At 42.0% G+C, this 72089-nt stretch overlaps 1 protein-coding gene across 1 annotated transcript; it reads left to right on the top strand.

The window, feature by feature from the left end:
- The first annotated feature begins 50505 nt into the window (after positions 1-50505).
- LOC132381751 (G-protein coupled receptor 15-like) lies at positions 50506-51435 on the top strand. Its single transcript, XM_059951323.1, has one exon. The coding sequence runs from the start codon at positions 50506-50508 to the stop codon at positions 51433-51435; it is 930 nt and encodes a 309-aa protein (XP_059807306.1).
- The last annotated feature ends 20654 nt before the right edge of the window (positions 51436-72089 follow it).

Below are 72089 nucleotides of genomic sequence, written 5' to 3'. Positions count from 1 at the left end.
CAAAATACGAAGCATCTACAAACACACTTTGCCTTCTGTGGGCAAGCCAATTTTTGATTCACACAGCAATGTTTTCTTGGATCCCATGCCTGCCTACTTTCTGAAGCTGCCTTGAAGGGGGAGCTTATCAAAGGCCTTACTGAAAGCATATACTCTACACCCACTTCTCTAGCTTTACCAATGTATTTTGCATTTTGTTACCTCCTCAAAAAATTCAGTCAGGCTCGTAAGGCACGAGCAGCCCTTGATAAAGCCACGCTTAATGACCCTAATCAGATTTTGTCTCTGGAAATGCGCATAAATCCTTCCTCTCCGGATCTTCTCCAGCAACATCTTCCCAGCACTGACGTCAGACTGAATGGTTTAAAATTTCCTGGGTTATCTCTACTAATTTTCTAGAAAAATGTAACAGCATTTACAACCCTTCAATCCTCCCTGTACTTCTCCTATCCCTATTGAAGACGCAAAGAACATCACAAAAGTCACAGCGCCTTCCTCTCTCGCTTCACACAGTAGCCTGGGATATCGTGGGTTGGAGAATACTTACAAGTAAGATCCACCGAATTAGCTTTACATAACCAGCTTCCTACAGTCCTGAAGGAACTCGAAATGAATGTTTCCGTGCAAGCTCTCCCCTCTAAATAAAGTGTGCTGAATTTGTAGTTCTTCCTTATGTAGTTATAAGTAATCCGAAGTTCCATCGTCAATACTAGTGGACATCTGCAATCATGCTAGTGTCCAGAACCGGTGTTGCAGAAAATCCATCGTCCGTAACGCTCTTGGATGGCCGAAGAGGAATGGGGAATGAGACCATTTGAATGCCTCAAAATAGCATGGCGGTCGGCACGGAAATGCAGTTGTCAGGTGTGTCGGGTGGAGCAGGCTCTAGGTGTGGGGGTTAGCGCAAATGGTTCTCAAGATCACAGATGTCGGGTCTAGGATCTGTCTAGCCAAAATGATGAGCTGTGGATCAAACTCCGTTTCAGCTGAGTCGAACTGTGGAGACAGGGTGTCTAATTTGAGTACTTGGGTAATTTGCTTGGAGATAGTGATGATGATTTCTTCTAAGAAGTGGGCCCAGCGAGATTGACATACTGAGCGGTTTATTGTATGGATTTTGATTGTCAGCCTGAATCAGGAAATATTCAATGTCTTTAGTCAGCCGAACTTTCCATTTCTACAGTAGCAGGTTCCCTATGATCCCTGTCTTTCACTCATCCCTCCTGGCAGATGCAGCTTGAACATCTACTCCGTAGAATCTGTCTGATGAAGATCTGGGCCCCACTTTGTGATTCGAATGTTCTGTCCACAAAAGAGAGAAGGTAGCATTTCTTAATTGTGATTTCGTTGACTCAACCTTCGCCAGTTTAAGGATGAAGAACCCCGGAGATCCTATGGAAAAATAAGAGTCTTACTCTGACTGATGATACAAATGGTCAAACTGGACACATTGCAATACTATCTTCGTGCATAATATACTGTTTGTATTATTAATTCAGCACTTGTAAATGTGCCTTTAAATGTTGCTTCTTATCGAAAGAATTTTCCGGTCGGAATCATGTTTATCATTATTATTGTTTTGATTAAAAATCCTGCTACTATGTTTATCATTAAAACACGACGATGTCTTCTCAATTTCCGCTCCGTGATGGATGCAAGTTATGAAGATAACAGTCAGTGAGACTGGGGTATTCCATCGTTAATATTTTGACAAGCAATACATGAGACTGTAAAAATCCCTGAGATGATCGATCATTGCACTTATCAGTAATGTAGTATTGATACAGTATTAGTGATGTCTATCAATATGCAGAATGCTGCGAAATGCTGCATCACTGCTTTGTATTCTATCCTCATTGCTTAATCCAAATGACGGTTTTTACCCCTTTGCATTTTTCCAGCATTGATAATGCCTTTTAATTGTGTTCTTCCACTATTTGTGCCAGCTTCATGAAATATTATATTCTTTTGTATGTCCTTTCTTTACCGTAGATATTATCAGTAATTAATGCATAGCTTGCTGTTTATATCTTCCAATCTTTATTGGTTGTATGGCTATTATATTTTCACTTCTCTAGTGCCAATCATAAGACCATAAGAAATAGGAACAACATTTGGTCATTTGGCCCAGCGAGTTTCCTCCTCAATTTTCTTATGGCAATCTAATTTCCATCGCAGCGCCAAACTCCCACCTTTTTCCATTACCCCTTCATGACCTGATCCGTCAAGAACCTATTCACCTCCCCCTTAATTGTCTATAAATGCATGTTCTCTCCAGCTGCCTTTGCAAAGAGTGCCACAGATTCACCTGTTCGGGATCTAGAGCAGCAACTGAATGACCTTCGGCCCATGACATTCTTCCTCCTTTCTGTTCTACAAGGATGTTCCTCTACACTGAGCATGTTTCCTCTAGTCGTCGACTCTTCTTCTATCGGAAACATCCTCTCCACATCGACTCTGCCAAGGTCTTTCGCAGTTAGAAAGGTTTCAAAGAGTCGACCCCTCAATCACCTTATCAAACGTATTTCATATGAGAAGCCATTCACTCCTTTTCGTAAGCCTTCTTTGCACCCTCTCAGCGTTCAGCACATTTCTTGTCAGATGGTGGGATAAAACTACTCACAATACTCCAAATGCGCCCTTTTCAATACTTTATAATGTTTCAACATTGCATCCTTGCTTTTATATTTTAATTGCCCTGAAATGAATGGAAACATTGCATTTGCCGTCCTCACCAAAGACTCAAATTGCAAAAGAAACTTAAGAGTATATTGCACAAGGACTTTCATGTCCCTTTGCGCCTTAGTTTTATGCATTTTATTTCCAGTTAGAAAATATTCAGCCCTTTCTTTTCCTCTAGTAAAGTGCCTGACCATACCCGTCCGGACACTGTACTATATCTGCTATCTTTCTGCACATTTTCCAAGTCAGCCTAATTCATCCTGTAGCCTCATTATTTCCCCAAAAATACCTGCCTCTCTACCTATCTTTATATCGCCTGTAAACTTTAAAAACGCCATTGTACGGGACCAATCAGCGGCGTCAAAGGAGCTCCACGAACTAAAGAATACAGAAGGGACAGGCGGAGCAGCTATTGTCGGGACTAGGATGGTGACGAAAGTAGAAGCGACAGGCTTTGGCTTAAAAGAGGCTTCGCCTCGTAAGAGGCGTCGGCACTGTGTAAAATGTCCGATATGGTTTCCATTTTATTATTTCCCCTTTGTTACCCTTCAATTTAAATGGCTGTGTTGTGGTCTTCCTGCCGGTTGTTGGAGAACTGGGAGACCCAGTGTTTCCCGGGGAACTACACCTGCGTGAAATGTATCCCGTTGCAGCTACTTGAAGACCCTGTTAGGGATCGAGAGCAGCAACTGGATGATCTTCGGTGTGTTGCAGGTAGTGAAGAGATAATTGATCAAAGTTACAAGAAAGTAGTCAACCAGAAGTTGCAGGAGGAGTGTGGCTATGTGACTGTCAGGAGAAATGGACATAGGCAGCTGGAGTAGAGCGCACCAGTGGCTAATCCACTTAAAATCAAGTATACTGATTTGGATAATTTTTGGGGGATGACCTCCCTGGACAACGCCACGGTGACCGCTTTGCAGGGACTGGGCGTGACACAGGAGAAAATAATGTTAGTAATGGGAGATTTTAACATGGAGGGGGATTGAAAAAATCGGGTTGATAATGGAGTCTCAATGGAGTGAGTCTGTTATTGTACTGTCCTGCACCTTTTTGTGCACGTTATGTAGTCCTGTGCAGGTCTGTAGTCTAGTGCAGTTTTTATGTTGATTTACGTAGTCTGGTGTAGCCGTCTGCTGTCTCACATGGTCTATTGTACTTTTGTGCTGTTTCATGTGGCATCAGCGTCCTGGAGGAAAGTCTTCACGTTTTTACTGTTTACTGTACTAGCAGTTTATGGTCGAAATAACAATAAACTTGAACTTGACTCGATTTGACTTAAATGGCTAAGAGATTGCTTTTTTAGAGCAATTTGTCGGTGAGCCTACAAGGGAATTAGCTATACTGGATTGAGTGTTATATGATGAATCGCAGGCGATTGGGAGGGTTATAGTGAAAGAACCCTTAGGAAACAGTGATCACAATATGACTGAGTTCAACTGGAATTATGACAGGGAGAACGCAAAGTCTGACCTGCCAGTATTTCAGTGGAGTAACGGAAATTACGGTGGTATGAGAGAGCAGTTGGCCCAAGTATTGAGGAAGGTGCAGGACATATATATTTGAAAAATGAAGAAAAACTCAAATCGTAAAATAGTACTACCATGGCTGACAAAGAAAGTCAAAGCTATTGTAAAAGCAAAAGAAAGGGTATTCAACAAGGCCAAAATTAGTTGAAAGATAGAAGATTGGGAAGTTTTTATAAAACTGCTGAAAACAACTGAAAAAATGATTGAAAGGGAAACATGAAAAATTAAAACATGCTGGGAAATAATATCAAAGTGGATAGTAAAAGCTTTTTTCAAGAATTGTAAAAATATAACATTCTTGAGTACACAAAGGACGGCTAAAATGAGACAGGAAAAATACTAACGGGTATATCTAAGGGACGGTGATGAACGAAATGGGTATTTTGCATCAGTCTTCAATGTGAAAGATACAAGCATTACGTCTGAGGTTGCAGTGTCCGAAGGAAGAGAAGTGGGTGCAGTTACTATTACAAGTGAAAAGGTGCTCAAAATGCTAAAAGACCTAAAGTCACCCGGGCTAGATGAACTGCACCATTGGGCTCTGAAAGATGTAACGTTAGAGATTAATGTGGCATTAGAAATAATCTTGCAAAAATCGTTGGACACTGGCATGTTGCCAAAGGAGTGGAGAATTTAAAACATCACTCCAGCATTTAAGAAAGTAGGAGAAACAATGATAGGATATTATAGGTCGGTTGGTCTGGCGTCAGTGGTTGGGAAGACGTTAGAGTCAATTGCTAAGGATAAGGTGATGGGGTGCTTCATGGTGTTCATGGTGTTCATGAAGCATGGTGTTCTTCAGGGAAATTCCTGACTGACGAACCTGTTGGAATTCTTTGAAGAACTTACAGTTCGGATAGGTAAAGTGTTCCAGCTGATGTTGTATATTTGGTCTTTGACAAGGTGCCACAAATGATCTGCTTACCAAGTTAAGAGCCGATTTTATTGCAGAAAAGCTACTTACATGGATAGACTTTCATGAAGTCCAGAACACAAGAGCAATGATGTGATGCTAAGGCTTTATCAGGCGTTGGTAATGTCTCATCTTGAGTGATGAGAATAGGTTTGGGCTCCTCATCTTCGAAAATATGTATTGGCATTAAGCTGTTCCAGAAGAGGTTCATAAGGATTCCAGCAATGAAAGGGTTATCATACAATGACAGTTTGATGGCTGTGAATCGGTACTGGCTGAAATTCAGAACGATGAAGGGAGATCTCATTGAAACCTTTGGAATATTGAAAAGCCTAGACAGAGTACATGTGGAAAGGATGTTTACCATGATGGTAGGGTCTAGGACAGGAGTGCGCTACATCAGGATAGAGAAGCACCCTTTCAAAATAGAGATGTGGAGAAATTTCTTTGGAGAAAGGGTAATGGATTTTTGGATTTTTCTTACCACAGGAAGCTGCAGACGCCAGGTCGTTGGTTATATTTAAGGCAAGCATTGCTGGCTTCTTGACTGTACATGACATTAAATGTTACGGAAAGAAGGCCGAAAAATGGCGTTGAGGAGGAGACAAAAAAAAAACGAATCAACCATGATGAATGCTGGAGCAGACTCGATGGGCCTTATGGTCTTATAGAAATATTGGGTTGGCGTCAGGCACCTGCCATTAGTGTTTCTCTCTACTTTTCGTTCACTGCTGCCCTCTGATGTTCACTTGGTTCTGCCCTCCAGTGTTTGCTTCGTGGAAGAACAAGCATGAACAAAACAACGTCCTCTGCACAATCAACTACAGGTCATGCCTTACAAGAACTTGCGATGTATTACCATTTTCTGTGACAGTATGTTTTTTTCTATTATCATAAAGATATCTGTTGTATGTGCATTGTTCTTTCTGCTGTATGCAGTTTGTAATGTGTTTTGCACGTTGGCTCCAGAGGAATGCTGTTTCGTTCGGCTATATTCATGTATGGTTGAATGATAATTAATTTTGAACTTGAACTTGTATCTGGAATTTTACTTCTTCTGTTCCTCAGGGCCAGACAGACTGTCTAATAGGAAACCAACATAGGACTGTTACAACATGACAGCACAATTATTTATATACAATTCTTAAATGGGATAACTTTTTGTCATCTCATTTTAATTTCAAAGCGATAAATGTAGCACTCAACGCCATCCCGGTAAATTTATCAAAGTTCCACCATCTGCCTTAACCGCAAACACATATTCAAAAATGAAAACGGCTACCAGACACATCACACGCAGGGAGCATTTTAACAAATTTCAGCGCGCACACACGTGTATACACACACACACACACACACACACACACACACACACACACACACACACCACGTTTGCGCACTGCATTTCCACTCTTTCTTCCATTGCATAAAATACCACAAAGTCACAACACAAATAAACTTAAAAGCACAGAACCCCACCCTTAGAAAATACAAAGTCTTACCATTCTTATATCTGACACATACATAGCAGAAAACATACGTATGCCATTATCATATAACGCCTTTACGTCGTGGCGGTAGGTTTTAATTATTCAAGCATGAAATCTTTTCCTAACTAGCAACTAATACCTGTTTCTGCTTCTTCTCTGTTCGTTCATGAAGGAATTGAAGAGCAGTAAAAGAGAACAGAAAGAACTTGGTGGGAGAAACGAAGAAAATGTAGAGCATTACGTTGGACTGGAGCACGTTCAAGATTCTGCAGTGGACCTACATACAACATGTCACTGAATTTATAAGAATGCTTGTGGTTGCCTATACATCCAGAAAATCAATTCGTCCTATTCGTTCACGAATAATTAACAGTTAGGAGCATGTGATCGATAACCTGCTGATGGCTAGATTAAAGTTATATTTAGGATACTTCTTTCAGAGTCAGATGAGTCCAACGCGAATGCTGGAAGCTATGATGAGAACAAAGATACAATTTCGGACAAAACTAAGGCACAGCCGGAGTCAACGAATGCACCAACTTTTGCACATATTACCTATTACACAAACAGGTCGTATAACGTAAGTGGCGAAGACCACTCCTGGATCAGCTTGGTGCATTTTACTCACGCCTTGATAAAATGAGCTTTGATACAGCAACTATACCCTAGAATTCTTATTATCATGTTATCCCAGTCTCTGATGCTGAATTCAAATCATCTTGCAAAAAATGAGAATTCAGAAAAAAACAGAAGATTTACCAGTCCAACGGTGAGAGATCTATAGAGACGATATAGCTGGACTACTTAAGGACGCATTTCACCGCACTTCATCCTCTTTTGAACCATCTGAAATACAGGCACTCTTCGGCCAGTCTGCTGTTCATCGACGTTAACTCAACACAATCGTACTGTCCAATCTCAACTTCAATCTTGAAGACTTGGGCCTGTGTGCCACCTTGTGCACATGGATATGTGAATGGTTTGCACGACAGCATGAGAATGTTAATACAGATCTCACTTAGTAAAGTTTGAAAAATAATACCTACCCACCGAATCTAATTCGGTGCACTACAAGACGACATGCTCCGGCTCCAGTGTTACACTCTATGTGTACATGACTGTGGCAAAACAAAACTCCATAGACAAATTATTGATGATATCAATGAGCTGCTGAGTTCCTTCAAAATTTTGGTGTGTGCTGCTTTCGATTTCCAATATCTGAGCATCAGAGTTAGTCACCTGGGCGTGAATATAGATGATCATTATCTCATTATGCGTGCACTCATATGAGAAGCGAACCCGCGTCCCTGCTTTCTTAAGCGGTTCAGGCCGTTTTGATGATTGTATCAGCACTCTAACAAACTTTCACAGAGGTACCTTCGAAAGTATCCGGACTTGCTGCAGTAGGGGCATAATGACAGTTCGATTGCACAGGGACATGAGAAGCTGCAGAAAGTCGTAAGCCATTACATAAGATCAATTCATCATCAAGAATAATTCCGCCATTCAAATTATCTACGGGATCCGCTGCCTCAAAAAATGATCATCAAAGATTCTTATTGTACAGGCCACGACGTATTCTTGGAGGCATAGAGCATGAAGTCCCAAACGATTCAAGAACAGAACTTTCGCTTCAAGAATGCAGATATTGAACCGACTGCCACAATTAACTTACTAGAATTTAACAACAATGTGGACACTTTTATCGCTTTGCGCTGAAATGGAATGTGTTCTTTATCTTTAAATGAAGTTTTTTTTGGGGAAAAGATGCGTTTTCAATGAGAATATTTCATTTATGGTGCTATGAGCCTTTGATTATGCTGCAAGTGAGTTTTACATTCCACCTGTGCAGATATGTATTCATGCATGTGAAAATAAATTGAACTTTGGCTTTAACAGTGATTATTCCACCTAATTAATGTAATGATTACATTGATTTTTCAAAGCCAAAGACATCTTGTTCTAGTTTGCGGTTTTCATGGTCTGAGAAGAGATTTCACCTATTATATCTGAACTGGAGTCTGCTTTGCTTTCCCTAGTTGACTGAGAAGCAGGAGTACACAGGTTACATAATTATTGATGATAATAATATACTCACATCAGCAGTTTTAAATTGCTTGTTTCAATTAAAACATGAAGCATAGTAAACAACGATCTCTTTCTAATATGCTCCCTGTGAACAATATTCAGGATAAATATAACAATTTCTGAATGCGGTAGATAGTATGCTGAAAATTTTCAATAGCGATGCACGGAGTTCCGCGAATCCTGGGTTTGGCCGTTTGCTATTGCATTATTGCATTTATCGGCATTCCTGGTAAAGTACTGGTTTTGAGTTTGAAGCTTCAAAATGTGTGTGAATCGGATCACGGCTGTGCTGAGTGTCAATTATGTTCTCAGTTAATTATAGATTTTATTTTTACCTCTTAGGTACTCCTCCAGGAGCTTAAATAGATTACTCCCATTTTTATTTTCTGGAGTACTATTCCTTTTCAGCTTGATTTATTATTAATGCAATTTATTGAAATTAGTGATAAAGGGAATTATTGCATAAACCTCCATAAGATCAAACTTCATAGCGCAGTAAATTACTTGATAGTGTTCTTGTTGGCGAAGATTTTGTCAACTCATATCAAATGTCAAAGCAATAAAAATTGCACGGTACATCGTCAAGAAGAATTTAAGTTGTCAATTCCAGTTTTAAATTTTGATAAAACATATAAGTTCAAGTATAAATTTACACGATAGTCGACATACGTCTAATTGAAATATATAAATAACGCACAGAAAACAAACACACAGTATGTAAAATGTGTAGTCTGCAAAACACACAGGTACAGAAACATAAATGCACAAAGCATTCTCACGCAGAAACATACACAACTTATTTTCACATGCGTACAGTACAATCTCACTGTCGATAGACACACACACACAGAATTAGTGATATGGGCGCACTCCTGCTGTCTTGTTCTGTTTCAGCTAACTTCGTCGTGATTGGGGTGATGCTACGCAGACGATGCGGTCTCTCCAGGTGTTTCACTGTCTACCTGTTGTCGATGGTGGTGACAGATCTCCTGGTCATTATCACGGGCGTGGAATTAATCCGGATTGTTCCCATGACCTATCCGTCCAACTTCCTGAACTTCTCGCCTGGTTGCAATGTGAATGTCGCAGTAGCTAATGGCGTAAGAGACTGCTCCGTCTGGGTGACGGTGATGTTCACCTTTGATAGCTTTGTGGCTATCTGCTGCCAACAAATGAAAACGAAATATTGTACAGAACGAACGGCGGCAGTGGTGATCGGAACGGTTGTTGCCATGAGCTGTTTCAAAAACATATTTCTGTTTTTTGAATATGAACCTGCATATAAAACTGAGCAAAAACTATGCATTGTTAAAGCTTCATATTACACCTCGCCTTTCTGGATAGCATATGACTGGATCGACAGCATTTTAGTCCCTTGTCTTCCACTGGTTCTAATATTGCTTTTCAACTTCATAACCATCAACTATATTGTTAGGGATATTAGAATCCGCAGGAGACTCCAGAGCGTCGGGAACAGTGAGAGAGAGAATGATCCGGAGATGGAGAGCCGTAGGAAGTCCATCGTCCTGCTCCTTAGTATCTCTGGTATCTTCGTGCTCTTCTGGATAATGGTTCTCGTAACTTTTTTTCTACGTTCGCATTGCCGACGTTTCTTATTTTTCGGGCTCTAATTTCAGTGACTCAGTTTTTCCTCTGGAAGAAAGTAGTTACATGCTTCAGTTCCTCTGTTCCGGCGTGAACCCATTCATTTGTGCTGGGACACAGAGTAAGATCAGAGACGAGATCAAACTGGCGCTGAAATATCCACTGAATCTGTTTAGAAAAATTGCCAAATAAAAAAAATGTAATTCTTATCGTTGGTGAGCAGTTTATCTTGCGAACCATCTTCATCTAATTTCCATCATCTCGATTACTTACTCATGAAGTCAACAACGTATGTACAATCATATATTGTTGCAGCTGAAATGGACATCTGACTTTCAGAAACATTGCATGAACGTAGTATGAGATATGTAGCGTTCACATGGAAAATAAATTAAACACATATTTTTACAAAAAGAGTGCATCAGAACGTTTTAGTTCAAAGTGATCAAAGTGGTGATATTGTTGCCAAGCTACGGGGATTAAGGTTGCGATGGTTGGTGCAAGAACAAAATTGTTGAAGGGAAGTAGCTATTCTGGAACATGTGGCCGTGCATATTTACTCATCTGTATGAACATCCTGCCGATGACAACAACGAGGAGCTGGCATGGCCTGTAAGGTGCTGATGTTTGATTATGGATATTGCCGTCGACAGCATCCATCGGTCAGACCTGAATATGGATTTACTGTCCTAGTAGCCTAAACACAAAAGTCTGGGCAGCAGATATGGAGAACAAACTGTAAGCTCCCCCTCTCAGCGCATCGATGAACCCGAAGGAAAGTTAGAGACCAATACACTTTGATACCAGCAGCATCACAGGAGTTGCGAGTTTGCATTGAACTTAATGCAGAACTGCTTTAGTATTCCATCTTCGGACGTTTCATTGGGGATTTTCCTCCGAAGCTTTCTGCATGAGCTGGTATAGCCACAAGGCAACGAGGTTTAAGAACATAGTTTTCCTTCTCATATGCGAACTTCCAATCACAGCTGACGAGCCCCAAGCCGACTGGTTTCATGCCGTCAGTAACCAGCTTTTGCTCCTTCTTCTGTCAGTAGAAAAGTTTCCGCTGAGGTTAGTAGCTGAGTTACATGTGAAGGCCAGGAGCTGGACTTTATTTTCAGAGGCGATATTAGACGCACCAAATTGGTACCATTTAAAAGGTAGTGGAAGCTTGTCCACCCCGGCCACAACATCTTTAAGGAAGAAGGAAGTTATTAGAGATATGTGCCAGTAGTGTATTGGATGTAATCCACTACACTCTGCAGATTAAGTTATTCATGTATATTTGAATTGGCGGAGCAGGTCATGATATAACGGCACTGAAAATATAACCAAATACTGGCACTGAAAATATTCCTGTTTGCAGAATATCCTCGGACAGTGTCGCTGGTTGACGCAAAAGACTATTCCAATGTATCTGGATGTTTCTATGTGCCTATGTCAAATACAGCTCATCTTAATTTTTCGTTCATAAAGTACTCAACTTCTGTCCACCAAGAAACTATTTCCACTAATCCCTGTTTTAATCTCCCTAAATTTCCATCCTCTCCCACAAGGTTAAACCACTCTTCTCAAGGCCAATTTAGTGGCATATTATCGTACCAACTTGCACATCTTGTAGTTTGGGATGAAATCCACGCGATGATCGGGACAATGAGAAACTTCCACACAGAGAGCATCTGACATCCGTAACAAATTTCGTCATTTGAATCTGCTGTCCCAATGGTCAGTCCACTTACAACAATACAGATGAATCTGGCACATTTTGGAAATGCGGGATGTGTTTTTTTTTCAATTTTTCACTACGCACAGAATTAACTTTATAATTTTCTGTCCCTTAAATACTGAATGAAAGTCAATGGACGCAGTTCTTCCCTCACAGAATCAGAATATGTAGACCTTCAACAGTCGCCATCTTCTGAGTCGCGACAGTCCCAGTCAATTTATTTATCCTTCTTCTGTTTTACGCCTGATCCCTTTGTCTTCGGAAGCAACACTCCCTCAAGCTCAAGCCTCGATTCTTTTAGTTATTCGGCACACAAATATTCCACTAAATAATTATTTGAAACCTTGAACTGCGTGGAAGGCTGCCTCAAGTTCTGTTGAAGGTTAGTTCTTGATCATCTGATGCAATGGCTCGAACCCTCTAATGTACAATTATTCTTTATTTAAAGATTGAAAGATAATTCATTTTTACATTCATCTTTTTAAAATCCCATCTGTTAATACTGGTAAGAGTGCTAAATTCATACATGACTGGGTGAATTTCACACGAGACTAAACTCCTTCAAGACTCCTCTGCACAGACAAGGTGAGGAACATGAGTGCAGATGTCGGCAGTTCCCCATGGAAATCACCGCAACATCTTTCGCCCAAAGTACTTTGGTCATTGACCCTCAAGATAGGATATTATCTGATTGGTAGACGGCAGCGTGTGGGAATAAAAAGTTCCTCGTGTGATTGGCTGTTAGTCACTAGTGCTGGTTCGCAGGGGTCAATGTTGGGACCACTTCTTTTTATGCTGCATAAATCTGATTTATATGATGTAATAGATGGTTTGTTGCCAAATTTGCAGATGCTAGGAGGATTGCTGGAGGGGCAGATGGTGTTGAGAAAATTTGTAGGACGCAGAAGGTCTTAGAGAGATTAGGAAATTGGGCAAGACAGTTGCAGATGGAATGAAATGTTGGAAAATGCATGATCATGCACTATGGTAGTAGAAATAAATGAGCGGACTATTTTCTAAACGGGGAGAAAAGTGAGATCTGAGATGTAGCTGGTGCAGGGAATGATTGTGCAGAATACACTGAAGTATTAACTAGTTTATTGAGTCGGTGGCGAGGAAGAGCAATGCCATGTTAGTATTCATTTCAAGAGGCCCAGAACACAAGAGCAAGGATCTGATGTTGAGGCTTTATCAGGCACTGATAAGGCCTCACCCTGAGTATTGTGAACACATTTGGGCTTCTCATCTTCTGAAGTATGTATTGGCATTGGAGAAGGTCCAGAGGAGATTCACAAGGATGATTTCAAGAATGAAAGGGTTATCCGATAGGTGCGTTTGATGGCTGTGTGTACGTACTCGCTGGGATTCAGAAGAATGACGAGAGATCTCATTGAAACATTTGGAATGCTTCAATGCCTAGACAGAGTCGATGGAGAAAGGATGTTTCTGATGGTGGGAAAGTCTAGGAAGCGCTGCTTCAGGATAGAGGGACGCCCGTTCAAAACAGGGATGCGGAGAAATTTCTTCAGTAAAACGGTGATGAATTTGTGGATATTTTTTCCCACAAGAGGATGAGGAGGCCAGGTTGTTGAGTAAAGTTTTATTGCTTTTTGATTGTACATGGAAACAAATGATACGGGCAGAAGCCCGGGAAATGGGGTTGAGAAGGAGAAAAAAAGAAGGATCGGCCATGATTAAATGGTGGTGAAGACCCGATGGGCCATATGGTCTTATAGAATTATTAGGTTGATGTCTGGCAACTGCAATCAGTGTTGCTCTCTACTGTCCGCTCAGTGCTGCCCTCTGCTCTTCTCTTGGTTTTTTCCTTCAGTGTTCGCGTGGTGGAAGAACAAGCTGGACCGGAACAACATCCTATGCACAATCAGCCTTCAGATCATGCCTCGCAAGAACATGCGCACTATTACCATTTTCTGTGACAGGATGTTTTCGTATTATCATAACCATATGTGTTTTATTTGCTCTGTGCTTCGTGCTGTATGCTGTTGGTAATGTATTGTGCGCCTTGGCCAAAGAGGAATTCTCTTTCGTTCCGCTATTTTCATGAATGGTTGAATGATGATAATAATTTGAACTTGAAAAAGTATTTCGTCTGTTCCTCTGGGCCAGGCAAACTCTCTTGTACGATACTAGCATAGGGCTGTTCCAATATCACAGCACAGTTATTTACATGAAATTCTTAAATAGGCTAACAGTTTATCATCTCAGTTTAATTTCACAGCAATAGATATCACACTGAACACGATCAACTGTAAATTTCTCGTAGTTCCACCACTTGCCATAGCCACAAACAAATTTTCAGAAATGAAAATGTCTACCAGACACATCACACGCAGATATGCAAACCAGTCTCACCGCACACACACAGCACACACAACGTCAGCGCAATGCATTTCCTCTTTTTCTTGCATTGCATAAAACACCACTTACGCACAGGACGAATGAACGTAACAAGCACACCACCCTCACAAAATCCAAATGCTCACCATTCTTACATCTCACACACAAATACCAGAAAACATACGTATACCAGAATCACAGAACGTCTTTACGTCGTGCCGGTAGACTTTAATCAAACTCGCTTGAAATGTCTCCCTAACTACCAACTAGTGCCTACAATATTGGAGAACTCAACACAATCCCACTCCACCAGCAAAAATACAAAGCTAGCCCACACTTTGGTATTTCTTACCACCTGTTTCTGTTTCGTCTCTGCTCGTACATGCGGGAATTGAACAGCGGTAAGAGAAAAAAAAAACGAAAAGCGCTTGGTGGTAGATAGGATGAAAATATTGGGAACTGGTTTCCGGTGGATCACGCTCAAGGATTCGACAGTGGACGTAAATACCAACATCATCACTGCCTTCATAAAAATGTGTGTGGTTGTCTGTAAACCCACAAAATCAATTCGTCTAATTCGCTCTCGAACAACAACCCTGCATGAGCGGGAGATGGTTAACCTGATGTTGGCTAGATTAAAGTGACATTTAGGATACTTCATTCAGAGTCAAATAAGTAATCCAATACGAACGCTAGAAGGTATGACCAGAATAAAATTGCAATTTCGGTCAAATTTAAGACACAGATGGACAGTCAACGGATGTACCGATACTTGCACATATCAGCTACTACACGACGAGATCGTATTACATAAAATGTGTAGACTGATCACTCTCGGATCAGATAGGTGCATTTAACTCACGCTTTGATAGGAAGAACTTTGACACAGCCACTAGACCCAACAAGTCTGATAACTCTGTTATCCCAGTCTCTGTGGCTGACGTACAGGCTTCCTACAAAAATGAGAATTCAGAATAGCAGACGGTTTACCAGTCCGACTGTGAGAGATCTATAGCAACTAACTAGCTGCACTACTTAAGGACGCATTTCACTATTCATTTCCGTAGATGTAATTTAACTGGCACTTCATCCTACTTTGAACCATCTGAAATACTGGCAGTCTTCAGCCAGTCTGCTGTTCATCTTGTTTATCTCAACAGAATCTTACCGTCTAATCTGAACTCCGCTCTTCAAGACTTGGACCTGTGTGCCACCTTGTTCACATGGATATATAAATAGCTTACACGAAAGCATGAGAATAATAATACAGACCTCACTCAGTGAAGCTTGGAAAAGAATATCTACTCACCGAATCTAACTTCTGTGCACTAGAAGATTACACGCTCAGGTCCCATGCTTTTCACTCTGTGCATAAATGACTGTGGCAAAACAAAGCCTCATAGACAAATTCCTCATGACATCTGTTATTGGCTGTGTCACAGCTGACCACATGTAAAACACACAAAATGCTTGAGCGTATGAGCAAGTCAGGCAGGATCCATGGAAATGAGTAAACAATGGAGGTTTCCAGCCGAGACACCTTATCGGATGCTGGACGACCTTCTGAGTTATTCCAGCATTTTGGTGGGTGCTGTTTTCGATTTCCAGTATCTAAGCAGCAGTGTTAGAATCCTGGGCGTTAATATACCTGATTATTATATCAGAGTATTCTGACTTCCCTGCGTTTTTACTTTCTTATGAGATTAAGGCCGTTTTGATGATTGTATCAGCATTCCACCAAACCTCCACATAAGTACTGTAGAAAGTATCCTGACTTGTTTCTTTATAGGCTGAATGACAGCTCCATTGCACAGGGACAGGAGAAGCTGGAGAGTGTCGTAAAGCATTACACAAGCTAAATTCATCAACAAGAACGATTCCACGATTGATATTATTTACAGGATGTGCTGCATAAAAAAGATCATCAATGTTACCTACCGTACAAGCCGCGCCACATTCTTGCAGGCACAGAAGCCTGAAGTCAAACCAATTCAAGAACAGAACTTTCCCCACAAGCATTCAGGTCTTGAAGCAACTGGCACAACCTAAATGTCTAGAAATTAGCGATAATGTGGGCACTTTTATCGCTTTGTGCTGAACTGGAATTTGTCTTTATCTTTAAATGAAGTTTGTTTTTGGAAACAATATTTTCCTTGACAATATTACATTTATGGTGCTATGAGCCTATGACGCTGCTGCAAGTGAGTTTTTTCATTGCACATGCGCAGACACGTAGCTATGCATTTCAAATTAAATTTGACTTTGGGTTTGACAGTGATTATTCCATGAAATTAATGTGATGATTCAATTGATTTTTCAAAGCCAAACACATCTTGATCCTGTTTGTGGTTTTCAATGGTCTAAGGATAGCTTTCACCAACTATTTCCGACACTAGACTGCACTTGTTTTCCCCGGACGACTGAGAAGTAGAAGTGCACAAGATACATAATTATTGATGAAAATAATATATTTACATTTGCAGTTCAAAATTGTTATTTTCAATAAAAATATGCAGCATAGTAAACAACGATGCCTTTCTAATATTCTCCCTGGTGAGTAATATTACGGATAAATATAAGAATCTCTGAATGCAGTGTATTGTATGCAGAAAATTTTCAATAGCAATGCATGGAGTTCCACGAATCTTGGGTTTGGCCGTTTGCTATTGCATTATTGCAGTTATCGGCATTCCTGGTAAAGTACTGCTTTTGAGTTTGATGTTTGAAAATGCTGTGTGTATCGTATCACGGCTGTGCTGAGTGTCATTTCTATTCTCTGTTTATTATAGATTTTCTATTTACCCCTCCTAGGACCTGAGGTAGTTATCTCCCATATCTTTTCTTTTGAACACTGTTCCTTTTAAATTTAATTCATTTTAATACAATTGATTGCATTAGTGATCAATTTTATTATTGCACAGATGGACGTTCCAGTAAGATCCAACATCATAGCGCAGTTAATCACATGAGAGAATTCTTGCTGGGGAAGATTTTATCAACTCATATCAAATGTTAAAGTAATAAATGTCGCACGGTGCATCGTCAAGAACAATTTCAATTGTGAATTCTAGTTTTAACTTTTGATAGAACACACATTTTCAAGTAAAAAGTTAACACTACAAACAACATACCGTACGTTGAAATATAAAATAAATAACACACAGTAAACACACAGTATATAGAATATAGACTCTGCAAACACACAGATGCAGGAACACTCAGCATACACAAATGTACAAAGCAATCTCACACAGAAACATACACATAGGTATTTTCAAATGCTTACACTCATAATCACACTCATGATACAAACAGAAACACACAAAAACAGAAGTAGTAACATGGACAAACTCCTACTGTCTTGCTCTGTTTCAGCTAACTTCGTCGTGTTTGGGGTGATGCTACGCAGACGATGCGGTCTTTCCAGGTGTTTCACTGTCTACCTACTGTCGATGGCTGTGACAGATCTCTTGGTCATTATCACAGGCGTGGTATTAATCCGGATTGTTCCCATGACTTACCCGTCCAATTTCCTGATCTTTTCGCCCGGTTGCAATGTGAATCTCGCGGTAGCTAACGGCGTGAGAGATTGTTTCCGTGTGGGTGACGGTGATGCTCACCTTTGATCGCTTTGTGGCTATCTGCTGCCAAAAATTGAAAACGAAATATTGCACGGAACGAACGGCGAAGGTGATGATCGGAACGGTTGTTGCCCTCAGCTGCCTCAAAAACATATTTGTGTATTTAGAATATGAACCTGCACACTAAACGGAGCCAAAACCGTGCATAATTAAAGCATCATATTACACCTCGCTTTTCTGGATAGCATATGACTGGATCGTCAGCATTTTAGTCCCTTGTCTTCCACTGGTTCTAATACTGCTTTTCAACTGCATAACCATCAGCTACATTGTTAGGGCCATTAGAATCCGCAGGAGACTCCAGAGCGGCGGGAACAGCGACAGAAAGAATGACCCGGAGATGGAGAGCCATCGTCCCGCTCCTTAGTATCTCTGGTATCTTTGTTCTCTTCTGGATAATGGTACTGGTATCGTTCCTCTATGTTCGCATTGCCAACGTTTCGTACTGTTCGGGCTCCAATTTCAGTAAATCAGTTTTTCCACTGGAAGGAAGCAGTTACATGCTTCAGTTCCTCTGTTCCTGCGTGAACCCATTCATTTATGCTGGGACACAGAGTAAGATCAGAGACGAAATCAAACTGGCGGTGAAGTATCCACTGACTCTGTTTAGAAAAATTGCTAAATCAACATAAACAGATTTTATTCTTGGTGAGCTGTTTCCGTTACAAATCCATCTTCAGCTAATGTCCAACCTCTCGATTACTCACTCATTAATTCAACAACGTATGTTCAAGCACATATATGTGTAGGTGATTATGGGCATCTTACTTGCAGCAACCTTGCATGTACGTAATGTCAGATGTCTTGCGTTCACACGGCAAATAATTTAAACACAGGTTTGTACAATAAAGAGTGTATTAGAGCATATTATTTCAAAGTGATCAAAGTGGCCATTTTGTTGCCAAGCTATGGGGATCAAAAGCAATATTGCTGAAGGGAAGTAGTTATTCTGTAACATGTGGCCGTCGACGTTTTGTTATCTATATGCAAATCCTGCCGATGACAGCAACGAGGGGATGGCATGGACTGGACGGTGGTGATGCTTGATGATGGATATTGCCATAATGAGGCAGCCGTCGAGTCGAGAACATCCATCGGTGACATATAAATAGGGATAATGCGTCGTAGCTGCCTAGACACAAAAATCTGGGCAATACTTATGGAGAGTAAGCTGTTGCCCATGTAGCAAGCTCCCCATCTCCGCACATCCACGAACCCAAAGGAACCACAGACACTGATTATCATTGATTCTAGCCGCGTCACAGGAGTTGCTCGTCTGCATTGAACTCAATGAAGGACTGCCTTCGGGACTCTAACTCCGGGTATTACGCTCGGGGTTTATTGCCGAAGCTTTCCTCATGGGTTGGCATAGCAGCAAGGCAGCGGAGATATGAGATAATAGTTTAGCTACTCCTAAATGAGCTTCCGATCACAGCCAACAAGCCCCGAGCAGACTGGTTTTATGCGGCCAGTAATCTGCCTTTAGTCCTTCTCCTGTCAGTAGAAAAGCTTCCGCTGAGGTTAGCAGCTAAGTTACATGCGAAAGCCACCAGCTGGCCTTGTTTTCAGAGGCTATTTAAGGTGCACCCTGTTGGTTTCAGTTAACAGATCGTGGTAGCTTGTCCCCCGCCGGCCACAGCAAGGAAGCACCAGTGGAGGGGAGGGATTTGCCTATGTTGTATTGGACGCAGTCCACTGCACTCCGCAGATGAAATTATTGCTGTGCGTTTGAATTGGCGGAGCGGGTCATTACACACCAAGTCAGATACTGGCACTGAAAGTATTCCTGTCCCAGAATCTACTTCTAGAGTTTTGCCGCTTGAGGCAAAAAACGCATTTCACTGTATCGGGATGTTTCTATGTATCTGTCTCAAGCAGAGATGATCTCAATTGTTAGTTTATAAAATACTCGATGTTTGTCCACCAGCAACTCATTTCCACTAATCCGTGTTTTATCTCCCCAAATTTCCATAATCTCCCCCCATATTAAACCACACTCTTCAAGGCCAATATAGCGGCATCTTATCGCACTGATTTGTAGTTTAGGAGGAAATCCATGCGATGTTCGGGAGAATTAGAAATTTCCACACAGACACCATCTGAAATCCAGAACAAACTTGGCCATTTGAATCTGCTTCCCCAATGGTCCGTCCACTTACAGCAAAATAGATCAACCTGGTGACAGCTGTAAAGGCTACCAACTGGCACGTTTTGAGAATCTGGGATGATTGTTCCATATAGCAATTCACACATAATTAACTTTATAATTTTCTGTCCCATTCATACTGAATGAAAGTCATCGGAAACTGTTCTGCTGTCACAGAATCAGAATACATAAACCTGCAACCGTCGCCATCTTCTGAGTGGCTACAATCCCAGACAGCTAATTTATCCTTCTTTTGTTTTATGCCTGATTCGATTTGTCTTCGAAATCAACACTCCCTTCTGCTAAAACCGAGATTCTTTTAGTTATACGGCACACAAGTATTCCAAAAAGTAATTATTTGAAACTTTGAACTGCCTCCAAGGTTTTCTCAAATTCTGTTGAAGGATAGTTCTGATCATCTTCGCAATGCTTTGAACGCTCTAATGTACAGTTGTCCAGAAATTAAAGATTGAAGGATAATTCATTTTTACATTCATCCTTCTAAAATTCCATTTATTAAGGTTGGTAAGCGTGCTAAATGCACCCACTCAAGAACTCCTTCAAGACTCCTCTCCACAGTCAAGGAGAGGAACATGAGTGCAGATGTCAGCAGTTCCCCATGGAAATCACTGCAATATCTTTCCGCCCAAAGTACTTTGGTCATTGGCACCCAAAGACAGTCCTCCTCATTGAGGTAACCATCCCATGGAAGGAAGGAGAGGAAGCTGCTCACAAGCGGAAGAGGCTGAAGGGCTGAGACCTGGCACATGAGTGTAGGTAAGCTGGCAGAGGATTATCATCTAGATTGTGGAGGTAGGAAGCCAGGACTTCGTCGACACATTGACGGTTAGTTTTATTCCGGGCAATGGCAGGGACTGATGCGAGGCTAATAGGATTCACCAGAGAGTTTGCTGCAGAGGCAGGAAAGGGCAGCTTTTGGCTGTAGCTAAGGATAAGGGACGGAGATTAGAGGACAGACTAACCCTACTGAAAGGTGGAGGGGTTGGCAGGAAGGTGTCCCGGTTACTGCTCCGCCACTGGTAGTTCCAAGGGGGCTAGGGGCAAATACGTCCGTGTAAGTTCTGCAACATTCCTACTAACTCGGACCTGAACTTGAGGCCCACTGTTTTATATTCCGATGGATTCGATTTCCTTTTATTTTCATGAGATAGTATTCGCGGGTTATTGTGGTTGTTCCGTTTTCTACTTTTCTTTCTGCGGAGTGAGCGATCTGTAGGTTGATGTGACTGATCCGTTTTTTCGGTATTTGTGTGGAAGGTGAGATTTGGGTCTGATTTTCCTGTTCCTTTTTGTTTGTTGCTCTTTTGTGCGTTAGTGGGATTTAGTGTTTCGTAAGTCTGTTCCGCTTTGTTCGTTTGTGGGTAGAGGGATGTTTTGGGGTTTTGATGATGGTGCTCCCGTTCGTTTCTTCCTTAGTTTCATGGCTAACCGAAGGGGAAGAATTTCAAATTTTATACTCAAGAATAAATGAACCTGCGAACCTATTTTTGAACCTCGACTGCAGTATCCACTTCACCTTGAACCGATATAAAGTCGGCACGAGTAATTGAGAGCTCTAATCAATCGAAGGAAATAACATACGCCGACGTCCACAGTGGTGGGAGACTTTTATCATATTAATCTTAAGAAGTCTCTGTTAACTAACATCAACATATCCCCTGAAATACCAGCTAAGCCAACACACTTGATCACCGCCATTCCACAGTCTTTGCCCCATATTTGGTAAGTACGATTATCAGGCATTTATTCTTCAGGTTGCTTACCGACGAACAGGGCATCTGTGTATGCTACTGTGAAAAGCGGGATAACGATGTGGAGGAGATATTTTGTGTTTGCTTTCACTTGTGGTCTATTATTTAATTAGAGCTTCTAGTCTCTCTGCCCTCTCTCATTTTATATATGTAGAACATAGAACAAGGAACATAAAATATACAGCCTATTACAGGCCGTTCGACCCACAATGTTGTGCCGACCATGAACTTACTCGAAACAGCTTAAAATTTGTCTACCGCTCAGCCCTCGAATTTTCTAAGCTCCATGTGCCTATCTGGTCGTCGGTTCAATACTTCTAATGTATGTAAACATGATATATGCTTCAGTGTCATCCGAAGACAGGTTATTTTCAGCTTGTGGGTGGTTGGAAGCCTTAAAACAGTACATGGGGTAGTGCTGGAAGCAGTCACTCCCACAACGTAGAAGAAATATCTTGTTCAAATTTCAAATCGTTAATATTTTGAAGGTAATTCAAAATTTAAAATTGTGTCTTTGAATTATCTCTGGTAACCAGGATCGGTATCATCCTGTGCAACTTCATATGATTGAAATGTTATTTGTTTAAATGTGTATATCACCTGCGGATTAAATATTGACATATGTTTGTATTGTCATATGCCTAATATATAAGGAAAATATTGATTGAGTGAGCTCGGTACCTAGACCGCAACTGTTCATGATATACATTAACGATCTGCAAGAGGGAAACGTGTGCAGTCTAACCCAGTTTGCGGAGCATAATAAATTCAGTGGTAAAGCAAATTGCGCAGAAATACGAGGCGTCTGCAGGGAGACATAGATAGGTGAATTGAGTGGCAAGTTGGTCCCAAAACCCATTGCACAGCACAGTATCCTTGAGCCTCGGTCCATTCCATAGACATTGTGAATGCACGTTCTGCTTCCGCCAGTTTCTCAGGTTAACCCATATGGATGTACTTCCTCTGTTCCTTGATGCAGCACTCCACTGTGCGTCACAGCAGGCCGATATAAGCTGGCCCTCAATTATATGAACGCCAGGATTCGGGAGTATGAAGTCAAATTCCATCCGCATGAGTGAGATTTCAGCTTCCTCCCGGGTTTGTTGACGTATTAAATTGACATTTATTCGGGATCCTGGCGATCCTTCCCGAAACCGTGGCAATATAGGGAAGACAGGAGATAGCAACTGGCGTCTCGTCCTTGTTCGGCTTCCTCTCTTTTTTGTCGGCCCTCTTAAAGGCCCGATTACTTTCCCTCACCTTCTGGCCGTTCTCTATGAACTTCGTGTTTTGTCGTCTTAATTCCTAGCGGAAGTCTCGCAGCTGTGTTCTGCGTGAGCTGACGTTTGTCAATAGAAGGTTTTCGAAGGCCAGTAATAAAAAGGAATGTATAACTCTTATCTAATCTAATCGACGTGAAGGCGTGAATTACTTTCTCAGCATCTTCAAGTGACAGAAAAGGACGCGCCATTGTAATATTTCTTAAGAGCAGAACTGTTGCTTTAATACTGAACTATTGTCCTTTTTCTCACACCGCTCCTTATTTTGCTCATTATGCATCATACAAAAAATATTATTTAGCAAAATATTTATTGGCCTTTCCTGATCTCAGCAGAATAATTTCAATGTATTTAATTATAATAAATAAACAATGATAAATTCTTGATATTTTCACTGGAAACTTATATTGGGTATAACAACGACGATCAGTGAAAGCGCTGCAACTGATACATAAAGACTTCGGCAAAAATGTATGCCCTTCTAAAGTTCTTAGCGTTGTTTATTTACTGTATCATCATTGTAGTCATCGGCATTATTGGTAAAGTATTCGCATTGATAATCTATATGCCAAATGTTGTGAAAAGTCACACCTCTGATGTATTTGCTAGTAATGTTGGTTCCTGTCAGTTGTAGATTTTTACCCATTTGCTATTCCTCTAGTCTCGTTAATACACTTTCTTGTCACATATTGACTGCACCGTTCTAGATGAAACTTCATCATTGTAAATTTTATTTCTGCACGGTTAATTGTAGAGTTTTTGCAGCTTCCGGTCATCAATGTTTTTGATACCTATTGTGTCTTCCATTCCAAGTTTGAAGATACACACTCAAGTGATGAAGTTGCAATTTCAATCCCTATGATATTCTTTACGAAGAGTTTCGATCCAAATTAGGATTTTAATTTAGGGTGTGGAGACTTAAGGAAAATAAGCATGGGCTGTTCATCAACTTTAATCAATACAATCCTACCGTCTAATCTCAACTTCGATCTTCAAGACTTGGGCCTTTCTGCCTCCCTGTGCACATGGATATGTGAATTGCTTGCACTAAAGCAGAGGATATGAATACAGACTGTACTCAGTGAAGCTTGGCAAATAATATACATTCACTGACTCTAAAGTACACTACTACAACCCAGTTCATTACGAATTCCTATTCGCAGTCTGGCATGTCAGTCTAACTCATCCAATGTTGCGATGAGGCCATAATATAGTTGGAGCTGCATGTCTTTGTATTCGGTCTGAGTAACCTTCAAACTGAGGACAAGAACATCGATTCATAAACCTTCCAGTAATTGCTCCGTGCAACCTCCTTGACTTCATTCCCAATTCCCTTGCACTCTATCAACATATCTCTTTACCCAGTTTCCTTTCTTCCACGGTCTTCTACCCTCTACTGTCAGAGTACGCTGCCCATACTTTTCTGCTCAACTTATTATCTTTTTTTCCCTGAACAGATGAAAGGTTTCCGCCCGAAAAATTGGCTGTTTACTACTTTCCGCAGATGCTGTCTCGCCTGCTGTGTTCCTCCTGCATTTTGTCTTTGTAATCCAAGGCCAGTTTGTTTTATTCAGAATTCTAAATTTGTTCATCCTGTAGAACATACTCTACCTACCTTATCCTCCTGCCAAATTGAAGAACACTCTTCTTTTTTAAGCTGAGTTCCATCCGTGACTTTGTTGCCCGCTGCCCATAGGAGTTTTCGGCAGCCGCCCTGTCCTTTACATATCTTAGTACCATCTGATAATCTGGATGTAATGTTTTAAGTTCCTTAAAACATTTCCCACACACTTAAGTGAAAATTTATGTCTCAGTTTGCAATGGGAAGTGAGGGCCTGGATGCAATAGCTATCACTAAAGAGGTAGTGTTCAGAAAACTTGTGGGCCTGAAAGTCTCCTACTCCTTACGGAATGCATCCCAGAGAACTGAAAGAAGTTATAGTAGAGTTTCTGATAATTTACCAGAATTCTGTGGACTCTAGGCAGACCGCGGCAGATTGAATGACGGGGCATGTCACACCACTGTTCTAAAAATAATGTAGGCAAAAGCATATTAACTCTCGGCACTTTTTTTCAAAACTGTAGCTCGGAAAATTGCTGACAACTATCATTAAAGAAGAAATAGCAAGGCATTTGGAAATAAATGATTCCATCAAGCAGACGCAACATGAATTTGGCAACGGCAGGTCATGTTTGTTTTGAGTGAGCTGAAGTTAGTCGAGAGAAGGTTTTGGAAGGCATGTTAAAAAGCATATTACTCTTATCTAATCTAATATATATATAAAGGAGTGAATTAATTTTACAGCATCATCAAGTAACAGAAAGGGATGTAACTTAGTAATATTTCTGAAGTGCAGAACTGTTGCTTTAATATTGAATTATTGTCCTTGTTCTCACCCCGCTTCTTATTTTGCTCATCATGCACCATTTTAAAATTATTATTTTTCAAAACATCTATTGGCCTCACCTGCTCTCAGCAATATATTTCAATTTATTTAATTAGATGAAATAAACAATGATACATTCGTGATATTTTCCTTGTCAACTGATATCAGTTATAACTACGACGGACATTGAAATCACTGCAACTGATACATAAAGACTTCGGTAGCAATGCATGTGCCTCCAATGATCCTAGCGTTTCTTAGTTACTGTTCCATCATTGCAGTCATCGTCACTATTGGTCAAGTATTTGCATTGATAACCTATATGCCAAATGTTGTGAAAAATCATACCTCTGATGTACTGTCTGGTAATGTTGATTCCTGTGAGTTGTAGCTTTTTACCCATTTGGTATTTTCCTCCTCCCGTTAATACACTTTCTTGTCGCAATTTGATTGTATCGCTTTAGTTGAACATTTATCATTCTAAATTTTCTTTCTTCACGGTTAGTTGTAGAGCAGTTGACAGCCTTCAATCATCAATGACTTTGATAATAATTGTGTCTTCTATTCTCAGTTTGAAAATACATGCTCAAGTGATAAAGCTGCAATTTCAATCCTTATGGCATTCTTTACGAAAAGTTTCGATCAGGATTTAGATCCAAATCCAAATTAGTATTTTAAATCAGAGTGTGGACTTTTTAAGGAAAAATAGGCATGGGCTGTTTATGAACTTTCCACACTTTCCCACCGCCTGAAATCAACTCTGATCTTCAAGACATGGGCCTCTGTGCCTCACCGTGCACATGGATGTGTGAATTCCTTGCACTACAGCATGAGAATATTAATACAGGCCACACTCAGTGAAGCTTGGAAAAGAATATCTACTCACTGACTCTAACTTTGGTGCACTACAAGACTAGTTGTTCGGGCCCCCTGCTTTTCACTATGTACACACATGACTATGGCAAAACAAAGCTTCATTGACAAATTATTTGTGAGATGAATGATAATGGCAGAATCACAGTTGGCAATATGTAAAACACACAAATTGCTTGAACAACTGAGCAAGTTAGGATAAATGCATGGATACGTGTAATCAGTGGGCGTTTCAGGCCGAGGCACTTTATCGGATGCTGCATGACCTGCAGAGTCCCGCCAGCATTTTTTTGTCTGCCGCTTTCCATTTCCAGTACCTGAGCATCAGAGGAATATACCTGGTCGTTAATATATCAGACTGTTCTGTCTCTGCATGTGGGTGCACTCAAAGGGGAGCATTCCCGCGTTCTTGCTTTCCTAAGTTGTTAAGGTCTTTTTGATGATTACATCAACATTCTACCGCAACTCCACAGAAGTACTGTTGAAAGGATGCTAACTTGTGGCATTATGTGTTGAATGACAGCTCCATTACACAGGGACATGAGAAGCTGGAGAAAGTCGTAAGGTATCACACAACCCAATTCTTTATCAAGAGCAATACCACCAGGTGTAATATCTATGGGATACGCTGCCTCAAAAAACAATGTAACCAAGGATTCTTACCGCCACATTCTTAGAAATACTTAAGCCTCAAGTCCAAAACGATTCAAGAACAGAAACTTCCCTTCGTGAATTCAGATCTCGAACCAACTGGCAAACCCTAAATCACGAGAAACAATGTGGATACTTTTATCACTTTGAAGTGAACTGAAATTTGGTCTTTCTCTTTAAATGAATTGTTCTTCGGAAAAAATGTTTTATGTTTTCCATGAGAATATTACATTTATATTGCTATGAGCCTGAGATGCTGCAGCAAGTGAGTTTTTCATTGCACCTGTGTAGACATACAGCTTTGCACATGAAAATAAATGTGACTTTAGCCTTTACAGTGAACAGTCCATGAACTTATTGTAATGATTTCGTTCATTTTTCAAAGCCAAACACACATTGTTGCGGGCTGTTGTTTTCAGTGGTCTAAGGATAGCTTTCACCAATTACAGCCGGATTCGGAGACGGTCCTTGTTTTCCCAGGACGACTGAGAAGCAGAATTGCACAAGATACATAATTGTTGATGAAAATAATATATTTACATCAGCAGTTTTAAGTTGTTTCAATTAAAATATGTAGCATGGTCACCAACGATGCCCTTCTAATATACTCCCTTGTGACTAACGTTACGGATAAATATAAGAATCTCTGAATGCAGTTTATTGTATGCTGACAATTTTAAATAGCAATGCACGGAGTTCCACGAATCTTGAGTTTGTCCGTTTGCTATTGCATCATTGCATTTATCGGGATTCCTGGTAAAGTACTGGCTTTGAGTTTGAAGCTTGAAAATGTTGTGCGAATCGTTAAGTGTCATTTACGTTTTCTGTTAACTATAATTTTTCTTTTTATCTCTTCGCTATTCTTTCAGCAGCTTAAATAGTTCTCTCCCATTTCTTTTTTCTTGACTACTGTTCCTTTTAAATTTGATTTAATTTTAATGCAATTCAGTGCAATAACTGATAAATGGCATCATTGCACATATTTTTTTCCACAGTTAGACGCACCCATAAGATCCGACATTTTCGCGCAGTTAATCACATGATAGAATTCTTAACCGGGAAGACGGTTCAACTCATATCAAATGTCAAATCAATAAATGTCGCACGGTGCCTCGTCAAGAACAATTTTAGCTGTCAATTCTAGTTTTCTCTTTTGATAAAGCATACAAATTCAAGAATAAACTTTCCACCAGAAACGACATACTGTATATTGAAATACAATATAAATGACACACAGAAAACATACAGTGTATAAATTATATACTCTGCATACAGACACATACAGATATACTCACCACAGACAAATGCACAGTGTTCATTACCCTGTATATAAGTATTTTTACATGCATACACTGACAATCTCACTCATGATACACACACAATCACTCTCACAGACACAGAATTGTTAAAATGTAGGAACTCCTACTTTATTGTTCTATTTCAGCTAACATCGTCGTGATTGGGGTGATGTTCCGCAGACGATGCGGTCTCTCTAGGTGTTTCACTGTCTACCTGCTGTCGATGGCTGTGACGGATCTCCTGGTCATTATTACGGGCGTGGTATTAATCCGAATTGTTCCCATGACATATCCATCCAATTTATTGAACTTCTCGCCTGGTTGCAATGTGAATGTCGCAGTAGCATACGGCGTGAGAGACTGCTCCGTCTGGATGACGGTGATGTTCACCTTTGATCGCTTTGTGGCTATCTGCTGCCGACAACTGAAAACGAAATATTGCACGGAACGAACGGCGAAGGCGGTGATCGGTACTGTTGTTGCCCTGAGCTGTTTCAAAAACATATTTGTGTTTTTCGAATATGAACCTGCACACACAACTGAGCCAACACCATGCATAATTAAAACCTCATACTACACCTCGCCTGGCTGGATAACATATGACTGGATCGACAGCATTTTAGTCCCTTGTTCACCACTGGTTCTAATATTGCTTTTCAACTTCATAACTATCAGGTACATTGTTAGGGCCATTAGAGTCCGCAGGAGACTCCAGAGCGGCGGGAACCGTGAGAGACAGAATGATCCGGAGATGGAGAGCCGCAGGAAGTCCATCGTCCTGCTCCTTAGTATCTCTGGCATCTTCGTTCTCTTCTGGATACTGGTACTGATAACGTTTCTCTACGTTCGCATTGCCAACATTTCTTACTTTTCGGGCTCCAATTACAGTGAATCAATTTTTCCTTTAGAAGAAAGCAGTTTCCTGCTTCAGTTCCTCTGTTCCTGCGTGAACCCATTCATTTATGCTGGGACACAGAGTAAGATCAGAGACGAGATAAAACTGGCGCTGAAGTATCCACTGACTCTGTTTAGAAAACTTGTTAAATAAGAATAAGAAATTATTATACTTGGTGACTGGTTTATGTTGCGAAACATCTACATCTAATTTCCATCATCAGGATAACACAGTCATAAAGTCAACAACGTACGTACAAGCACATATATGTGTTGGTGAAATGGACATCTTACTTGCAGCAATATCGTTTGTACGCAATATCAGATATGCAGAGTTTACACAGAAAATAAATTAAACTCAGTTTTTTAGAAGAATTAGTGTATTAGGACTTTTAAGTTCAAAGTGATCAAAGTGGTCATATTTTTGCCAGCGACGATGATTAAAGTTGTGCTGCCTGGTTGAAGAACAAAATTGTCGAAGGGAAGTAGGTATTCCAGAATACGTGGCCGTGGGCTTCATGTCATCTACATGCAGATACTGGTTATGACAACAACGAGGAGTTTGCATTGTCTGGATGGAGGTTATGTTTGATTATGCATATTGCCTTCTTGATGTAGCCGTCGAATCGAGTGCCTCCATCGGTCAGACGTGACTATGTATCATGCGTCCCGGCTGCCTAGACACAAGAGTCTGTACAGTACGCGTGAAGAGCAAGCTGTTGCCCATGTAGTAAGCTCCCCCTCTCCGCGCGCACCGATGAACCCGAGACGATTTGATACCATCAACGTCAGAGGAGTTGTCAGTCAGCAATGAACACAATGTCGGACTGTCTTAGGGACTCCAACTGCGGATGTTTCTTTCGCGTTTACTCCCAATGCTCTCCCCATCAACTGATATGGCCACAAGGCAGCGAGAGGTTTGCAATCATAGTTTTCCTTCTCCGAGATCAGATTCCAACCACAGCTGACGTGCCCCAACTGCCTGAAACTACTGGATTTAAGGCGCCACTAACCCGCCTTTGCTCCTTCTCCTTTCAGGAGAAAAGGTTCCGCCGAATTTATTAGCTAAGCTACACGGGAAGGCCAGAAGCTGGACTTGGTTTTCAGAGGCTATTTGAGGTACACCCCATTGGGACCATTTAACAGGTGTTACTAGCTAGTCCACGTCGGTCCACAAAAACCTTAAGGAAGCACCAATGGAGTGGATGGAGTGCGCCCAAAATTTCACCCAGGACTGTTGTGCCCAGGCATGGCGAGAAATATGAGTACAGATGTCGGCAGACAGCCACGGATCCCAATGAAGCTCCTCACAGCATCTCTCAGCCAAAAATACTGTGGTCATTGCCCTCCAAGACAGTCCTTCGCATTGCTTTAACCATCCCATGGAAGGAAGGCGAGAAGCTGCCCCCAAACAGAGGAGGCTGAAGAGCTCAGACCTTGCAAATGAGTGTGATAGATGGCGGAGGACGATCATCCGCGCTGTGGAGGGAGGATGCCAGTACTTCGTCGGTGCACTGACGGAAAGGTTTATTCTAGAATATGGCAGTGACTGTAGCGAGGCTCATAAGAGAGCTAGAGCATTCGCGGTAGAGGCAGAAAAAGGGAGCTTTTGGCTTTAGCTGAGGTGAAAGGACGGAAATTGGGAGACGGACTAACCTTTTTGAAAGATTTGGGAATGGCAGGGGGACTTCCCGACTTCTCTTCCGCCACCCACAGGTGTACGAGAACTATGGGAGAGAGCGTGGCTGTGTAAGTTCTGCACCATTTCTAGAAACTCGGCCTGGTACATCAATCCCACTGTTTTAATTCCGATAGATTTTTTTTTTTGCATGAAGAGGGATTCGGGAGTCAATGTTGCTGTTCCGTTTTCTTCGTTTGTTTCTGTGGAGGGGAGATTTGGGGTTCGATGTGCCTGTTCCTCGTTTTCGGTATTTGTTTGAGAGGTGGGATTTGGGTTTGATGTGCCTGTTCCTTTTTGTTTGTTCTGATTTGTGTGTGTGGACGCGGGAATTTGGGGGTTCGATGATAGTGCTCCGTTTCTGTTTTTTTTTCTTGGTTTCATGGCTACCCGGAGAAGAAGAATCTCAAATTGTATACTCAATAAAAAACAGACCTTTGAAACTTTTTTACTTGAACTTCGACTATAGTATCGATTTCACCTCAGACGACATCAAGCTGGCACTTGAGGAATTAAGACCTCTAATAAATCCAAGGAAATAGTATACACACGCGGCCACCATGTTGGGAGACTTGAACCATGTTACCACATGTGTGCTCTGCTTCACGGAAACCTGGTTTACCCTTCCAGACTGGATGCAGAGATACAGATCGACAGCTTTACTATACACCGTCAGGATTTTTCTATAGAGTCTCTCAAAAGAATAGGTGGAGGAGTATCCCACATGATCAACTTTTCTTGGTGCACAAATATGTCATTGCTTCCACAATTCTGCTCACCAGGCCTGGAATATCCAACAGTATCGCGTCGTTCTTTTTACCTACCACGGGAATTGTCTGGGTTCATTTTGGTATAGTTGAAATTCCATCTGAGGCCAATGTCAATCAGACTTTAGATGATCTGAGCAATGCGATTAAAATGCACGAAAATGCGCACCCTAACGAATTCACCATTGGTTTTGGAGATTTTAACCCAGCCAGTCTGAATAAATCACTAAACAACAACCATCAACAGATCACTTGCAATACCAAAGTAATCAACAGACAGAACCATTGCTGCACTACCGTCAAGATTGCCTACCGAGCTATTTCACGCCTTCACTTAGGGAAGTCTGATCACCTAACTGTGCTTCTACTCCCCGAATATATGCAGAGGCTGAAGACGGCAACACCAGTTGTGAGGCCCAAGAAGGCATGCATGAGGGAAGCAGAGGAGCACCTGCAGGACTGTTTTGAATCGGTGTACTGGACTGTATTTAGGGATTCATCTTCGAACCTGAATGAGTATGCTGTAGTTGTTACTGACTTCAGTAAAACTTACTGTACCGAGACTTACTGTACATTCCGAAACGAAAACCCGTGGTATATCGTCTGCTGAAGGCGATATCTATGGCTTTGAAGACTGGCGACCCACACCTTTATCAGAAAAGCAGGTATGATTCGCGGAGGGCTATTTTAAGGGCGAAGAGACTATATCAAACGAGGTTGCAAGTAACATGAGATGCACGGTAACTCTGGCAGGGTCTGCAAGACATTACATCCTACAAAGAGAAACCCAATAGCATAAATGGCAGAGATGCTCACAACCAGATGAACTCAACGCCTTCAATGCACGCTTTGAAAGAGACAACACAACTGCAGCTGTGAAGATCCCTGCTGCGTCTGATGACCTTGTGATCTACGTCTCAAAGGTCGATGTCAAGCTGTCTTTAAAGGGAGTGAACTCTCGCAAGTCGCAACGTCCCGATGGAGTACCTGGTAAGGCTCTGAAAACCTGTGACAACCAACTGGCTGGAGTATTCAAGGCCATTTTCAACCTCACTGCTACGGGCGGAAGTTCCCACTTGCTTCAGAAAGGCAACCTTTATGCCAGTGCCGAAGAATAACAATGTGAGCTGCCTTAATGACTATCGCCAGGTAGCTCTCAAAAAGACAGTCTTGAAATGCTTTGAGAGGTAGGTCATGATTAGACTGAGCTCCTGCCTCAGCAACGACATGGGCGCATAGTAATTTGCATTTTGCCACAACTTGTCAACGGCAGACGCAGTCTCAATGGCTCTGCACACGGCCTTGGACTACCTGGACAACACAGGCATCTACGGCAGGATGCTGTTCATCGATTGCTGCTCAGCTTTATTGACATCATTCCCACAGTGCTGATTGAGAAGCTGCAGAACATGGGTTTCTGTGCAATTGGAGTTTCAATTTCCTAACCGGAAGATCACAATCTGTTTCGATATCCTCCTCGCTGATGATCAATACTGGTGCACCTCAGGGGTGTGTGCTTAGCTCATTGCTCTGCTCTCTGTATACACATGACTGTGTGGCTAGGCGTAGCTCAAATATCATCTATAAATTTGCTGACGATTGTTGGTAGAATCTCAGGTAATGACGAGCTGGCGAATAGGAATGAGATATACGAACTAGTGTAGTGTGCCGCAGCATCAACCTGGCACTCAATGTCAGTAAGACGAAAGAGATGATTGTGGTCTTCAGGAAGGGTAAAACGAAGGAACATATGCCAATCCTCATAGAGTGATTAGATGTGGAGAGAGTGAGCAGCTTCCAGTTCCTGGGTGTCAAGTTCTCTGACGATCTAACAGGTCGCAACATATCGATGTAGTCATAAAGAAGGCATGACAGCGGTTATAGTTTATTAGACGTCTGAGGAGATTTGGCTTGTCAAAAAATACATTCAAAAGCTTCTACAGATGTACCGTGGAGTGCATTCTGTCAGGCTGCATCACGGTCTGGTATAGAGGGGCTTCTGCACAGGACCAAAATAAGCTGCAGTAGGTTGTATATTTAGTAAAATCCATCTTGGGTACTAGCCTACCAAGTTACCAGGGCATCTTTAGGGAGCGCTCCCTTAAAGAACCAGCGTCCATTATTAACGAACTTCAGCACTCAGGTAATGCACATTATCATCAGTTAGGAGTTACGGAAGCCGGAATGCACACACTCAGCGATTCAGGAGCTGCTTCATACCCTCTGCCATCCGATTCCTCGAAGAACATTGAATCTTTGAATCTACCTCACTTTTTAAATATAATATATTTCTGAAATTATTCCTGTTTTTGCATATTTTTTAAAATACTTCAATATACGTAATTGATTTACTTGCTTATTTATAGTGATGATATTATGTTAATATTTTATTATGTTTTTCTGATTATTATTGCTGTTGTTATTATTATTATTAATAATCTGCTAGATTATTTATTGTATTCAACTGCTGCTGCTAATCTAACAAATTTAACGTCACATGCCGGTGATAATAAACTTGATTCTGATTTTGATTCTGAAGAAATCTCTCTAAATACATCGCCTGAAATACCAAAGTAGTCAACACGTTCAATCACCGCTATTCCACATTTTTGATTGCCTACCGCAATATCATTTGCCCCATATTTGGTAAATCTGATTATCTGGCGTTGTTTCTTCTGCTTGCGTACAAACAGAGACTAACGACGGGGCATCGGTGAATTGCACTGAAAGGGGCGGGATAGCGAAGCGAAGGAGCGAAATTGTGATTGCTTCGAGTTGGCGGACTAAACAATGTTCATTGACTTGTTAGAGAATGAAAGGATTGAGCCATTTTAATTGCATATTTCATTACTTGCAACTTTTATTTATTTACAGTGTATTTATCATCAATGTTGATTTTATGAATAAAAAGTCCTTAATTAGAGCTACCAGACACTTCCCCTCCCCTCATTTTATACTTAGAAAAAGGAACTTAAAATCTACAGCACATTACCCATAATGTTGTGACGATGATAGAACCTACTTTACTTTATTGTCACCAAACAATTCATATTAGAGTGTACAATCATCACAATGATATTTGATTCTGCGCTTTGTGCTCCCTGAAATATAAACCGAGAAAATGTAATAAAAAAATTAAGTTATAAATCATAATTAGAAAATAGTAAATGGAAAGTAAGGTAGTGAAAGTTAGGTCCGGATATTTGGAAGGTACGGCCCAGATTCGTGTCAAGATCCATTCAGCAGTCTTATCACAGTTGGAAAGAAGCTGTTCTCAAATCTGGCCATACGACGCTTCAAGTTTCAGAACCTTCTCCCGGAGGGAAGGGGGACAAAAAGTGTGTTGGCTGAGTGGGTCGTGTCCTTGATTATCCGGAATTATCCTTGAATACTAGAAACAACCTAGAATTTCCCTACTGTAGAGCCCTCGGTTTTCCTAAGATCCTTGCACTTATCTAATAGCCTCTTATAAAACCCTAATACATGTATATAGGATAGATAGTTTTGTATCAGCAGAGAATAGGTAATTTTCGGCTTAAGGCTGGTTTGAAGCCGAAAAACACTGCCTGGAGAACTGTTGCTGGCAGGCAGTCCACCAGCATATAAGAAATTTATTGTTGTAATTTTGAATCATTTAGATTTTGAAGATAATCGAAATCTTAACGATTCAAAATTAGAAATAGTGTAGTTGTGTATTTATAGGTTGCCATGTGTAAGGTGGATAAAGAAATCATTTGATTGAAATGTTATTTGCTTAAACGTATATATCATCTACGGATTGAATATTGACATTTGTTTATTATTGTCACATGCCTGAGATATATATACATAGAGAGAGAGAGAGAGAGAGAGAGAGAGAGAGAGAGAGAGAGAGAGAGAGAGAGAGAGAGAGAGAGAGAGAGAGAGAGATTGTTTGAGTGGCATCCAGAGAAATCTTTCCATGCATAATTGTATGGATATATTTTAATCCTCTCCCTTCTTGTATCTTTACATTCTGATTTTGTACTCCCCAGTCCAGGGGTGAGAAGACTCGTGGTTTACCTTATTCACACCTTCATGATTATATAAACTTTTCTCTCTTGTTTATTAACGACAGGCCATCGGTGAATTGGACTGAAAGGAGCGGGATGGCGAGGCGATTATTTATACACGAATAAACAGATTGTATGGTCAGCTGCTTCATACGATCTGGTGCTCTGACATCGTCCTAAACCACTTCTGCAACCTTTGCAGCTTGTAAATGATTTCGTTATAACGGGTTCACCAGAACTTGACACAATATTCCGAGTGAGTCCTTACTAACAACGTTGATCTTTACTTCCAGTACTGGCTAATACTACATGACCATAAGCAGGTTGTAAGCAGCTTTTCATGAACTATGTACATCACTCACCACTCTCAATCTGTGTATACAGTACTGTGTGAAATCGGGAGCACATAATGTACATATAGTTAGAGCCCTTAAGTCTTTTGCACAGTACTGTCGTAATTTTATGTATTGCAGTGTAATGTTGTCGAAAATATCTCAAGCTGTTATGAGTTTCTATTTTGGACTCTGAGTTAGATGTGGGCAGTGAGATGGGAACCACAGGTAGGGAAAGGTGAAAGGAGCAGGGAGGGAGCAAAAAGTACCAGTGATACTTTTTGCAATCACCAATAAACCAATCGTTTGTAATCAAGTGACCTTCCGTGCTATCTAAGGGCTAGGCGTGTATCCACACGCGCTACACCACCCATCCGCCACGGCAATTCTTCTCAGTCACCTGTCCCACCATGCATCCACGGCACTCCACCTCTGTTATTTTCAATTTCTTTTTCTCTTGGCCAGAGTTACAAACTGGTTCTCTGTTCTACGTTGTACACAATTGTTCAATGGTCTTAGCCTGGATACTGCATGTACTTATATATATATGCCTAAGACGTTCCAGCAGTTTCAGTAGTTGCATTTTAACATAGCCCTCCCTTTTGTGTAAGCTCCATGTACCTATCCAGCAGTCTCTTATAATACCCTATTGTATCTGCAGAAATGCACAAACACAAGTTCCAACGTGTCCCTGAGCACATCGTTAACCGAGCAGGGGCGTTAATCAGACCAGAAATCATCACTCACAGTGGCTATTAGAGGTGTTGAAACATGTTTTCCTCTCATCTCCCCTCTCATGCGAACCAGATTGTAAGAATTGCGCACATCAGTTTTGAAAAACATGATTACTCCCTGGAGAAGCTCGAACGCAGGGGAAGACGGTAGCAATCTTCACAATAATGCTTTTCAGGGGTCAAGGATAGATATAAGAACGAAGCTTGCCACCTTTCTTGCTCACAAACAAAAAGAAACCTGCTCTTCCTGGTGAGGTCAATGGGCGGATAAACACACTAGCCAATGCCTTCGTGATGTATTCTTGCATGGCCAACATTTCAAAGACGAGAGACAGAAATGGTCCGGGCCCAGGGAGGATTAGTACCAGGTAGGAGATCCATAGCACAGTTGTATGGATAGCGTGGGGACCGGAAGGTTATCTTTATTACTCTGAAGACCTCAGAAAGATTTGCATAATCAGCCGGAATCTCAGAGAGGCTCATATCCTTAGCGTACATAGGAGAGATTCATGGAATGGAGTTCGAGTTGGACCCAAAGAGGTGGACAGGCATGCCGTTCCCAAATCTTGGAATGTTATAAGAGACCAGTATATCTGTTGGTTATGCCACAATAAACAGGTTCGGTGGAAAGGTCCATCTGGCCAAAGCTGAGAGTTTGACCGTCCAACGCTTCAACGTTGAACTTTTATCTTAATTCCTGAGCCGTAACACGCCAGCCTTGAGATAAATATATGCAAATGAGATTTTCGGGAGTCGATAATCTTTTTAAGTGCGTGGGTCCGAATCCTCCACGAGAATGAAGATGTGAGCATTACACAATTAGAACAAGCACACTGAAGAGAGAAGCGACGGGTCAGCTCCCCTCGCTGCAGACTGGTATGCTCCTTTAGTGGACGTTTGGGTCATACCGCCCGGAAAATTTCTGAACCGCCACAATTGATGCAGGAACCTGTTCTCCTCCGCCGCTCTTGATCTTCCTGAAAGGGGGGCATGCGCCCTAGTTGCATAGACTCCTCCTCGGACTCGGTGCTGCATTGTGAGTAGCCGAGGAAAGATGGTTATCAGACGGAGCGTAACAACGTTCAAACTTTCATTCCCTACGCCAGGCAGTCACCCGGTCGTCGTCTCAAAGAGCCAGATGAATCAGGTCCCTGCTTTTCCCGGACTGCGATCTCGTTGTGGACCCCTGTAATCAGTCATGCTGGAAGGCAGTAGCGACGGTCGTCATTCAAAACCGTCTCGAATTCAGTCGTGCGGTATTTGACAGCGGAGGTTCTCCAAATACCTTGTCGCAGGTCCAGGAGTCGTTAGGCAGCCTCCTGACCCCATACTGGAACGTCAAAACCTTCCTTAACACTACAACGAAATTTTGGAACGTCTGGGCCACGGTGTACCCTTGCTCCTGTAAGTCTTTGTTCAGTCTGAGTGGAGGTCTATATCAGAGATTGACCATGTACGCCAGCTTTGGCGCATCATTACCAAATCGATGAGGTTGGGTTTGGAATGTCAGCTTGCATTGGGTAATAAAACTCCTGCAGCTACCGGTATCACTAGAATATTTGCCTGGTGATGGGATACTCGGTTCTTGTACGGAAACGGGAGTCTCTGGGGTTCCGTGGGCGGGAGTCAGTCCTGGTCCGGGCGCGGGCGCGGGAGCGGGAGTATTAGTGGCAGAGATTGTCGGACCACCTGAAATGTAGGTCCTGCGTGATGTTCGGAGTGATTCTGAATACGTTGGCGATAGCTCTAATGGCTGTTAGCTAACGCTGAATGACGTGGACGGAGGCCGCGGGGGCGAAAATCACAGGTACCTGAGTCCGATTGTTTGCGATGGGCTGTTGAACAGTTGCGGCTGGGAATGATACCTGTTCCTCCAGATGAGATGGCCTGACGGCACGGGATTATCTGCCTCATTGCTTCCATAATTGCACTCAGAGCAATTACATTGCTTGTAAATTGTCCTCTACCTGTCCAATATATCTTAAAGCCAATGTCAGCTGATATCGTTCTTCTAGGTCCATCTATGTGACGTTCGAATCATGCTTTCGTGCATTCCGGTATGGCCCAGGAACTGAGCGAGAAAGAGGCAGGGAAGCGAGTGCATAGTTCTCAGACGTTAATGCGACACGCGTTAGTGGGGAAGGAAAACAACAAATCCGAGGCGAAACAGGGCCGTTATTTATTACTCCCGAATGGAAAACTAAACCAATACAGCGTCTGAAATAGCTGTCAGCGTCTGACAGCTCTTTACGATTTATGTCAACGATTTAGAAGAGGGCATTGAAAAATATATCAGCAAGTTTGCTGACGATACTAAACTGGGTGGCAGTGCGACATGCGAAGAGGACGTTAGGAGAATACAGGGAGACTTGGATAGGCTGGGTGCGTGGGCAGATACTTGGCAGATGTCATTCAATGTGAATAAATGTGAAGTTATCCACTTTGGAAGCAGGAACAAGAGGGCAGAGTATTTTCTGAACGGTGTAGAGTTAGGTAAGGGAGAAATGCAAAGAGGCCTAGGAGTCCTAGTTCACCAGTCAATGAAGGTGAATGAGCAAGTGCAACAGGCAGTGAAGAGGGCAAATGGAATGTTGGCCTTTGTTACAAGGGGAATTGAGTACAAGAGCAAGGATGTCCTTTTGCATTTGTACAGGGCCCTGGTGAGACCACACCTGGAATATTGTGTACAGTTTTGGTCTCCAGGTTTAAGGAAGGACATTCTGGCAATTGAGGAAGTGCAGCGTAGATTCACTAGGTTGATTCCTGGGATGGCAGGGCTGTCTTACGCAGACAGATTGGAGAGATTGGGCTTGTACACGCTGGAGTTGAGGAGATTGAGAAGGGATCTGATTGAAACGTTTAAGATAATTAAAGGATTTGATAGGATTGAGGCAGGAAATATGTTCCTGATGTTGGTAGAGTCCAGTACCAGAAGGCATGGATTGAGAATAAGAGGTCAGTTATTTAAAACAGAGTTGAGGAAGAGCTTCTTCTCCCAGAGAGTTGTAGAGGTGTGGAATGAACTGCCTCGGAAGGCGGTGGAGGCCAATTCTCTGGATGCTTTCAAGAAGGAGCTCGATAGACATCTGATGGATAGGGGAATCAAGGGATATGGGGACAAGGCAGGGACTGGGTATTGATAGCGAATGATCAGCCATGAACTCAGAATGGTGGTGCAGACTCGAGGGGCCGAATAGTCTACTCCTGCACCTATTGTCTATTGTATATTGTCTATTGTCTATATTATAAGTACCGCTATTCAGAACTAGTTGACTCGACAGTCTTATTTCTGTGACAAGGCCGAATGCAAGCAGGCAGTGAAAAGTTGCAGTGATTTGCTCAAGTTTTGACAAGCGCTACAACGAGAAGAATGGAATTAAGTAACATGATAATGAAATAATAAATAGCTAACACGTATCTGTTGCGCTGCCGAACCATTCCTTGAGACGAGAACTGCATAAACGCATCCTTAACAATTGATTCCAAAATATTCCCAAACACCGAGGTTAGGCTAACTGCTCTATTATTTCCTTTCTGCTACCGTAATCCTATCGTAAGTACAGAAATAATGGGACTGAGTAATCCTAATGAACGCATTAGGATTATAATCATCCTAAAACGGAGATGCCCCTGGTTTTGCTCCTCCAGCGGTAGATCTACGAGGGTTAAGGGGGTGAATGTGGCCATGTAAGTTCTGCATCATTCCTAATAACTCGGAATGTAAATTCAGGCCCACTGTTTCACAATCCGAAAGATATGATTTCCTTTTTTTCATGAGATAGGATTCAGTGGCTGTTCCGTTATCTTCGTTTGTATCTGTGGAAGGGACGATTTGGCGTCCATGTGCCTGTTCCGTTTCTTCGGTATCTGTGTTGGAGGTAAGATTTGGGTTTGATGTTTCTCTTCGCTTTTATTTGTTCCATTTTTTGCGGTAGTGGAATTTAGAGGTTGATATGCCTGCTCCACTTTGTTCATTTGTGCGTGGAGGGTAGTTTTGGGGGTTTGATAACCGTGCTCCCATTCTTTTCTTTCTTGGTTTCATGGAGAAGAAGGATTTTAAATTGTACACTCTAGAATAAATGAACCCGTGAACCTATTTTGAACTTCGACTGCAGCATCCACTTCACCTCACACCGATATAAATTCGGCACTTGGGGAATTAAGACCTCTTATCAATCGAAGGAAATAGCAGACACCGACGGCCACAGTGGTGGGAGACTTTTATCATGATAGTCTGAACAAATCTCTCTCAACATATCTTCTGCAATACCAGCTGAGTCAACACACTTGATTACAGCAATTCCACAATCATGAATATCTACCGCACAATCCTTTGGACCATATTTGGTAAATCCGATTATCTGGTGTTGTTTCTTCTGGTTCGTACAGACAGCAACCGAGCAACATAGCATCCGTGAATTGGACTGTAAAGAGCGGGATAGCGAGGCCTAGGAACGATCTTGTGTTTGCTTTAAGTACCCCCTGTCATTTTTTCTATATGAACGTATATAATACAGCACATTACAGGCCCTTCGGCCCACAATGTTACGCCGACTATAGAAGCTACTGGAAATAACCTAGAATTTCTCTACAACAAACCCTTCAATTTTTCTAAACTCCATGTACCTACCTGATCGTCTGTTTAACAACTCCTAATATATGCATATAGGGTAAATAGTACAGAAACATCCGAGGACAGGTTATGTTCAGCTTGTGGGTGGTTGGAAGCCGAGAAACACTAATGGGGTAGTGTGGGAAGCAGGTACACCCTCAACATAGAAGAAATATCTTGTTGGAATTTTGAATCATTAAGATTTTGAAGGTAATCAAAATCTTAAGGATTCAGAATTGGAAAGAGTGCAGTTGTGATCTCTTTGGTCGCCATGATAAATATCATCCTTTAGAACTTCATATGATTGAAATGTTACATGTTGAAACGTATATATTAACTGTGGATTAAATATTGACATATGTTTTTTATTGTCATATGCCTGCTAGATAAGGATAAAGTATTTTTTGAGTGTCATCCAGAAGGATCATTGCATGTATAATTATATGGAAATCGTTTAACTCTCTCCCTTCCTGTATCTTTACATTGTGGCTTTGGACTCCTTAGCCCAGAGGGGAGAAGACTGAAGGTTTTCCTTATCCAGACATTCATGATTATACGACTTTAACGAGGTCACCCCTAGATCTCCCTCTTTCTGAAGAATAATCAGCTTGTATGGCTAGCTACATCATATACCTCAGGCCTCCTGGTACCGGCAGCATCGTCCTAAACCTCTTCTGCACCATTTTCAGCATGACAAGGTCTTAGCTACATCAGGTTCGGCAGAACTTGAAGCAATAGTCCAAGTGCGACCTTATCAGAAACGTTGATCCTTACTTCTAGATTTGATGAATTCGATGTGCTACGTGAATATAAGCCGACACCATGTTTACTTGTACAGCCGCCTTCCATGAACTCTGTACTGCTACTGATCCACAACACTCAACAGTATCCGTCTGTATATACAGTATGTGCGAATATGAGACGCGCCCGCACACACACACACACACACACACACACACACACACGCACACACGCACACGCACACGCACACACACACACACACACACACACACACACACACACACACACACACACACACACACACACACACATATATATTCTTATTCTTAGTCTTAGGGGCTCGAACTATAGCGAGCCCCTAAGACTTTTGCAAAGAACTGCCTAATTTTATGTAATGCTCTGTATTGTTGCCGAAAAAAATTGCTGCGGTAATGGGTCTGGATTGTGGACTGCGACAAGGAAGGGGGCAGGGATAGGGGAATCATAGATTAGGGAAGGGGAAGGGAGAGGAGAGGGAATAAAAGGCACCACTGATAAATTCCGGAATAACTAATAAGCCAATCGTTTGTAATCAAACGACCTTACGTGGTCTCTGACGGCTGGGTGCGCATCCACGCGCACTACAGCATCTTTCCCGCCCCGGCAATTAATCTTCGTCACCTATCCCACCAAGCTTCCACAGCACTCCGCCCTTTTGATTTTTAACATGTTTTGCTCCTGCCAGATTTATAAACTTGTTCTGTTCGGAACGTTGACAAGTAGAGTATTTTTCCACGGTCTTCGGCAGCCTAGCTGCAGTTGGTACTCTATATGTGCCTAAGACGTTTCAATAGTTTCTGCAGTTTCATTTTATTATCAGAGAAATGTCTACAACATACAGCCTTAAATTGCTTGGGCTTTGCAAAATAGAGGTCAACCCGCCTGAATACGGCTATAGCACAACCGCTGCACGCCACTCCATACATGCGGTTAGATATATTTTAGGATTAAAGTGGTTAGCAGTGCGTGCGGAAGGAGTGAGGTGAGGATTCGAGAGAGTAGTGGTAAATTCGAGGCTCTTGATGTCTCCTTGGCAGTTTGTAATGAAAAGATCCAGAGCAGGTAGAAGACAAGAGCGGGTTGTCTAATAAGAAAACGAGAGCTGAAGACGTGAGAAGCGGTCTTTGGTGTGGGCAGAAGGATCCTTGGCAAAGAAGTAGGCATCGAGACTAAGTGGGGGAAGAACAGCTCAGGATCAGGGAGCGCGCGGAACCCACTGAAATGTGCACACAGGTGTGAAAGTTGAGGTAGGTACTGAGGACAGATTGTTTCACCTCTGAGAGGGTAAGGTGCCGGGGAATAGTAAAGACCCAGCTGGAAGACAGAATGGAACAGAAGAGAGATGAATGTTAGTTGTATCTGAGGAGTGGAGAGGTTTCGGGTTTTCAGGGAAAGTGGGATGGGTCCGAGAAGACAAGAACACACGGTAGGGCCTGAAAGACACGGTATTGCAGAGTGGTGACGATGGAGTGGAAACTGGGGTTCCAGCGGCAGCGGGCTAAGTCCCAGGATATTACATACCACCTTGTACTTCATCCCTCCCTTCCCACACTTTCTTGATCGAACTTCCCATTTTTCCCAGTCCTTAATAAGAGTCTCGGCCCGAAACGTCGAAGTTTTACTCATTTCCTCAGGTGTTGCCTGGTTCACTGAATTATTCCTACATTTGTGACCTGCAATGTTGGATACAATATTGTTTCCAAAAAGTCCGATACTTTATCGTCCAGCAGATATACACTTTCAGTTACTGGTTCTTCGCCTATCTCTCATCCAGCAACGATTGTCAAACTGCAGTACCTGGCGTCTCCAACGCTGACACATCCGGACGACCCTCGATCGCGATCCCTGCTGCCGACTTTAACGGTCCTAAGAATGTCGATCAGATTCAGAAACCGGACTTCTACGCCATCAATGCGTGTTACAAGGACTCCGGACACTTTCAAAGTGCCTTCTGAGCAATCTCCATCTCTGACTCCAGCCTAGACATTGACTGACAGCACATCCCGCTGGGACACGACGCGCTGCCGCTGAAACCACATTGCCTACTTCCCCCACCACCACTTTGCAAACCCGTGTCTCTCAGGTCCTACTGTCAGCTCCTGGCCCCTTGGCGCACCCACCTTACTCCCACTCCTCTTTCCCTGAAAACCTCAGTACTCACCTTTTTCTCAGATACAACCAACCATCTGCCTCTCTCTGAATCCGGTGTTATCTTCTCCGAGTCTTCATTATTCCGACAAACTTTCAAACCTCTGGGGAAGAACGTTCTGTCCGCACTAAGAAACTCACCTTTGTACCCGTGCGCTCACACCTCAGGAAGTTCTTCTTCTAATGCTTCATTCACCGTGCCTCCTTCTTTGGCAAGGATTCCCCAACCCATATCGATTTCCCTTTCATACTTCTTCAACCCTCCTCCTCTTCCCGGACACTCTATGCTGCTATTCTACCTACTCTAGATCTTTCCATTTCTAGCTACGGTCGAGATATCAACCATCTCGACTTTACACTCCACTCTACCATTCTAATGTCACTACATGCGAACACGCTGCTCTCCACTCTATCTGCACTAAGCTTAAGCTCACTGTCAAACCTGCAGACAAGACGTCTCCTCAACTCTCAGCTATCTCCTTTTACTTACCCCTCGAACAGGACCCCACTAAGAAGCAACAGCCCATTTGGTCAATCGTACCAACACTGACCTCATTATCTCTGAGGATATCCCATCCAGTGCCATCCCGCTCACAGTTCCCTTTCCCGCACCGCCCGTTTTTAAGAATGATCTACAAACCTGTCTGCCGAGGCAGACCCATTATTTCTCCCTGTTCCTGCTCCTCCGAACTTATATCCTTATACCTGATACTGCTATATTCCCCTTGTTCAACCCCTTCCCACCTACATCCATCATATTTCACATGATCTGGATCTATTTGATTACATCAGGGCCCCGATTGTCTCATTATCACCATAGACGTTCAAACACCTGTACATCTCATTCCCCCATCAGGAGGCCCTGAAACCTCTCCGTTTCCTTCAGGTTAACAGGCACAAACTTTTCCACTGCAACACCACTCTTCTCCTTCTGTTCGGGCTGGAACTCACTTTCAATAATTTCTCCTTTGTCTCCTTCTACTTCCTTGAAACCAAAGATAATAGGCATGAGCACTAGGAATGGTCCCAGTTATGCCTGCCTTTTCGTTGGTTCGGTCGAATAGTCTATGTTCCAAACCTACACCGGTATTGCTCCGCACATTTTCGTACGCTGTATCGACGAATATATTCGGGCTGCTTCCTGCATCAATGCCGACCCAGTCGAATTCAAAAACGTTCCCTGCAAATTGGACCTTGCCCTTAAATTTACCAGGTCAATTTCCGACACGTTGTTCCACTTGGTCGACCTCTCTGTCTCTATCCCTAGATATAGTTAATCTACTAATACATTTCACAAAGCCAATGACACTCACGGCTATGTAGACTATACCGAACCACCCCCAATTCTCTCTACACTTATTCTATCCCTTTCTCTCAGTTCTTTCAGTCTCTCAACTTCTCTCAGGATGAGAGATATACTCCTCTGTAAAGAAATGTGATTTCCTTCCTGGACCATCAACCTTACGCTCACCAGCAGCTCATCCATTTTGCACACGTCTGCCCTCAACTCATCATAGAAAATCTCGCCGTCATCAAAAGGGTACCACCAATAATGTATCTCTCGCCCACCTCACCGCCGCCCCGACTCTTTTCGCTGTCTGCAGGATTCCCTCCCTATGCGACTCTCCTGACTATACATCCTATTCCCACTGATCTCCTTCCTGGTACACATCCCTGGAAGCTGAGTAAGTGACATACCTGTCCTTATACACCTCCCTCTCTACCATTTCAGTGTCCAAAACAGTATTACTCGGAGAACCGTGACTTCAGCAGTGAGTCATTTATGGGGTCATCTATTGTACCTGTGTAAACCGGTGTGGGCTCCTATAGATCAATGAGGTCTAACTTTGTTTAAGAGACCGGTTGACCGAGCACTTCCGCTCTGATTTCCCGGATGCCACCCAGTTCATTACGACTTCCTATAGGCTCTCTGGCATGTCAGTCTAACTTCTCTGATGCTGCGATGCGGCGATAACATCGTTGGAGCAGCAAGTCTTTGTATTCGGTCTGAGTAACCTTCAACCAGATGGCATGAACATCGATTCATAGACCTTCCAGTAATTGCTTTGCGAAACGTCCTTTAATACATTCCCAAATCCCTTGCATTCTATAAGCTTATCTCCTTACCCAGTTTCCTTTCTTCCATGGTATTCTACCCTCTACTGTCAGAGTACGTGGCCCCTATTTTTCTGTTCAACTTATCATCTTTTTTCTCCGGAACTGATGAAAGGTCTCTGCACGAAACATTGGCTGTTTACTACTTTCCGCTGATGCTGTCTCGCCTGCTGTTTTCCTCCTGCATTTTGTCTTTGTAATCCAAGGCCAGATTGTTTTTTTCAGAATTCTAAAGTTGTTCATCATGTAGACCATATTCTACCTACCTCATCCTCCTACAAATTGAAGAACACTCTTCGTTGTTACGCTGAGTTCCATCTGTGACTTTGTTGCCCGCTGTCCAGAGGAGTTTTTCAGCAGACTCCCTGTCCTTCACATATCTTAGTATCATCTGAAAATCTGGTTGTAATGTCTTAAGTTTCTTAAAATATTTCCCACAAGCTTAAGTGAAAATTTATGTCTTAGTTTGCAATGGAAAGTGAGGAACTGGATGCAATAGCTATCACTAAAGAGGTAGTTCTGAGAAAACCTGTGGGCCTGAACGTCTCCTGCTCCTCACGGAATGCATCCCAGAGAACTGAACGAAGTTATGGTGGAGGTTCTGATAATTTACCAGAATTCTCTGCACTCTGGGCAGACCGCGGCAGATTGAAAGACGGGGTATGTCACACCATTGTTGAATGAAGAATGTAGGCAAAAGCATATTAACTCTCGACACTTTGTTTCAAAACTGTAGCTCGGAAAACTGCTGGCAACTATCATTAAAGGAGAAATAGCAAGGCATTTGGAAATAAATGGCTCCATCAAACAGACGCAACATGGATTTGGGAACGGCAGGTACTGCTTGCTTTGAGTGAGCTGAAGTTAGTCAATGGAAGGTTTTGGAAGCCCAGTAAAACAATATATATATATATTACTCTTATCTAATCTATGAGATATAAATATGTGAATTAATTTTTCAGCATCATCAAGTGACAGAAAGGGACGTACCTTAGTAATATTTCTGAAGTGCGGAACTGTTGCTTTAATTTTGAATTATTGTCCTTGTTCTGACCCTGCTTGTTATTTTGCTTATTATGCACCATTTTAAAATTATTAGATACAAAAACATTTATTGGCCTCACCTGCTCTCAGCAATATATTTCAATGCCTTTAAATAGAAGAAATAAACAATGATACATTCGTGATATTTTTGCTGTCAACTGATATCAGTTATAACTACGACGGACATTGAAATCTCTGCAACTGATACATAAAGACTTCGGCAGCAATGCATGCTCCTCCAAAGATCTTAGCGTTTCTTATTTACTGTTCCATCATTGCAGTGATCGTCGCTATTGGTAAAGTATTTGCATTGATAATCTATATGCCAAATGTTGTGAAACGTCATATCTCTGATGTACTTGCTGGTAATGTTGGTTCCTGTGAGTTGTCGCTTTTTACCCATTTGGTATTTTCCTCTTCCCGTTAATACACTTCCTTGTCGCAATATGATTGTATCGTTTCAGTTGAACATTTATCATTCTAAATTTTCTTACTTTACGGATAGTTGCAGAGCTTTTTACAGCCTCCAATAATCAATGTCTTTGATACTTATTGTGTCTTCTATTCTCAGTTTGAAAATTCAAACTCAAGTGATAAAGCTGCAATTTCAATCCTTATGGCATTCTTTACGAACAGTTCCGATAAGGATTTAGATCCAAATCCAAATTAGAATTATAAATCAGAGTGTGGTCTTTTAAGGAAAAATAGGCAAGGGCTGTTCATCAACTTTAATCCATACAATCCTACCTTCTAATCCGAACTCTGATCTTCAAGACTTGGGCCTCTGTGCCTCCCTGTGCACATGGATATGTGAATTCCTTGCACTACAGACCACACTCAGTGACGCTTGGAAAAGAATATCTACTCGCTGACTCTAACTTCGGTGCACCAAAAAACTAGTTGCTCAGGCCCCCTGCTTTTCACTATGTACACACATGACTGTGGCAAAACAAAGCTTCATGGACAAATTATTGGTGAGATGAATGTTAATGGCAGAATCACAGTTGGCAATATGTAAAATACACAAATTGCTTGAACAACTGAGCAAGTCAGGCAGAATGTATGGATACGAGTAAACAGTGGGCATTTCAGGCCGAGACACTTTATCGGATGCTGCATTACCTGCAAAGAGCCCCAGCAGTTTGGTGTGTGCCTCTTTCCATTTTTCAGTATCTGAGCATCAGAGGAATATACCTGGGCGTTAATATAGCAGACTGTTCTGTCTCTGCACGTGGGTGCACTCAAAGGGAAGCATCCCCGCGTTCTTGCTTTCTTCAGAGGTTAATGCCTTTTTAGTGATTATATCAACATTCTACCACAACTCCACAGAAGTACTGTTGAAAGTATCATGACTTGTGGCATTATGTGCTGAATGACAGCTCCATTACACAGGGACATGAGAAGCTGCAGAAATTCGTAAGGTATTACACAACCCAATTCTTCATCAACAGCAATACCACCAGGTATAATATCTACGGTATACGTTGCCTCAAAAAACAATGCAACCGAGGATTCTTCCCGCCACGTTCTTAGAAATACTGAAGCCTCAAGTCCAAAGTGATTCAAGAACAGAAACTTCCCTTCATGAAGTCTGATCTCGAACCAACAGGCACTACCTAAATCATTAGAAACAATGTGGATACTTTTATCACTTTGAAATGAAATGAAATTTGGTCTTTCTCTTTAAATGAAGTGCTATTTGGAAAAAAAAAGTTTTATGTTCTCCATGAGAATATTGCATTTATATTGCTATGAGTCTGAGATGCTTTTGCAAGTGAGTTTTTCATTGCACCTGTGTAGACAGGGAGCTATGCACATGAAAATATATTTGACATTAGCCTTTACAGTGAACAGTCCATGAAATTAATGTAATGATGCCGTTAATTTTTCAAAGCCAAACACATCTTGTTGCAGGTTGCTGTTTTCAGTGGTTTTAAGAATAGCTTTCACTAATTACAGCGGTATTCGGAGACCGTCCTTGTTTTCCCAGGACGACTGCGAAGCAGAATTGCACAGGATACATAATTGATGATGAAAATAATATATTTACATCAGCAGTTTTAAGTAGTTTCAATTAAAATATGCAGCATAGTAACCAACGATGCCCTTCTACTGTGCTCCCTGGTGACTGCTATTACGGATAAATATAAGAATGTCTGAATGCAGTGTATTGTAGGCTGACGATTTTCAATAGCAATGCACGGAGTTCCACGAATCTTGGGTTTGGCCGTTTGCTATTGCATCATTGCATTTATCGGCCTTCCTGGTAATGTACTGGTTTTGAGTTTGAAGCTTGAAAATGTTGTGCGAATCGGATCACGGCTCCGTTAAGTGTCATTTACGTTTTCTGCTATCTATAAATTTTATTTTTACCTCTTCTCTATACTTCCTGGAGCTTAAATAGTTCTCTTTTTTTTTCTTTTCTTGAACACTGTTCTTTTGAAATTTGATTAAATTTTAATACAATTCAGTGCAATTAGTGATAAATGGCATCATTGCACATATTATTTTCCACGGACAGACTTAAGATCCAACTTCGCGTGGTTGAGAACATGATAGAATTCTTAATCGGCAAGATTGTTCAACTTATATCAAATGTCAAAGCAGTAAAATTCGCACGGTGCGTCGTCAAGAACAATTTCAGCTGTCAATTCCAGTCTTCTCTTTTGATAAAGCTCACAATTTCAGGAATAAACTTTGCACCAGAAACGACATACTGTAGATTGAAATATAATATAAATGACACACAGAAAACATACAGCGTATAAATTATACTCTGCAAACAGACACATACACATATACTCACCACACAGAAATGCACAGTGTGTTCTCACACATTATCATGTACATAAGAATTTTCACATGCATACATTGACAATCTCACTCATGCGACACTCTGAAGCACTCTCACACAGATACAGAATTGTTAACATGGAAGAACTCCTACTTTATTGTTCCGTTTCAGCTAACTTCGTCGTGATTGGGGTGATGCTCCGCAGACGATGCGGTCTCTCCAGGTGTTTCACTTTCTACCTGCTGTCGATGGCTGTGACGGATCTCCTGGTCATTATCACGGGCGCGGTATTAATCCGTATTGTTCCCATGACTTATCCATCCAACTTATTGACCTTTTCGCCTGGTTGCAATGTGAATCTCGCAGTAGCATACGGCGTGAGAGACTGCTCCGTCTGGGTGATGGTGATGTTCACCTTTGATCGCTTTGTGGCTATCTGCTGCCAACAACTGAAAACGAAATATTGCACGGAACGAACGGCGAAGGTGGTGATCGGTACAGTTGTTGCCATGAGCTGTTTCAAAAACATATTTGTGTTTTTCGAATTTGAGCCTGCACACAATACTGAGCCAACACCATGCATAGTTAAAACATCATATTACACCTCGCCTGGTTGGATAACATATGACTGGATCGACAGCATTTTAGTCCCTTGTGCACCACTGGTTCTAATATTGCTTTTCAACTTCATAACTATCAGGTACATTGTTAGGGCCATTAGAGTTCGCAGGAGACTCCAGAACGGCGGGAACAGTGAGAGACAAAATGATCCGGAGATGGAGAGCCGCAGGAAGTCCATCGTCCTGCTCCTTAGTATCTCTGGCATCTTCGTTCTCTTCTGGATACTGGTACTGGTAAGGTTTCTCTACGTTCGCATTGCCAACGTTTATTACTTTTCGGGCTCCAATTACAGTGAATCAATTTTTCCTTTAGAAGAAAGCAGTTTCCTGCTTCAGTTCCTCTGTTCCTGCGTGAACCCATTCATCTATGCAGGGACACAGAGCAAGATCAGAGACGAGATAAAACTGGCGCTGAAGTATCCACTGACTCTGCTGAGAAAACGTTAAATATGAATAAGAAATTATTATACTTGGTGACCGGTTTATGTTGAGAAGCATCTACATCTAATTTCCATCATCAGTATAACACAGTCATTAAGTCAACAACGTACATACAAGCACGTATGTGTGTGGGTGAAATGGATATCTTACTTGCAGCAATATCGTTTATACGTAATTTCAGATATGCAGCGTTCACACGGAAAATAAATTAAACTCAGGTTTTTAAGAAGAATTAGTGCATTAGGACGTTTTAACTCAAAGTGATCAAAGTGGTCATATTTTTGCCAAGCGACGGTGATTAAAGTTGTGCTGCTTGGTTGAAGAACAGATTTGTCGAAAGGAAGTAGCTATTCTGGAACATGTGACCGTGGGCTTCATGTCATCTATATGCACATACTGGTTATGAGAACAACGAGGAGATGGCATAGTCTGGATGGAGGTTATGTTTGATGATGGATATTGCCTTCTTGAGGTAGCCGTCGGGTCGAGGGCCTCCATTGGTCAGACGTTACTCTGGATAATGCATCCCGGCTGCCTCGAAACAAAAGTCTGTGCAGTACGTGTGAAGAGCAAGCTGCTGCCCATGTAGCAAGCCCCCCCACTCTCCGCGCGCATCGATGAAACCGAGACAGTTTGATACCAGCAACGTCAGAGGAGTTGTCAGTCAGCAATGGACACAATGTCGGACTGTCTTATGAACTCCAACTGCGGATGTTTCGTTCGCGTTTCCTCCCATTGCTTTCCCTCATGAGTTGATATGGCCGCAAGGCAGCGAGAGATTTGCAACCATAGTTTTCCTTCTCCGAGATGAGATTCCAACCACAGCTGACGTGCCCCGTCTGCCAGAAACTACTGGTTTTAAGGCGCCAGTAACTCGCCTTTGCTCCATCTACTGTCAGGAGAAAAGGTTCCGCCGAGTTTATCAGCTAAGCTACACGAGATGTCCAGGAGCTGGACTTGTTTTTTAGAGGCTATTTGAGGCACACTCCATTGGGACCATTTAACAGGTGGTACTAGCTAGTCCACGCCGGGCCACAACAACCTTAAGGAAGCACCAATGGTGTGGATGGAGTGCGCCCAAAAAGTCTGCCATGACTGTTCTGCACAGGCATGGAGAGAGATATGAGTGCAGATGGCGGCAGAGAGCCACTGTTTCCCATAAAACTCATCACAACATCTCTCCGCCAAAAAATACTGTGATCATTGGCCACCAAGACAGTCCTCCTCATTGAGTTAACCATCCCATGGAAGGAAGGCGAGAAGCTGCCCCCAAACAAAGGAGGCTGAAGAGCTCAGACCTAGCAACTGAGTGTAATAAGATTGCGGAGGACGATCATCCGCGCTGCGGAGGGAAGATGCCAGGACTTCGTCGGTGCATTGACGGAAAGGTTTATTCTGGAATATGGCAGTGAGTGGAGCGAGGCTCATATGAGAGCTAGAGAGCTCGCTGTAGAGGTAGAAAAGGGCAGCTTTTGGTTTTAGCGGAGTGGAAAGGACGGAAATTAGGCGACGGACTAACCTTTCTGAAAGTTTCGGGAATGGCTGGGGGACTTCCCGACTTCTGTTCCTCCACCGGCAGGTGTACGGGAGCTAAGGGAGAAAGCGTGCCTTTTTAAGTTCTGCACCATTTCTAGTAACTCGGCCTGGTAACTACAAGCCCACTCTTTTACATTCCGATAGATTGTTTTCATTTTTTTTTTTTGCATGAAGAGTGATGCGGGAGTCAGTGTGACTGTTCCGTTTTCTTCGTTTCTTTCTATGGAGGGGCGATTTGGGGTCGATGTTCCTGTTCCGTCTTTTTCGGTATTTGTGCGAGAGGTGGAATTTGGATTTGATGTTCCTGTTCCTTTTTGTTTGTTCTGTTTTGTGTGGGTGGAGGGGGGAATTTGGGGGTTCGAGGATAGAGATCCCGTTCTTTTTTTCTTGGTTTCCTGGCTACCCGGAGTAGAAGAATTTCAAATTGTATGCTTAATAATAAACGAACCTTTGAAACTTTTTTACTTTAACTTCGACTATAGTATCCATTTCACCTCCGACAGATATCAAGCTGGCACTTGAGGAATTAAGACCTCTAATCAATCCAATGAAATAGTATAAACACGCGGCCACCATGTTGGAAGACTTTAACCATGTTTCCGCGCGTGTGCTTTGCTTCACGGAATCCTGGTTAACCCCTTCCGGACTGGATGCAGAGATCCAGATCGACGACTTTACTATATACCATCAGACTAGATCTATATAGTCTTTCAAAAGAATAGGTGAGGGAGTATGCCACATGATCAACTTTTCTTGGTGCACAGATATGTCAGTGCTGCCCCACCTCTGTTCACCAGGCCTGGAGTATCCAGCAGTAAAGTGTCATCTTTTTTTACCTGCCACGGGAATTGTCTGGTTTCATTTTGGTAGCAGTTGAAATTCCATCTCAGGCCAATGTCAATCAGACTTTAGATGATCTGAGCGATGCGATTAAAACGCACGAAACTGCACACCCTAATGTCTTCACCGTTGGTTTTAGAGATTTTATATATATAATATATATATGATCCAAAACATTCTCGAACATTGAGGCTAGGATAACTGGTTTACAATTTCCTTTATGCTACCGCAATCCTATCGTAAACATTGGAGTGATTGCACTATGTCAGAGTCCAATGTTTATTGAACTATAGTTACTAATGTCTCCACATATCCTACCGCCACCTATTTTAGAACCCGAGATGCAGTTAATCTCCTCATTATGACTTATGCAAACTTTCAGCTTTTTGAGCACCTTCTCCATTGTAATAGGAACTGCACTCACGTCTCTCCCCTCACACCCTTCAACGCTGGCACACTGCTTACCACTTATCACTATTATTTCCATTTATTGTGTACCATGTGTTTTGCTCTCAGTTTAGCTTTGAATTTCCTTGACAGCTACTGTTGTCCTATATTGCCTTTTGAGTATTTATTGCTTTCTGGAATACATGTATACTGCTCGTCATCATTGTCCACAGAAACTTACAGCACTGCAGGCATCAGCTCCTTCCAATTAACTTTGGTCAACCCCTCTCTCATGCCACTATAATTTTATTTACTCCACTTAACTACTGCTATGTCAAACTTTAATTTCACCCTATCAGATTTCAAGTTGAACTCAATCACATTATGATCACTAAGTCCAAAGGGTTCTGTTACCTTAAGCTCCAGAATCAAATCCGTTTCATTACATAACACCCAATCTAGTTTAGCTGATTCCACAATAGGCTCAAACGCAAACTGTACTAAAAAGCCATCTGCTAGGCATTCAACGAACTAACTCTCTTGAAACACACCACAATCCATTATGAATTGATCTGCGTGTTGCAATTTCTCATAACTATCATAACATTGTCTCTTTCATAAGCGTTTTCGATTTCCCGTTGTAATTAGTGGTCCACATCCCAGTTACTGTTGGGAAGCCTGTATATAACCGTCATCAGGGTCCTTTTATCTTTGCAGTTTCTTATCTCAACCCAAATGGATTCAACGTCTTTCAAACCTATATCACATTGCTGATTTTATTTCCCTGTTTAACAGCAAAGCCACGCCACCATCTCTCCGATACAACGCGTGATTTTGGATCTTCACTTCCCAGCATTTACCATCATTCAACGAGGAATCAGTGATTGCCGCAGATTGATACCTGACAATCTGTAGTAGTGCATATAGATCATTTAACTTATTTCTTCTACTTCGTGTATTGACATATGAGTACTGTATTTGTTATCATTTTTGATTCTGTGTGCCGAATTCACTGATACTCACTCTGTTGGCTACAATCTTGTCCGATCATCTTGCCCTTCCTGACATTCTGGCTGGACGTTGTCTTTGCTTGTTGTTAACACCTATCCGATACCGAGTTCCTTCAGTTCAGTCCCCATCCCCTGCCAAATTAATTTAGCAGCCAACCCTGTCCCCCCAACAGCTCGAACAAATCGGCCTGCGAGAATATTCGATCAGCTCGAGTTCGAGTTCGAGTGTTTCAGGACCTCTTTGTTGTTCCTTCTTATATCAGTGGTACCTGTAAGTAAGCCGCTCTCCCGACCTCTCCAAAATGCTATATGCGCGATCCGAGCCCTCCCTGGCCCAGGCTGCAGGGAGACAATATAGCATTCGGGTCTCCCGTTCCTGTCAACTGAATCTCCAGTCTGTTCCCCAACTATTGAGTTCCTTATCACAACTCCTCTCTTTTTCCCTTTCCCTTCTGCACAATAAACTTATACTCAGTGCCAGTGACCCGTACTCCGTGTTAGGCATTGGGTAGTTAGAAAATACAGAAACAATAGAATTTCTCCCGAATTGTTCAGTTGCCTCTGAAATGTGGGCATATCATATCTGGAATAAAGTTGCCCAAATTTCTACCAAATTAACTCATACCTCATATAGCTGTTATGAAATAAGATCCTTAAAACCAATTATGTGGGGGAATAAGTAACAAAATAACAAATTAAGTCAGAATTAACACGTAAAAGATATTTGAAAAAGAAACAAGAAATTAAACGTGTAAACTAAATGAGACTAAATAAGTAAAAGAAACAAATTAACAGTTTAGAACACAGAGCACAATATCCGGACAGTACACCTCTTCTGTTGAAACTTCAAAAAGAAAAATAAACAACAAAAATTCAAAACAAACAGTTTATTTTCCGCAGAGAAACAGCACGCTAATCAGCAAAAGCTGAGGAGAGGAAAACAACTGGGCGGAGCGTAACAAATTCACTGAGACTTTTAAAAGCACAGTCCTCTCTCGCTCGCTCTCTCTGTCTGTCTGTCTCTCTCTCTCTCTCTCTGTCTCTCTCTCTCTCTCTCTCTCTCTCTCTCTCTCTCTCTCTCTCTCTCTCTCTCTCTCTCTCTCTCTGTCTCTCTCTCTCTCTCTCTCTCTCACACACACACACACACACACACACACACACACACACACACACACGCACACCCACGCAACTGATGCTAGTTGGTCATCTTACACACTATTTGCAGGGAAGGGCGGTGAAGGTGGAATGAAACCCACCCTAGAACAACGAGGAGGTAACCACGTCCTCGATTCCCGCTGCTGGTGAATATTAGCCATGGCCATTTGTAAGGAATTCTGAATGGAATGCACAGTATCTTGAAGAGGAGAAAATGAGCCCTTACTGCAGCGGGCTTGCAAAATAACCCTTACTTCTCAACTTTTAACCCTTCTGCTCTATCCTCCTTAGAAAGTACTTCCTTCATATTGCATAGAGCTGGGCGTGGGAAACCGATTTACCTGTTCTTACGGGACATCAGCATGAAGCAACAATAAAAACAGTTATTTATGCGATATGCAGGATTCCCTGCTCCTCCTCCGTTTATTGAACGTCCGTACGTGGCTACACGCATCCTCTTCTACATAATTCTAAACCTTGTATTAATGGAATCGCTGTAATTATACGATAACCTAAAGGTGGTGTAATTAAAGACATCACTCCCTCTTTTATTCGAAAACCGGACGCAGTAACCACATTGTTTATCATTCCAGAAGTTCGTTCAACATTCTCTGGCGTGATTCCACTATTGCAGTGTAATTCTGTGATAGGAGCCCAGTGACGCTGAATTTTAGTACCCCTCTCTATTGTTTTTCATTTTTCTCGGAATTTTTAATTCCATTCGGCAAGAAGATGTAGATTAAATTTTAATGCTGCCATTACCCGAGCCTAGAATGCTTAGCGAAAGCAAACAGCAATTTAAAAGCGCTATTCATTGCGTATTCATACGAAAGTTTCCCTATGGCACGTATTTCACTATTAAGTCGGCTCACTCCGATTACCGCCTTGCCCCCATGAATCTCATGTCATCAATTACCACTTGGCCGAAGTCTCATCGGCGTTTGTCTGCACCTTTCCCTTAAACACGCTAACTCCTGAACAGACAGTTTTCCTACGTCAGTTGTCTCGAAGAGTTCTGTTATACCATCCCCTACACATTTCTGCTCCTCGCCCCACCCTCTCTCTGTCAAGCGGAAGAAGATGCGGACTGATGCACCCCACGGCAGGAGCAAGAACGCGTGATTACTGACCTGGTCCGTACTATTTTAGCCACGCAAGCGAGAGGACGAAAATTTCAAGAATTAAACAGGATGGTCCATGATAATATCTCTCCCTAATTTTTATCATTCAGCCAGATATCCCCAACGCCAAGCTCCACAACAGGATCATCGCCACACCTCATCATTTTGACCTTCAACAGGGCCGGGCTGCCAAATGGATGTGCGCAGTGTCTCAGTACTGAAACAACAATGGTTAACAAGCTATCTCTAACCTTGCAATACTACTCTGAACCATCCACACAATAATATTTTACTGACTTAGATTTTCCAATTCATTTTTCAGACTCTCTGTTATTTTATATTGATGTCTCACAATCGCCGAATACAGCCAGAATGCTGTCCCTTAATTACTTTCTTCTGGAATTAGCTAATAATTTAAAAATGCATGGAATCTGGTGTTCGTTTCAACTTTCCTAAATTGAATTGATCTGACCAATATACTGGCATTCCGTAAACCTATCAGTACGTTAGCGCGACTTGCAAATGGCTCACCAATATCTGAGCAGTTTGAGACTCAGTATCTGTCAAACTGAGGGTCCATTCTTTAAAATAACAGATTAAAGAAATGCTTTTCTGCTCCGAAGTCATATCCTGCTTGTAGTGCCAAAATATAACTTTGAATAAGGTTTTCGGGTGTGGCAAGTGAGACAGCAAACACTGACTCTGAATAAACATAGTAAAAAATTATTTATTATTAATAGTAGAAGTTCCACCAAACATTCATGTTCCACAACTTACAGAAATTTTAAAGCTGAATGTAAAACCACATACTCAGCTAAATTCACGCAGAGAGCATATGCCCCCGATTGTTATTTGTACCGTTTGCCTTAAACAAAGACTGAACTCCTATATGTGTTCTTAATATACCCAGATTAATTGATACTGGACACCGGGCAGATATCCAATGGGAAAAGCTGCTGCAAATTATAAGCGAAACAGTCATGATGGAAGCTACTTTCAACAATCAGAATAAGCCAGGCACTTCACAGGACAGTCCATACCGCAGCTTTTTGACTTGAGATAAAAGAGAAGTAAGTTATTTGCATAGCACTTTTCATGCACACAATGTAGCTCAAAGCGATTTCTGAAGAGATAAAATACAAACATCAAATTAAAATAACAAGAGATGTCGTTTAAACTCAATGTTAATATCTAAGTTTTGAGCTGGCTTTTAAAAATGCCAACTGAGTTTGCAAATATTTCACTTTTAGGTATTGAATTCGAAGTAAAGGAGAGAAGTTCAAAAAGCTGTACAGGGAAATCCCTTCGGAGGGAGATTGCTTAAATTTAAGGGACTGGCAAAACCAGATCTGAGTGCCCAAACAGGACTTTAAAGCAAAATTTCTTCTGTCATATACTACGGTCCTAGACTATTGGCAGCTTTAAATACAAGTAAGAGAACTTTAAAATGTATTCTAAAAAATACAGAAAGCGAATAGAAAGTAGCTAAAACGGAAGTGCGATAATTCCTTCTCCTAATTCGAGTTAAATTCTAACCGCAGCCCTCAGAGTGTGTTCACGTTTGTGAATAGATTGGTCTAAAACCATTAAAAAGTGCATTGTCGTAATCTAGTACACTTAGCCCATACGACCATGAGGCACAGGAACAAAATTAGGCCATATGGCCAATCAGGTCTGCTCCGCCATTTAATCATCGCTGATTCTTGTGTTTTTATCTCCTCCTCAACCCCAGTTCCCTGCCTTTGCCCCGTAACCACTGATCCCATGTCTAATCTAGAACTTATCAATCTCCGTCTTAAGTGCACCCAACGTCCTGGCCTACACAGCTGCATGTGGCAACAAATTCCACAATTTCACCACCGCTTGGCTATAGAAACTTCTCCACATCTCTGTTTTGAAAGGGCGCTAATCAATCCTAAAGCTGTCCCTATTGTCGTAGAATCTCCCAATATGGGAAATATCCTTCCAACATTTCTCTGTCTAGGACTTTCAACATTCGAAAGTTTGATTGAGGTCTCTCTTCACCCTTATGAATTCCAGCGTGTACAGACACAGAACCATTGATCGTTCCCCGTATGAAAACCCTGTCACAACCATGGGTTCGGTAGCGCAGTAGATATGGCAATTGCGCTTGTGACTTTGAACGTATCAGCTAATTATTATTTAATCCTGACAATATTTAACTCCATAATTGTCACCCTCGTGCCTGTCGAGACTTAGACAGATCATAGCAAAGGTTTGCTGCTGTTTGCATTCGGTTTTCTCTGAGATACTGGACTTTCAAGTCAACTGATTTTGAAGGCTAGCGGTATTCGTCCAATGTTTAGTTGGTCCTTTATGCCGTTGTGCAGGCTTTGTTTTCCTTTTGAGAGTTTTAGTTAACGGCCCTGTCTGACCTCACGTTTATTGTTTTATTTTCCCATTGCCACTGTTCGTATTAAATCTGTGAAGTATCGGCCCGCTTCAGTGTCTCTCACTCCGCACTTGCGTCACATCCGAACCTGTTAACAAACCCTTTCACTCCTATAATTATCTTTGTCAACTTCCTCAGGAACCTCTCCAATGTCAGCCCAGCTTTTGTAAAATAAGGGGCCCAAAACCGTTCACAATACTCAAGGTGAGTGCATTACACTGAGGAGTGTGGATTAGCTTCTTCAGCATCATTACGTGACAGGAACAGACGCAGCTTTACAATCTTACTTAAGTTTAGAAACGCTGTTTTAATATTGAATTTATATTATTATTAGCAACTTGCTCCTTATTTTGCTCAGATATGGAAAATTGTTCAAACTAAATCCAATGTATCCGTTCAACGCTAAAAGTGGAAACAGCATTACACGTATCCATCAAAACAACTATTGACGACATCTACTTTCATGTGTGTGTTGAAATTTATTTAATTAGAATAAATAAACAATGCTACCTTCGTTATATTCTCCCGGTGATTGATATTGAATATAAATATAACCGACAGAGAATGCAGTGCACTTGATAGTGAAAGAAGTCGGCAGCAATGCATGCACCTCCCAAAATCTTGGCGTTATTTGTTTACTATTTCATCATTGTCGGCATCGGCATTGCTGGTAAAGTATTAGTATTGGTTATGAGTCTGCGAAATATTGTGAAATGTTGTTTCTCTGATATCTCTAATTGTATTGGTGATTTCAGTTAATTGTAGATTTTACCTCGTTGCTATTTCCCCAGTCTTATTAATACACTTTACTTGTTGCCGCCATTTGGCAACACCATCTTCATTGAACACATCAATTTTTTATCTGTTTATAGTGTAGTTTTCAGTGCTAGAGATTGTTTTTCTTCATCACAACTTCTAATATCCAATGGTTTTGATATGTATTGTACTATCAGTTCTTAGTTTGAAGATAAATACGCGAGTGAAATATCAGCAATTTCAATTCTTATATCATTACTATGTACAGTTTCAGTCAATATTTAGAACCAAATCACTTTATGATGATAGGCTAGGACGTGGAGTGTTAACGAAAAATAAGAATGAGGTATTAAAACACTGAGAAATGGAGTATCCAGAAGGTTAGTCAGTACAGCATGATGCCTTGACGTCTTAATGTTGCATGTACCATATTGATTACGACACTATATATCTGACTTAATTGCATTGAAATGAGTGCTGAGGGGATTTAAAAGTTTCGGCAATAGTGAGTTTCAGAAATGCGGTGAGGCTGGCTTAATCAGTTTGCATTTCCTGAGCAGACAGGACTGAAAGGATTGTGGCAAAGCTACAAATGAGATAGATATTTGGAAAATATCCTTCATAGTGAATGAGGTAAAGACAGCTGTTGTAGGATTAGTGTAACGGAGAAGATCTTTATATAGCATCTGAGGAAGACCATTTTCTGGATGAGTTTGGTTGGAATCTGAAAATAACTGGCCCGAGAGGGTATGGGAGTCAGGCGCAGTGACAGAATTTAAGAAATATCGAGTTGGGCATTTAAATTGCCAAGACATAGAATCCACTTGAACGGTCTGGTGATTGGGAATAGGGACACTGTTGATCGGCCTCGACATGGCATCCACCTAATCTTCTTTCTCTAATTTGCTTATTATGTACTTGAGGAAATGCAGGCAAGATTTCCGTAATAAAGAAGTTATGCTGAGAGGGTTGTATTTTGTAACTGCCTTTCAAGAACTCAGAAACTCGATAGTCAATAGCTTACTCAACTAGGTATGCAATTCTGAAAAGAGGCAAGGGACTAGACTGTGAAATTGCTTATTGCCCCTTTCCAATTATCCTAGACGACGGAGGAACGCGCTGAGGTGATAGGAGAAGAAGAACTGATTCGATTGTTTAAGTTGGAATGGAATATGAACCATGTAAATCCTGAGCAGTTAGTCTACATTCAGTGATGTGACATTTCTAATTCAGTCACTTCCCGAATTTTCTGAGAAAAAAATATCAATGACTCAGGCTAATAACAAAAGTACGAGTGTGCTAAATCAATGAAAAAAATCGCAATAAACTACTATATCCTTGCTCCGGATTTATTTCTACATATACAGACTCTCCGGTAAGATTCAAATTCAGAATGTTGCAACATGACAATGTAGTCGATCTCATGGTACGAAAGTAGCGTAGAGTTTTGTCAACTTAGTGTGGATGAACAAGGCTTAAAATGTCTCACTGAAAACCCTGAACAATAAGGCTCATTTGTGATTTCCTTTGTTTTCCCTTTCCGTCACACATACACACACACACACACACACACACAACACACACACACACACACACACACACACACACACACACACACACACACACACACACACACACACACACACACACACACACACACAGTTACACATAATCAGAAACAACGTCTGACACACACTCAATACTTCTCTCTTCCTCATTCCAGCTAATTTGGCCGTGATTGTAATACTGTTGCGCAGACGATGTGGTCTTTCTAGATGTATCACTGCTTATTTGCTGGCGATGGCGGTGACGGATCTCCTGGTTATCATCACCGGCGCAATATTAAACCGGATTGTTCCCATGAATTTCCCGTCAGGCTCTTGGACCATCATTCCGGCCTGCCAAATGAATTTTGTGATAGGTTATGCCGCAAGAGACTGCTCCGTCTGGGTGACGGTGATGTTCACCTTTGAACGCTTTGTGGCCAGTTGCTGCCAAACTATGAAAACAAAATATTGCACAGAGCGAACAGCGTCTCTTGTGATCGGAACGGTCTGTGCTCTAGGATGCCTGAAAAATATGTACATGTTTTTTGTATTTGAACCACCACGTAAAACACAGCCCACACCGTGCATAATTGCGTCAACATTTTATACCTCGCCTGGCTGGATAGCATTTGACTGGATAAAAAGCATTTTAAACCCTTGTCTGCCATTCATTCTCATTTTTCTATTCAACTTTTTAAATGCCAGACACATTTTAGTTGCCATTAGAATTCGCAGGAGATTCCAAAGCGGCGGGAATATTGCGAACAAAACCGACGCGGAGACGGAAGGCCGCAGGAAATATATCGTCCTGCTCCTAAGTATCTCTGGTATCTTCATCCTGCTGTGGCTGCTTGAACTGATAAACGTCCTGTACGTTCGCATAGCTGAATTCGCTTACTTCTTCGGTCCCAATAACAATGACTTATTTTTTCCTCTGGAAGAAAGCAGTTTCGCGCTTCAGTTCCTGTGTTCCAGCGTGAACCCATTTATTTATGGAGGGACACAGAGTAAGATCAGAGACGAGATAAAGCTGGGCCTGAAATATCCGTTGATTGTCATTAATAAATTAATCAAATAAACTTTTTAAAAATTAGTTTCAAATAGTTTTTGCTGCGAAGTATCCTCATCTTCTTTTTTGTCTTCTCTCTTGCTCATTATAAAGTCCAAATCAAAGTCAAGGTTGAGATTATTGAGCTATGGTCAGATACATGTTTTCAAATGTATATTCGCAGCAGCATCACAGACATATAGTATGTAATTAATCAATAGTTCTTCGACTATTGTCACATGTTCGAAAGCAGAGTAAAACTTTCTTTTGCTTTTCATCATTCCATCATTTTATTTCCGCAACACGTTGAGGTTGTATAAGGAAATTACAACGATAGAATGCTGAATATAGATATCGCAGTTACAGATAGAAGTGCACTGCATGCCGATAAATGTACAAGCCCTCCTATATACAGGCATTAGCAAAGCATCGATCCTCCACCTTTCTTCACCCCATTTGTTCTAGAGGAAATTATGAGACCCCACCACACATAATATGAGTAATGCCAAGGTCCCCAAAGAAACGATGATCTCGAGTCCATCACAAGCTACTGCTCATCCCAACAGTTTGACATCCCCAACCCTTCCCTCACGAACGACGGAAAGACAACCATCAGTCCTTCCAGACGAAAGGGTGAACAAATAACCTGAGCACGAGGAAATCTGCAGCTGCTGGAAATTCAAGCAACACCATGCTGAATTTTTGAATTAATTCAATGCTCGTGAAACACAGCAGGCCAGGCAGCATCTATAGGAAGAATTACAGTCGACGTTTCGTGCCAAGACCCTTCATTAGCTCTATCTGAAAGACAAGATAGTAAGAGATTTGAAAGTAGGAGGGGAAGTGGAAATCTGAAATGATAGGAGAAGACAGGAGGGGGAGAAGTGAAGCTAAGAGCTGGAAAGGTGACTTGCAAAAGGAATACAGAGCTGGGGAAGAGAAAGGATCATTGGACGGGAGGCCTAGGGAGAAGGAAAATGAGAGTGGAACACCAGAAAGGGATGGATAGTAGGCAAGGAGTGTTTGTGAGAGGGGCAGAGAGAGAGAGAGAGAAAAAAAAGGGGGAAAATAAATAACTAAACAAATATGGGGTAGGTTGAGAAGGGGAGGAGGGCATTAACGGAAGTTAGAGAAATCAATGTTCATGCCATCAGGTTGGAGGCTACCCAGAGAAATAAAAGGTGTTGTTCCTCCAACCTGAGTATGGCAGACTAGGAAACCCTTTCGCTGAAATGCAGACTGGGAGACCGTTTCGCTGAACACCAACGCTCTGTCTGCCAGAGAAAGCAGGATCTCCCAGTGGCCACACATTTTAATTCCACGTCCCATTCCCATTCTGATATGTCTATCCATGGCCTCCTCAACTATCAATATGAAGCAACAGTCAGCTTGGAGGAACAACTCCTTATATTCCATCTGGGTAACCGCCAACCTGTTAGCATGAACATTGATTTCTCTAACTTCCGTTAATGCCCCTCTTCTCCTTCTCACTATTTCTTATTTCTCTTTTTAGCCTCCCCCTTCTTTCCTCTCTCTGCCCCTCTCACAATCACTCCTTTCCTGCTTTCCAGAGTGAGCAGGTTACAATACAACCGATGAATGAAGATGAAACATATAAGTATCAGGGATGTCAACAGGCAAAGAAAATACCTTAAACTAGGATGAGGAGGAAAATTTCAACATTATTGATTTTCAAGGCGATAAACACTTTCAAAATTGAATCCAGACAAGTATAAAGGTAGAAAAACAAACTATACTTAGAGGTAGGAGGAACTTGGGGTGAAACATCATTTCAGGAGCTGGTCACAGAAATAGCCAAAATCGGAGCTTTTGAACGGAGTCTTACAAACAGTTTGATAGATTGAACATCTATACAGAAAAATGGACCAAATATTTACGTTTCTTGGGGGGCGGAGAATAGTGATGAAAGTATTGGTGAAGCATATTGCTGATTTGCTATTAGAGATCTAAATAGACACACATGGTTATTATATTGTTATTTATTTCTACCATGTTTGTATTGATTTTCTGTTTAGTTTTATGTTTTGTAAGCTATGATTTACTTAATTTTAATACAGACTCAAGGGTTCGGGGATAAAAATATTCTATAAATAACGTGTTTAAAAAATAAAATCAATTGTATCTATGAATGCAGGAAAAGTTTGCCTAATGGAGAATATAGTGAATAACCCCAGCAGGAAAGTTAAGAGAAAAGCTTGGGAAATAACATGGAAATATAGGGTCCACAGAAGATGCAATCTATTTAACAAAAGCAGAGTAGACTATGTAGATACACTAAAAGAGCAGTTCGGTGCGTACAAAACCAGACTAAAAAGATCCATGAATACAACAGAGGAATAAAACAAAATTATCATTTCAGGTTTATACAGGTGAAACCAAATTCAAGGCAACAAAATAAAGCCAACCCAAATAAAGAAACACCAACAAGCACTGAGATAATGTACTATTAGTCAGTATCTCTGGCAGGAACAACTCATTTAATATATATAGACATTCAAAGCCCTCATAACATAAGGACGTCAATCAGTGAAAAAGCACCAGTAATCTGCTGAATTAAAAGATGAAAATAAAAGATTATGAAATATGAAGATGATGTGCATTATCCCAAGTTTAATATAAACACTGATAACGCCTGCACAACAACATGTTTAATTTTCTCCAGAAATCCAGAATGCAAAGCACCACTGGAATTGTATGGAAATTCCTAACAATTGAGAAATTACTGTACCACAATAATCGCAATTTTATTTAGCAGATTTCTGTTGCAATGAGCGAATGTACCGAACCGAAGTGCAGGACACAGGCTCAGAAATTGAGTTAGTATGCTTACGCGGACGGAAGCGTTGAACAGCAAACAGGAGGGTTCTTGACATGGAGCCTTGACGCATAGTGACGGAGTTTCATAGGTAAATCCTGAAACTGGAGCAAACTTTGAACACGTGGTCCTAAGCGGCCGGGAAATGTTAATAGCTACACATGCAAAATCAACTATCTGCCGACTAGTGGATGTAACGCCGGTGTTCTTATGATGCAGGTCTTGATGGAAACTAGGTGAGCCGTCATCAAAGAGAATTAGAAGCAAATGGGAAATTAACGTTCTGAACTGTGGTACAATCAAAGGAAATTAGGAGAAAAAGAGGGAACTAACGATCGGAACCGTAATAGTACCCAGCCCCTTCCCCACCCCGAAAGGCAATTCCCCGGTTGCAGTCAGTTGAGCGGAGCACGGCCATGCGTGCATCCTTCCAGATCTTGCAGTGATAGGCATGAACAGAATGCATCTTCATGTGCGGTAAACAAAGGGGGATAGTAACCGAGGGAGCTTTCGAAGGGAGACATTCCGGTGGCGGTGCTGACCAGGGATTTGTGGGCGTTCTCGACCCAAACGAGATGGGTGCTGCAGGTTGATGGGTTGTTGGCAGTTACGCACTGTACTGCTGCTTCCAAATCCTGGCTTGCCCGTTCTGCTTGTCCATTAGATTGCGGATAGAATCCGGAAGACAGGATTACTGAGGCTCCAAGGGCTTGACAAAAGGATTACCAGACCTGAAAGATGAATTGGAGGCCCCGGTCAGAAATGATATCACAGGGAATTCCATGAACTCGGAAGATGTGATAAAGAAGGAAGTCGGCTGTCTCACGGGCTGTCGGGAGATTGGGAAGGGCTACGAAGTGCACAGCTTTGGAGAAGCGGTTCTCCATGGTGAGTACGTCCATGTTCCCATGTGCAAGTGGTAGTCCAGTAACAAAATTCAGCGCAATGTGAGACTAAGGTTGGCTAGGGACAGTTTGCTATGCAACCCAACAGGTGGTCGGTGGGAGGCTTTTCCGCGGCACAAACAGAACAGGCAGATACGAAGGAGTGGGATTCAGCGTCCATGGATGGCCAGCAGATACGGCTCTTCAGAAGGGACAGAGTTCGATGGATTCCGAATGGCAGGCGAAACGACAAGTGTGCCTTCACTGGACAGCTTGAGACCGAACGAGTCAGGCACGAAGATGCGATTGGAGGTTCCATTGTCTGGGCCAGGATGAGTCCGTTGGCCGTCCTTGACTATGGATTCGATCTCCCAGCTTACGGCAGCCACTACATAGGATGGTGGTAGGCTCGTCCTGGGGTTGGGAAGGCCCTCTCCTCCTCGGATGCATATTGAGCGGAGAGAGCATCGGCTTCCCGTTCATGGACCCCGGACGATAGGTGAGTGTGAACGTGAAACGGACAAAAAGTAATGTCCAACGGGATTGGCGGGAATTCAGGCGTCAGGCGGTTTGGATGTTTGCGAGATTCTTGCGATCAGTCCAGACACTTAATGGATGTCACAGTCCATCCAGCCAGTGCCTCCACTTCTCCAAAGGGATTTTGACGGCCAGTAACTCCCGGTCCCCTACGTCGTACTTCCACCCGGCTGTAATCCCTGATAAAGCGACGATAAAAGTTTGCGAAGCACTGAAATCGCCAGAGTTTCTTGAGTGCCGTGCGTTTTGTCCTCTGTGCTACCGCCTAGATCTATTCAGTATCTGCTCTCAGTTGCCTGATCTCGATGATATACTTTAAGAACCTGGCAGAAGGGACATGAAGCTCGCACATCTCAGCTTTCCCGAATAGTTTGTTATTCCAAAGCCTTAGCAGAAACTGACGGACATGGTTGATGTGTTACTCTAGACTTCTAGAGCAGATTAAGATGCCGTCCAAGTAAACAAAAACTAAAATGATTAACAAAGTCCCTAACGACATCGTTTATCAGGGCTTGGAAGACGGCGGGACATTGATGAGGCCGACCTTGAGGGTATGACCAGGTATTCGAAGTGTCCAAGAGGGGTGTTAAAAACTGTTTTCCACTGATCTCCCTCCCTTATTCTGACTTCGTAGGGCCAATGTAGAGAAGATTGTGGCTCCATGAATGAGTTCTAAAGCAGTGTTGAATAGAGGCAGTGGATATTTATTCTTTACGTTTATCTTATTCTGGCCCTTGTTGTCAATGTAGGGGCGCATTGAGCCGTCTTCTTCCCCACAAAGAAGAAACCTGCGCCTACAGGGGAAGATGAAAGTCGAATAATGCCTGCCGCAAAAGAGTCATTAAGGTAAGCCTCCATTGCCTCACTTTCTGGCCGGGACAGATTATACTGCCGACTGGGGATGTAGAGGAGCTCCAGGGTGAAGTTCAATTGCGCAATCCTAAGGGTGGTGTGGAGGCAGGGAAATATCCCGTTGTTTGCTGAACACTTCTTCCAGATCGAGACACTCCGCTGGAACCTTGGATAAATCGTTGGTTTCAGAGACAGACGAAGTCACGGTGACCTTCATAGGGGAAAGTGCCGATTGTAGACAAGTGGAGTGACAGAACAGACTAGAGGTGACTTTTATTACGGTGGACCAGTCAATGTGGGGATTATTGCGGTTTAACCAGTGGTACCTAGGTACTATAGGAGCTTGAGGAGAGGAAATAATATTAAATCCTACCTGTTCCCAATGGTTACCGCAGAGAATAAGACACAGGGGTGGTGTGCAGTGTGTGACTCTCAATCTCCGGAATCTCTCTGTGGGGAAAAAGACTTTCTGCCCCAGCTGCGCGGGCTCCACTCCCGGGGCGGTGGAAAGGCCAGTTTCGGAGCTATTCTAGGAGCAGGAGGAGAAGAGAGGGTTGTGCTATGAGGAGACGGTAATGAGTGCCGTGGAGTGGCCCAAGGTGGTGGGCGACCAGTTCTTTCCCTATTGTGTTCTGGAAGACTATTTCCGAACCTGCTGGCGAGGGAGGTCAAGGAATCCAGGCTGTCGGTATCATCACTTGCTGCCAACTCGTCTTTCAATATGTCGGCGAGACCATTCCGCAATACCTCTTGGAGTGCCTCGTCGTGCCTCCCCGAGTCGGCTGCTAACGTCCGGAACTACATAGAATATTCGGGAATATGGCGTGAGCCCTGACGGCGCGACGGAGAGTAGGTAGACGCTTAGCGCATGTTTACCACGATCGAGGTGGTCAAAGACCAATCTCATTTCCGCGATAAAGATGGGGAAAGAAGAGCAGATATCCGGTTGATTACCCCAAACAGTTGTATCCCGTGCTAAGATTCTTGCCCGCAACAACACCATGATATAAGCTATCTTTCAGTTTTCCGTTCCGTGGATGACTGCTGATCAAACACCAAGAACCTTTGCAAAAGGAAGTCCCGGAACTTCCTCAAATCCTCAGCGTAGTGTTCTGGTTCAGGCACCTGCGGCTCTCTTGGCGTGGGTGTTCTTGACACGTAGGGGTTACCACTACAAGCTGTCCAGTCTGGTTATACAGAGTTCCGGGAGTAGATGGGTTAAAATGAGTGGATACACAGTCTACTTGGTCACCGCCCTTCGTTACGTGAGCAGACAGGAAACGCAGGTTCTCCATGACATCCCGGAGAAGTTGATCGCACAGACCCAATAGGAAGATTTAGCTGGCACGTGCTTTTGTAGAGTATTGTTTTCCTCTGGTTCCATGTTGACCATATCATTCTATTGCAATGAGCGAATGGAGCGAATCCAAGTGCAGGACAAATGCACGGAGAATGACTTAGGATGCTTACGCGGACGTGAACGTTGAACAACTAACAGGAGGGATCTTGATACGGAGAGACGGAGTTTTATAGGTAAATCTTGAAACTGTGGCAAAATTAGAACAAACGGTGCAATGCGGCCGGGAAACGTTGCTTACCACACATTCAGAACCCACGATCTGGCTACTCGTGGGTGTAACGCCGTGGCACTTATACTGCTGGTCTTGATGGAAACCAGATGTGCTGTCATCAAAGAGAATTAAAAACAAATAGGAAATTGACGGTCGGAACAGTGGCACAATCAAAGGAAATTAGAAGAAAGATAGGGAATTTAGGATCGGGACCTTGACATTTCCATATAGACTAAATAGCTTAAAGTGCCTTAAAAAAAAGATAAAGCGCAAAAATCAAAATGAAAAATGAAGACGAGAAGATGTTGTTTAAAAGCAATGTTAATAAAAATAAAGTTTTGAACTGGGATTTAAAAAATTCAACTGTTTTTGCAAACATTCAGTTTTAGGTATTGAATTCCACATTTAGGAAGGTAGTAAAAAATTCTGAACTCCCACTTAACTGTTGAGGGATATTATTTAAATTTGAGGGACCGACAGAACAGACCGGAATGCTGAAGAAGGATTATAAAACGAAATCTCAGCTTCTAATCATCATTACAAATGGACGTATCTTTGAAATCAATATTAAGTATTGTAATGGCGCTCTAATATTGAATTAGCACATTGATTAGTATTGTTAGCATATTTGCTCATTTGCTCAATTATGAATCATTTTTTGAAACTAAATGGAATGTATTTGTGCAGTTTGCAATGCTAAAAATAGAAACTAATTTGTGCAGTTATTTATCAAAGATATTGCTTGTTTTTCAGCTTATTTAGTTAGAGTAGGTAAGGAATGATACATTCGTTTTACTCCCCGATGATACTTTGTATAAATATAACGGACAGTGAAAGCGGTGCGTTTGACATTTAAAGAATCCTGCAGCAATGCATGCACCTCCAAAGATCTTGGCATTGGTTATTTACTATTCCATCATAACATTCATTGGCATTACAGGTAAAGGACTGGTACTGATTATAAATCAGCAAAATGTTCTGAAAATTCTGATCTCTGATTTAGTTAATATCATTACGGACTTTTGTCATTTTGAGATTTTTACCCCTTTGCTGTTCTTCCCGTCTCGTTAATACACTTCAATTGTTGTCGCCATTTGACTGTTACATTTTAATTGAAATCTTAACATTGTAGAATTAAATTTCTTTATCGTTTATTTTATCACAATTATTCGTAGACTTTATTATGTTCTCTTTAAAGCTTCTAATATTCAGTGAGTGTGTGCTAGTGATCGTCACTGTTTCTGTCTTCCTCTAATTCCAGCTAATTTTGTCGTGATTGCAATATTTCTGCGCAGACGATGCGGTCTTTCCAGATGTATTACTGTCTACTTGCTGTCGATGGCGGTGACGGATCTTCTGGTCATTATCACCGGCGTGATATTAAACCGGATAATTCCGATGAGCTTCCCGTCAAGTTCCTTCACCATCATTCCCGCATGCAAAGTGAACTTCGTGTTAGTATACGCTGCTAGAGATTGCTCTGTCTGGGTGACGGTGATGTTCACCTTCGATCGCTTTGTGGCTATTTGCTGCCAAACTTTGAAAACAAAATATTGCACGGAGCGAACAGCGTCTATTGTGATCGGAACTGTCTGTGCAACAGGCTGTCCGAAAAAATTATATAATGCTTTTATTTATGAACCTGCACATAAAACAGCACCCACGCCCTGCATAATTTTGTCTACTTATTATACTTCGCCTGGCTGGATAGCATTTGACTGGATTGAAAGCAATTGAACCCTTGCCTGCCATTTGTTATCATTTTGCTCTTCAACTTTCTAACAATCAGGCACATATTAGTAGGCATTAGAATTCGCAGCAGACTCCACGGCGCCGGGAACAGTGGGAACCAAAACGACGAGGAGACGGAGAACCGATGGAAGTCTATCGCACTGCTTCTAAGTATCTCGGGTATCTTCATCCTCCTGTGGCTTCCAGAACCGATAAATTTCCTTTATGTTCGCTTTGCTGACATGGCTTACTTTTCAGGGTCTAATATCAGTGACTTAATTTTCCCACTGGAAGAAAGCAGGTACGCACTTCAATTCCTTTCTTCTTGCGTGAATCCGTTTATTTATGGAGGGACGCAGAGTAAGATCAGAGAGGAGGTAAAGCTTGGGCTGAAATATCCACTGAATCTGATTAATAAAATAATAAAATAAACATC

This window comes from Hypanus sabinus, chromosome 26 (genome assembly GCF_030144855.1).
Source record: "Hypanus sabinus isolate sHypSab1 chromosome 26, sHypSab1.hap1, whole genome shotgun sequence".
Lineage (NCBI taxonomy): Eukaryota > Metazoa > Chordata > Chondrichthyes > Myliobatiformes > Dasyatidae > Hypanus > Hypanus sabinus.
The sequence above is the reverse complement of the archived record's forward strand: the minus strand, read 5'-3'. Positions and strand labels throughout refer to the sequence as shown.

What these genes read in the sequence shown, in the direction of transcription:
- LOC132381751 (XM_059951323.1), top strand. Translation starts at nt 50,506, where the DNA reads ATGGAAGAACTCCTACTTTATTGTTCCGTTTCAGCTAACTTCGTCGTG.